This window comes from Anomaloglossus baeobatrachus, unplaced genomic scaffold (assembly GCF_048569485.1).
Source record: "Anomaloglossus baeobatrachus isolate aAnoBae1 unplaced genomic scaffold, aAnoBae1.hap1 Scaffold_52, whole genome shotgun sequence".
NCBI classification, from domain to species: domain Eukaryota; kingdom Metazoa; phylum Chordata; class Amphibia; order Anura; family Aromobatidae; genus Anomaloglossus; species Anomaloglossus baeobatrachus.
In genome coordinates, this window is record NW_027444564.1 from 762,050 (window position 1) to 834,138 (window position 72,089).

At 43.9% G+C, this 72,089-nt stretch overlaps 2 protein-coding genes across 2 annotated transcripts; both read right to left on the minus strand.

The window, feature by feature from the left end:
• Positions 1-5,739: 5,739 nt before the first annotated feature.
• LOC142282752 (uncharacterized) lies at positions 5,740-35,647 on the minus strand. Its single transcript, XM_075333028.1, is given in 8 exon segments — positions 5,740-8,545; positions 8,547-9,934; positions 13,444-13,557; positions 31,616-31,706; positions 34,837-34,934; positions 35,018-35,141; positions 35,223-35,402; positions 35,532-35,647. Coding segments are annotated over 8 exon segments (2,904 nt in total). The 5' UTR covers positions 35,610-35,647; the 3' UTR covers positions 5,740-7,714.
• LOC142282755 (uncharacterized) lies at positions 26,638-27,858 on the minus strand. Its single transcript, XM_075333033.1, has one exon. It carries the CDS (start codon positions 27,759-27,761, stop codon positions 26,646-26,648), a length of 1,116 nt encoding a protein of 371 aa, XP_075189148.1. The 5' UTR covers positions 27,762-27,858; the 3' UTR covers positions 26,638-26,645.
• Positions 35,648-72,089: the final 36,442 nt, after the last annotated feature.

Genomic DNA, 72,089 nt, shown 5'->3' on the forward strand with positions numbered 1-72,089 from the left:
CAGCGTGACCTCCGGAACGAGGCATGACAGAATAGGCTCCTCCTATTGGAGCTAACCCTGAAGAATGCAGACAACAGGAAACCAAACACATACAATGGATCTCCACAAGCAAAGTCATATGAGAATCATTACAGTAATATTTCTGATTTTATTAAACCTTTTAAGCACCAAGTCCAGGAAAGTGTCCCAAAAATGACCCTGGCTTTCAAGGGGTGAAAAGCTCAATTTTGGAAAAAGATGCATTAATATGTAGTCCTGTGTCGTATAGAAATTATAAAATCCATAAAGACGCAACAAGACCCCTATGTAGCTGACCTCCTCCTTTGGAAACAAGTAACTAAAAAGAATGCTCTAGCAGATGTGAGGCCAATCTCAACTTGAATGCACAAGAATGCAGAAAAGGACAGATTTATGACCGGTAGAGATAAGAGCACCAGTTAAACAGAAAAATAGCAGATAAATTCAAATCCTTTGTTTCCCGTTATAGAAAATATGAATTGAGGTTTTATGAACTGCATTGATATATTAGAAAAGTGATATTTTCGAATTTGTGATAAAACGGAGAATGCAAAGCATTGTTCTGCATCATTGGGTGATGGCCAGGGTCTCACCAAATGGATATTGGCCAGAGAGATGAAAATATCTATGCAATGTTTCCTATCTATGAACAGATAAAATCATGAGAGGAAAGATGACAGTAATATCTTCTGTCTGGGATATCCAGGGGCAAGAACATTGTAAAAGTTGGGAATCTCATAATTTTCTAAGACTAAGGGGTACTTTGCACACTGCAACATCGCAAGCCGATGCTGCGATGCCGAGTGCGATAGTCCCCGCCCCTGTCACAGCAGCGATATGTGGTGATAGCTGGCGTAGCGAACATTATCACTACGCCAGCTTCACATGCACTCACCTTGCCCTGCGACGTTGCTCTGGCCGGCGACCTGCCTCCTTATTAAGGGGGCGGGCCGTGCGGCATCATAGCGACGTCACACGGCAGGCGGCCAATAGAAGCGGAGGGGCGGAGATGAGCGGGACGTAAACATCCCGCCCACCACCTTCCTTCCGCATAGCCGACAGGAGCCGCGGTGAAGCAGGTAAGGTGATGTTCCTCGCTCCTGCGACTTCACACATAGCGATGTGTGCTGCCGTAGGAACGAGGAACAACATCGGACTGTCGCAGCAAGGTAATTATGGTTTTCGCCGACGCTACAACGATGATACGATTAGGACGCTTTTGCGCTCGTTAATCGTATAATCTAGGCTTTACACACTACAATGTCGAGAGCGACGCATGAAGTGCGTCACTTTCGACATGACCCCACCGACATCGCACCTGCGATGTCGTAGTGTGCAAAGTACCCCTAAAGGCCCTGTCACACACACAGATAAATCTTTGGAAGATCTGTGGTTGCAGTGAAATCATGGACATATTGTTCCATTTGTACACAGCCACAAACCTGGCACTGATTGTCCACAATTTCACTGCAGCAACAGATCTGCCACAGATCTGCCACAGATCTGCCACAGATCTGCCACAGATCTGCCACAGATCTGCCACAGATCTGCCACAGATTTATCTGTGTGTGTGACAGGGCCTTTAGACACATTCTGTAGTTATCTGAAGTCCAGCTGTGTTATGTGTCACCAGAGGGGAAGTATGTGGGGGTAAATTGTGTTAATAAAATGCTAATGCCAATTATAATTCTCATTCAACATTGCTGTATAGGATTGTTCCACGTTCCATTGGCGTCCTTCCCTCTATAAATCTGAATCTATGTTTGTGATCCAGGTTCATTTATTTTCCCTCATTATTCCCTTTTATTTTATGTAATTTTATATGCTTTATTGTTTTGTTTCCCTTTGAAACATCTTTTATATACTGTATGTTTATAAACACTGCCTACTTTTCAGATTAAATATATAAAATTTAATAGCGTATAGTTTCGGGATGTGGTTTATAGATTAGGAGGAATAAAGCCAACTCTAACATGTGTCCAATCGACCTGTATAAGCAAAAGACCCTGATTCCAGCGATGTGTCACTTACTTGGCTGCTTTCTGAAGTTTTGATAAACCGTTTTATCTGCTTAAGATCTAGCAGTTCTCGAAATGCTCCACTGTGTATAAACCCACCCACATCACTGATTGACAGCTGTGTATAATGAGCATAGACAGAAAGCTGCCAATGAGGTGAGGGCGGGGTTATACACAGCTAATGGAGATGGAGGGTACATGGCAGCATTTTTACTAGCTCTGTAGTGATAATCCCCTAGTGATAATACAGTAATTTTATCAAAACTACAGCAAGCAGTAAATTACATCATTGGAACCAAAGTCACTGGCTGTCACGGGTAACAGAAAATCCTGCGATGTCCGACAATAGAAGGTCACAGCATTTGGCTGTGCAAAATACTCCCTCACATTCTATTATTTCTGCTGTTAGTATTCAGTGTACTGGTATCTCCTCTGCTGGTTTTTCATCCTTTTTTCTTTAGGACCCAGGGGAGCTCCTCTTCCCTTCAGCTACTAATATTCTTTATTTCCCATTGGGTTTAAATACTATCATTTTCCCTAGACTTGGGCAGGTGATATTCAGTTCTTTCACAAGCTCTGGATGCAAGCAGGCGGCTTGCACACACCAGTAGGATCATTGTTGCTCTTTACCAAACTTCTTACTGAGTCGTCTAGAGATAACTTGTATATTGTTTGCCCTTGTTTGTTATCTCTGTGTGTCCTTTAGTGCCTAGTGGGGTTGACGAAGAGCTCATCCCATCCGATCCCTACCTAGGGCCCAGATCATGGTCAGTCTTGGGTCAGGTATCCGGCTCAGCGCATAGATGTGGAACCTATCTAAGGCAGTGAGGGAACCCAGGGCCCAGCGGTCGGCTTGGACAGAGGTCACCATCTCTCACTTTGTTACACACAGAGTTTCCCTTTCCCCGTACCTAATATGACACTGTCTTTATATTATTCTGATTTTCAATTAAGAGGTAAACACTTATTGACCGAATCCCATTAAATTCACAAAACCCCAGCATCATAAATGTTACTTGCTTTTCACAAAGAGATAGACCACTTTCAGTTCTGGTCTCTTCTACACCCATAATCTAAACTGTAATAAAGGTTTGTGGACAGAGATGAGGGAACCTAAATAGTAAAGTTCGGTTTTTGTACTGAATACAGACTTTATACAAAAAAAATCAGTGTTAAGAGTTCGGAGTTCGGGTGCTTTATGTATCCTAACCACTCGATCTAGCATTGCAGTGCTCGGATACACTCAGTGCTCGGCCCAGTGTGAGCCGCTTGCAGAGTTTGAATGGTTTTCACGGGGAGGTAAAAACATCGTTATAGGATGTATTGTGTACAAGGAAAAAACCCGCCCTCCCTCCCTCGGTAATAAATACTCTGTTAATGGCCGGTTGCATGTGGGCGGAGACCCGAACTGCCCAATCAGTGACTTCCAGCAGGGTTCAGGACAAGTCCGGTTCCCGAACTGAACTTTATCGAACGTCCGACTGAAAAAGCTGAACCCGAACTTCAACGGGTCCACTCATCTCTATTTGTGGGTAGCCCCACAAAAAAAATAATCTCTTGGATATCAGACAGATAAAATCCTTTAGATTTTTTTATTACAACAATTATCCTTTTTAAAGGAATGAGTTTTATAACATAAAAAGCCTCATTTCTGCGGGGGCCACTCCTGATTCATGAAGAGGTAAATGCCTCCTCATGAATCTGGAGCGTTTGACAAGTGGAATGTGCCTCCTTGTGCCATGCTAGAAATATTACTCCCATCAGGGACTGGAGTGAGATTTCTGGCATAGGGAACACCACAGCTCGTCATGAATTAACCCCTTCAGCCCCTGGACACTTTCCGTTTTTGGGTTTTTGTTTTTTGCTCCCCTTCTTCCGAGAGCCGTAACTTTTTTATTTTTCTGTCAATCTTGCCATATGAGGGCTTGTTTTTTGCGGGACGAGTTGTACTTTTAAATGAAACCATAAGTTTTACCATATAGTGTACTGGAAAACGGCAAAAAAATTCCAAGTGCGGAAAAATTGCAAAAAAAGTGTGATCGTACAATAGTTTTTGGGATATTTTATTCACCGTGTTCACTATATGGTAAAACTGATGTGTCAGTGGGATGCCTCAGGTCAGTGCGAGTTTGTAGACACCAAACATGTATAGGTTTACTTGTATTTAAGGGGTTAAAAAAATTGACAAGCTTGTAAAAAAAATTGGCGCACGTTTTGCGCCATTTTCCAAAACCCGTAACGTTCTCATTTTTTGGGATCTATGGTCAGTGACGGCTTATTTTTTGCGTCTTGAGCTGACGTTTCTAATGGTACCATTTTCCATTTTTGTGCAGATGCTACGTTTTGATCGCTTGTTATTGAATTTTGCGCAAAACTTGCGGCGACCAAAAAATGTAATTTTGGTGTTTGGAATTTTGGAATTTTTTTGCCGCTACACCGTTTACTGATCAGATTAATTGATTTTTATTTTGATAGATCGGGCATTTCTGAACGCGGCAATACCAAATATGTGTATATTTTTTATTTTTTAACCCTTTAATTTTCAATGAGGGAAAGGGGGGTGATTTGAACTTTTAGGTTTTTTTTTTTTATTTTTTTTAAACTTTTTTTTTTACTATATTTTTTATTTTACTAGTCCCCCTAGGGGGCTATAGCGATCAGCAATCCGATCGCTCTGATCTATCTGCAGATCTCAGCTACACAGCTGAGAACTGCAGATACGGTGCTTTACTTTCAATGCCGGCTGTATTCCGGCATTGAAAGGAAATGAGTCATGATAGCTACAGGCGTCATCACCTGACCCTGTGCTACCATGGCAACCACCGAAAGTCACGTGCTCGCGCACGTGACTTCCGGTGGGGGCGGCGTTAAGTAAAAATCATGGCCGCGCGCATATACATCTCACTGCCAGACTTTTTTTTATATGTAATCATGTTGCTCATGTATATATCTGTATAATCATGTGATGCTCAGACCATACATCTTGTACACACACCCCCCTGCGGTTTTTAGTTTTTTATGTGCACGGTCTGTGTCTTTTTCTGTCCTCATTGAAATTCTAGACCCATTTTTGTATAAATAATAAATAAAATATATATTGCATTTGAATCATTAGAGTCTTTGAATATTTATACTATTGAATATGAAGGTCTTTTTGTAGGTATAGAATCTGGTTTTGGTAATTCTTCATGGGATTATTATGCTGATATGGACCTAGTTATTCACATATTTTTGGCAGTGAGATGTAAGGGGTTAAATGTTCCGGGTGGAATGCGATTCCACTCGGAACATGCAGGCACACATGTCAGCTCTTAAAAACAGCTGATATGTGCGCCGATAGCCGCAAGCAGGGTGCGGGGCTTAACCTCACACGCTCCATGACGGATAGATCCGTCCAAGGTCGTGAAGGGGTTAAAGGAGCTGTGCTTTCACGCCCCCGTCCCACCCAAGCTCTGCCAATTTTAGAGTGAAAATGCCAAATCTTGGCACAACTTTCCAAATTTTTGTGAGTTTTTTTGGCATAAAAGCTTTGATAATTTGGGACCAGAGCGTCTTAACAACTTTCACATATCTAGGCTGCAGTGTGATTCAATTCTCCCCTCACTATATTTGTGTGAAATGCCTACAGGTCTGCGCCAACTCCAGAGGTTCTGAGGCAAACTCATCACATCTAGACAATAGAGAAAGACAGGCATGAAGAATATATATTTACAAGCATTTATTAACAAAACAACAAGATTTGAAATGCAATTATATACAATGTGATATACTTCAGAGTTCCTATCTCCAATCTGGGGCTGCACTTTATAGTAAATAAAGCAGTAGGCAACCTGAGATTAGTGAATTATCTAAATATAATCCAGTATCAAAACCTTTCACAAATGTTCCTAAAGGCTCTCAAAAAGGCTAACAGTGTGCTAACTAAAAAAGAAAATGAATATTCACTGCTCCCCACGCCATAATCCTGCCCACCTCTTGGCAATGAAGCCAGCCCCAACCAAGAAGTAGGCGGTATTATTAGCATGGGGAGCAGCGAATATTCATTCTCTTTAATATCGGGTACACATGATTACTAAGCCTCCCGATTACTGCTATGACTGGGCGATCACGTGTGTCTACTATTAGACATTGAATATTCACTGCTCTCCAAACCCATAATCCTGGCTGTGGGGAGCAGTGAATATTCTGGCAGCTTACTGAAAGAAAATGTCCATAGACCTTGAGAGCTAAGAAGCCATTTTAGACAATCTGTTCCAAGCAAAGACTGAAGATTATTCCGAGATAGCAACAGAGCAGATAAGACAGGTTATGCGGCAGGATGACACACGCAGGTGTCTGGCAGAACAGCAGAATTAGCAACAGATGAAGAAGTGTCCCCCGAAAGGCGTGTGGGGCTCTTATACATGTTTCACAAAGGAAAGCTCATACTGCAGAGAAAGGCGTATACGTTGGAGAACAAAGAATATAATGATACATCATGACATTATTTACGAGCATTGCGGTATAAACGTATTGGATTCCTATGGGCCTCCATGATACTTTTCACTAGTTCAGCCATGTCGTCATTGCTGACATTTCTGATCCCTGAAGGTGCCTCTACTTCACATAACTCTTCACACACTGACAACTCTATTGATAACTTAATTTCTTTATCAATTCAATACACCTGCTATTCATGACGACACATCACCATCTATCAAATGACGCAATTGTATTCTTCTATTCAATTTAACCTTTTTTGGACCTTTTCTTATACTTGCTAATTACACTGTTGTCATCTCTATCTCCTCTCTGGGGGGAGAACTCTAGCCACTGCATCTCATTAGCTGCAAAGTTAGTTTGCTCAAGTCTTCCCAAAATGGCTGTTAGATACAACATGGCTGTTCAGCACATTATGGCTGACTATTCTCTAACACTTACTTCTGCGTGTAACTGGGGGCACATGGCAGTAATGTCATGTGCTTCTCCGCTTACATGGTGAAGTCACTTGCCAGCATCAGAAGAGAACACCGTGCACCGGAAGAGCAGAGGGATGGGGAGTATATTTTCTTTTCTTATGTGTGCTGTGCAGCGTGATGGGGAAATATATACCAAAATGGGCCCAAGATGAGGGCTATATTTACAAGAATGGGGACATATATAATAGTACAAGAACCATATATACCAGGATGGGATAAAGATGGGCAACATATATACCAGGATGGATATAAAGTATACAAATGGATGGGAGACACATCAACAGTACCTGGAAGGGGCCCAGGATGGGTGACATCAGTACAGAATTGGGGGATTTTATCCCAGTAACAGTGTCAGCAGCAGATCCCCCCTTCCCCATAACAGTGTATCATGACCACATGTTTTGTGTCAATCTTTTTCCCTATATTCCTCCTTCAAAACCTAGGTGTGTCTTATGGTCCAAAAAATACAATAAATTTAAAAATAAATAAAATGGTTCTTTTTCTCACAAATTCTTACTTGAGCAATTGTAGCCAATCTTTTTATAAAACCCTTTGAATTATAGTACATCATGATGGCTTCTCCTGTGTGACTCATTGGACAACAGGATCTGATTAGTCTTAAAAAAATTGGCAAATTCTGAAAGCATGAATGGCTGCTCCACTCTGTTGGTTTTCTGATGGTCGGCAAGACTTGATTTACCAGTTAAACATTTAAATTAATCACAACATGTAAAAGGTTCCTTCCCTGTGCGGCTTCTTCACATGTTTAACAAGACCTGATTTCCTAGTAAAACATTGCCCACATTCTGAACATGAAAATGGCTTCTCCCCTGTGTGAGATCTTTGATGCCTAACAAGATGTGCTTTCTGAATATAACATTTCCCACATTCTGAACATGAAAATGGCTTCTCCCCTGTGTGAGACCTTTGATGCACAACAAGAACATATTTCTTAATAAAACAATTCCCACATTCTGAACATGAAAATGGCTTCTCCCCTTTGTGAGACCTTTGATGCACAACAAGATTTGATTTACTAGTAAAACATTGCCCACAGTCTGAACATAAAAATGGCTTCTCCCCTGTATGAGATCTTTGATGCATAACAAAAGCTGATTTCGCAATAAAACATTTCCCACATTCTAAACATGAAAATACGTTCTCCCCTGTGTGAATTTTCTGATGTCTAACAAATTCTGAATTCTGACTAAAACATTTCCCACACTCTGAACATGAAAATGGCTTGTCCCCTGTGTGAATTTTATGATGTCTAACAAGATGTGACATCTGACTAAAACATTTTTCACATTCCGAACATGAAAATGGCTTCTCCCCTGTGTGAGATCTTTGATGCATAACAAAAGCTGATTTCTGGATAAAACATTTTCCACATTCTGAACATGAAAATGGCTTCTCTCCTGTGTGAGATCTTTGATGCTCAACAAGTTTTGATTTCCGAATAAAACATTTCCCACACTCTGAACATGAAAATGGTTTCTCCCCTGTGTGAAGTTTCTGATGTCGAACAAGGCATGATTTCTGAAAAAAAACATTTTCCACATTCTGAACATGAAAATGGCTTCTCCCCTGTGTGAGATCTTTGATGCCTAACAAGATGTGCTTTCTGAATATAACATTTCCCACATTCTGAACATGAAAATGGCTTCTCCCCTGTGTGAGACCTTTGATGCACAACAAGATCATATTTCTTAATAAAACAATTCCCACATTCTGAACATGAAAATGGCTTCTCCCTTTTGTGAGACCTTTGATGCACAACAAGATTTGATTTACTAGTAAAACATTGCCCACAGTCTGAACATAAAAATGGCTTCTCCCCTGTATGAGATCTTTGATGCATAACAAGCTCTGATTTTGAAATAAAACATTTCCCACATTCTGAACATGAAAATGGCTTCTCCCCTGTGTGAGATCTTTGATGCATAACAAAAGCTGATTTCGCAATAAAACATTTCCCACATTCTAAACATGAAAATACGTTCTCCCCTGTGTGAATTTTCTGATGTCTAACAAATTCTGAATTCTGACTAAAACATTTCCCACACTCTGAACATGAAAATGGCTTGTCCCCTGTGTGAATTTTATGATGCCTAACAAGATGTGACATCTGACTAAAACATTTTTCACATTCCGAACATGAAAATGGCTTCTCCCCTGTGTGAGATCTTTGATGCGTAACAAAAGCTGATTTCTGGATAAAACATTTTCCACATTCTGAACATGAAAATGGCTTCTCTCCTGTGTGAGATCTTTGATGCTCAACAAGTTTTGATTTCCGAATAAAACATTTCCCACACTCTGAACATGAAAATGGTTTCTCCCCTGTGTGAAGTTTCTGATGTCGAACAAGGCATGATTTCTGAAAAAAACATTTTCCACATTCTGAACATGAAAATGGCTTCTCCCCTGTGTGAATTTTCTGATGTCTGACAAGGCATGATTTCTGAATAAAACATTTCCCACATTCTGAACATGAAAATGGGTTCTTCCTAGAGTTAATTTTTTGATCGTTAGCAAGGTTTATTCTTGGAATAAAACATTTTTCACATTCTGGGCTTAAAAATGGCTTCTCCCCTGTGTGAGATCTTTGGTGTTTAAAAAGATAGGATTTCTGAATAAAACATTTCCCACATTCTTGACATGAAAATGGCTTCTTCCCAGTGTGATATTTTTGATGGTCAACAAGATATGATTTCCTGGCAAAACATTTCCTACATTTTAAACATGAAAATGGCTTCTTCCTTGTAGGAACCGTTTCATCCGTTTCATATTCCACATCCCTTCTGTAACTTGGAAGGACTGGATTTATATCTGGGACAACAGCATGCTCTTCATATGTATCATGTTGGATACTTTCATCATCTGTTATAAAGTCTGAAGATATTAGATTTCCATCTGAACTCCCAATACAGTCATCTGCTAAAAATAAACACAAAGTTATTAATTTTTAATGATATTATCTTGAAAGTACATTTATTTTTTTTAAACCATAACATCAGAAATTAAATTAGGGAAAAAATTATTCTGAATCTGTTGTCCAATATCGAGATCTAAAGGCCCCTTTACACGCTACGATTTAACTGACGATATGTCGTCAGGGTCATGGTTTTCACGACGCACTTCTGTCGTTGTTGACGACGTCGTTGCGTGTGACACCTACGTGCGACTCAGAACGATCTTAAAAATAGCGAAAATCGTTGATCGTTGACATGACTTTCAGTTTCAAAATATTGTTCGTCGTTTGGAATGCAGCAGATATATTGCTACGTTTAACACCCTGTCAACGACGAACAACATCCACATGACCGCCTTGGTCAAACAATATCTCGCTGAACGATGTAGTGTCGTTTGTGAGATGAGTACATGTGACCGCTACAAAATGACCTATGAGCGATCTCGGCAAATCGTAGCAATGATCTGGGCGTGTCACATCGCTAACAAGATCGCTAGCGATATCGTGTGTAAAGCAGCCTTAAGGGTTACATCTTTTCTAATTCGTCTCTCCCATTCCTAGCACCAGTTCTCTGGAATGTGCTACAGTAAATAATCTGATTGATTGTCACAATGTGACTGCAGGATAATGAGGGAAAGGGGGCTCCTATACTGTCCCTCACACTAGGGGACCCTAAGCTATTCCTAACCTCTGGATTACCCCTGAAGATGGAGATGCCGGAGTCTCGTGCATTACTAGTCTCCTGACTAGATCTAATCTGTGATCCCCTAGGGAAGGAAGGGGCAGGATTATGATGGAAATACAGATAAAGACAGACGGGACACATTGCAAACTCACAAAAATAAACAGTAAGAGGCTAAGGAGAAAAGAAAGAGCAGGACGGCAGCAACAAAAATGACAACAAGGGTTAACACCACAACAGCTAACAGTAATAATGCACAAAAAACACCCATAAACATGGATCACAACACCTCACCAGATCAGTATAGGTAAACTATATCTGGCATTAATGAAATAGTCCAGCCAGCATATACAGAACGGGAGCAAACAATACATTCTCCTCTACAGTATGTGATCACAGACATTAACAAGCAGCCCAGCAGAGAATAACTCTTACTAGCCTGTAGTTTGATGCTTGCGTCTCCCTGCGCTGCTCAGAGACAGCAGAGAAATTAACATGCAAAGTACCAGAGTCTATCATCTCAACAGATCCTGACGCTGCCATGACGGTTTGCAAAACCTGCAAACATCTGCTTGAAACATTGATCTACAACATAGACAATTTCAAAGAGGTTTTTTTAAAGCCGAAAATAAAATAAAGACAGATGCTGAAAATTCAACTGGGTTGTCTGGGACTGTAACGCTGATGGCCTATCCTTAGGCTTTGTAACCAAAGCAGGTAGCAGGGTCTTGCAGCCTGTACAGATAAACATTAGGGTTCAAATTCATCAAAACCGGTGATGTACACTGAAAAATGACGTCAGGGACTGGAGTGAGATTTCTGGCATAGGGAACATTGCAGTTTGTTATGAATTAGAGAAGCGGTGGCATCACACCCTTGTTCGCCAAGCTCTGCCCATTTTGGCAAAGCTGGTTAAAATTGTCGTGAACAGACACAGACACACCAGCCTGTCTCCTTTTCAGCTTTAGACTTCTCCAATTGACACGTTTGGTCACATGACGTGATGTCAAAATGGTCCTTAAGCAGTCCTATAATTGGTATATAAACACTGGGGCCCCTGGGAGAAAGGGACCTGTGCAATTGTGACGCCCTGGACCCCAGGGGTCACTGGTAATAACATCTACCACATACACCCCCCCCCATCCCCTGTGAGGTCACACACATGTCACCCGAAAGGGAGACCTGATGCCTCCCTCAGGGCGAGTAGAGCACACCAGGTGGGCGGAGTCAGGTGGAAAGACACGCCTACCGAGGAGACTACTGTCCTGAGGCAGGAAGTTCAAACAGAACAAGTTGAGTTTTGGAGTTGACAGTGAGTGGTAGAGGAGTAGCTGTCAGGGACCCGGGTAGGAGCCTGAGCCCCTTAGAGAACGTCAGGCAGGCAGACGGTAGTGGCCGTCTGCAGGAGTACCGGTACAGCAACCGGCGGAACCGTACGGACCGGGCCTGGGTTGGAGCCCGCCGGTCCCAAACCGGGGAGTCAACCGTGTACCGGAGCACCAACAGGAGGGTACTCAGACCCCGTCCTAGCTTAGAAGCCACTGATTATAGGCAAATTGACTGATTGTTGGCCGGACCTCACGGGTTCATCCACACCCAATGTCCCGAAAGAAGGCAAAAGCCCACCGAGACCGGGTGAGTGCCAAACACCCGGCAGGCCAGCGCCTGCGGGCAACCGAGGGCTCCTCCGGCAGCTCAACGCCGGGGAGCAGGCTACCACTGCTTAGGCAGGGGGGCCGAAACACAAACATCCAGAGGTGCACAGGAAAAGGGGCCACCATCAACCCCACAGGGGACATCAGCAACTGGCTGCGGGGACCGACCACTACTGAACTTTGGTTTACCAGTGACTCTGAGTGTGAATCAATCGTGAGTACACCAGTGCCATCCGGGCACGACGCTACACCGCGGCACGGCGCCCTGCACCCCGACGACAACATCATCCCTTACAGTCCGTATCCCCCCACCGGGGCCCCGGGACACACCGCCCCTACCTACGGAGGGGCAAACATCTCAGCTGCGGCCGCAACACCGATCCCGGACAAGCCCGCCATCACTTCAGCCGCAGCGGTGGTGCATCCCCCATCACCACGACCCGTGGGTGGCGTCACGACCCATTACACAACCACCCCTCCCCCCACCGCCTCCCCTTAACAAGAGCGACGTGGCCCAAGGTCCGGAGGCACTCGTGCCACCGAGAACCCGAGCCCGGACCTCAAGCGGCTCGGCCCGAGCAAGCGGAGGAAGCGGCCAGGCCCCTCTCAGGGCGGTACACAATTGCCCAGTTTGCTCTCCTTTTCCCCTAATGCCAGTCCTGCATGCCAGCCTGTCCTCTGTTCAGTTCTTTTAGACTCCTGCAATTAAGTGACCTTTGGTTACATCATGTCACATGACTTTGAAGCCATCAAAGGTCCTTAAACAATCAACCTCAGAATAAAACTGACGGGGTCTTTAAGAGAGTGGGTTCTTGAGAATTTGCGCAGTTTGACTCCTCCTAAAGCTGGCCCTGACTGTAACTAGGGCTTATTTATGGAGTAGGACTTAAATTTCAAGCATTCTTCAACAATCACATAAAATTGTGCTAAGTGTTATATTTGGACTATGTTTAATTTTCAGGGAAACGGTATTTATGAACCCTCTGCAGGTCTTTGAGTTGCCATCATAACAACATAGAGAAGGCACTAGAAACAAACAGAAGGAAAGACAATACATTTGAAAACAAAAACAGAATAGAAAGCCTAAAGATGTAAACACAAAATTAGTGCAGAAAGAAAATGAGTCGATATTTCTTACAGGATAGAGCTGGAGGAAACACATCCTGAGGAACATTGGGATCTTCTTGTTTACAGTTCTGTGGGAGAAGAGGACGGGGACATCTCTCTTGTGTTGTCCTCTTGCTGGATAGAACTGGAGGAGACACATACAGGGACTGAATTCATTCCTTACATGCAGATAATTATAGACCGTGTGTATTTAGTGCTGTCTATGTCGCGGGCGGAGGAGGGGACGCTGCGCTCTCCCACTGCTCGGGTCCGGCTGCTGCTGCTGCTCGGTGGTGGCTCGAGCGGTGGGTCGGATCCCGGGGACTCGAGCGGCGTTCCTCACCCGTGAGTGAAAGGGGGGATTGTTTGTGGGGATTTGATATTGTCCGTGATGCCACCGACGGTTGTGGTGAAGTTGTGACACCACCGCTGCTCTGGACGGGGATCCCGGGAGCGGTGACAGGGAGCAGCTTTGATGTTAGTTCTCCCCTCCGTGGGTAGGGGGTTGGTTGTCCCGGGGCCCGGTGATGGAGTAGGGATGGATGGCAGGCGGGTTACGGGGCCTGGTGAGGTGCAGGGTCGCGGGGGCAGCGCTGTGCTGCACGGCACGGTGGTACTCAGCCAATGATGAGGACACAGTTCTCGGTAAAACACACGGCTGGATGGACGGGTCCCACAGACGGCTGCGGTGTTGTTTCTCCCGGCCGGTTGATGGTGACTGTCTTTCCCTGCACCTATGTAGTGTAACGGTCCCAATGGGTTCCCACCGGTAACCCGCTCCCCAGCTTGAAGGTTGCTGAAGGAGCCCCTTTTGCCCGCAGGCTCTGGCCCTGGGAACTTTAGCCTTGGCGGTGACTGTGTTTCCCTGTCTCGGTTGGACTGTTGCCTTCTGTCAGGACTTGGCTGCTGGGAAACCCAGGAGGTTCCCTTCGCTAACGGATTTGGCAAATTCACGGCGACTCCTAGCCTTGCCGGGGTCCGTAAGCCCCTGCCGGATGGTGCTGGCTTCTCTTTGCGTACCGGTCCGGTACCGCCGGGCCACCGCCCGTCCACGGTCCTTACGGTTAGCTCCGATAGGCCTCTCCTGCAGACGGTCACCACCGCCTGCCAACCTTGCTGATCCGTCCGGGCCACACACCCGGACCCACTTCAGTCTGCTCTACTACCACTTTCCTTCCTTCCACTTTCAACTCTCAAACTCATCTCTCCTCTTTTCCCGCCTCCAGGACTGTGAACTCCTTGGTGGGTGGGACCAACCGCCTGGCCCACCCCCTGGTGTGATAATCAGCCCCTGGAGGAAGGCAACAAGGGTTTTGTCTGACTTAGGTGTGCCTGACCGGGAGTGTGGGGTGTGTTGGTGTTGTTCTCTGTGGCCCCTGCCACATCTATTACCTGGTGATGTGAGGGACTGGGGAACCTCCATCATGACGTTCTTGTACAGATCTTTGTGTCCTTCTAAATGCTCCCACTCCTCCATGGAGAAATAGACGGTGACGTCCTGACACCTTATAGGAACCTGACACATACAATGATATCGTCATCCCCTGACCCCTTCATAGCGTTACTGTATAATGTCCCAGCATTCCCAGCAGTGTCACCTCTCCAGTCAGCAGCTCAATCATCTTGTAGGTGAGTTCTAGGATCTTCTGGTCATTGATGTCCTCATGTATCGGGGGGTGAGGTGGAGGCCCCGTGATTGAGCTCAGGGGTCTTCCCCATCCCTCAGACACAGGGGCCTGACAGCGCTCACTAGAGGTCTTCTTCACTACTGTGTAATCCTGGTTATGGAGAGACACAGTAATAAATCTCACTCCAGATATTTCCAGAGTCCTCACCTCTCCAGTTCTGTCCATCTGTTATTCCCATAGATAAGAATGATGTAATGTGACGTCATTAGAATCTCTCACCTCTCCAGTAAGCCGGAAAAGGATCTCTAGGGTAAGGTGTAATATCCTCGCCGCCATCTTGTCCCTGTCCATATCCATCCTGGACAGGATATTTTCTGAAAACAGAATAAAACCACTGAAAGAATCCGATATTATGAGGACCAAAATGATAAGGAGATGAGCCGATATGTAAAATTAATGGAGATGATAATAGAGGAAACATATCATTTGGGTAAGAAAAAAAAAAAAATGTCAACATGAATGAAGTAGCAAAACCGACCCATAAAAGTATTGCACCTGGGGCGTGGCTTGAGCATGGTGGCAGGCATAAGTACATACTGAAAGCTCTGTAGGCTGAGGCGACAAAACATAGCTTTAAACTCACCTGGCACACCCAAATATGCCAGGGAAGAGGAGCACAGGACCACAGAGCGGACCCCCGACCCTGAGAAGTAGCAGAGCGGCGGTGGATCGCCTGTTTCAGGGAGGTAAACTATCCCCAGTCTCTAGGCCTCCTCCTGTAATGGCGACGGTTGTCATGAGGCAGGCACCTGCTGCAGCTGCAAAGGACAGCAGAGGTGCTGAAAAACAAGCAGAGGCGACACGTGGGAGCCAGAAACAGAGTGCTACTGCTCCAGAGCAGGTCCCTGATAATATCTCAGACGCTGGCAGTGCAGGAGTGTACAGGAACAGGATCTGAGAAGCAGAGTACACCGGAAGATGGCAGTGGCAGTGTCCCATCCACACAGCAGACCATGAGGTGTCAGGTTAGTGAAGAGAGCGGTGGTCCTGACATGGATGGGCTTAACCCTGGAGGCAATAAAAACAGAGTGTCCTTGGTGGAGCAGGGGCTTGCAGGGATTCATGGTCACCATCCCCCTAACAGCCAGGGGAAACAAATTGGAAGCCAGAGTGCACATGGAGTTAACCCTGCGGGTGCTATTGTGGACACAGACCGTATTTTGCAATTGCTGTCTGCACTCCTCACTAAAAATGACCTGGACAATTTAGTCACCAAAATGGAGGCGGCACATGAGAGGGCTCTGTCCATTGTGAGAGGGGATATAGAGGCTCTTGATACACGCACTATAGCAGTGGAGAAGGATGTACTTACACTATTTGAAAGAGTTAACACACTGGAGCAAGATCTATCCAACTCCAGAACACATCTGCAAAATGTCGCCATCCTGTTAAACGATCAAGAGAATAGGGGAAGGCGAAATAATATACGCCTGAAAGGCATTTCAGAAAAGATCGCTGCTACGGCTCTTCTTAAAACTGTAACCTCAATCTTTAACAAGGTGATGGGAGCTGCTGATGACACCACTTTTGTGATTGACAGAGTCCACAGAGTATATCGCCAGGGCCCTGGGGATAATGCTCAGCCGAGAGATGTCCTATGCAGATTGCACTATTATACTGATAAAGAAGCCATGCTGCGAAATGCATGGACCCACGGGACTGTCACATATGAAGGGTCTGAAGTTAAGCTTTTTCCTGATGTTTCTTCTAGAACCCTCTACATGAGACGCCAACTTATGCCTTTACTGCAAAAAATCAAGGAAAAAGGTGCGTCATACAGATGGGGACACCCATTTCACCTTATAGTCTGGCATAATGGGGTCCAATACCTGCTGAAATGCCCGGAGGAGGTGGAGGGTCTTTTCCAGTTCCTTGAAACCCCTGCAGTAGCAATCCCTAACTGGCTACATCTGGACAGATCCGATGGATTACCCCAAAGACAAAGAGGAAATAGGCGCGGATTTGCAAGACCCCAGAGGAGCTCCAAGGATTCCAGGCCAATGGGAGAGTTCTCCCGGGAGGAGCCAGACTGATGACGCGAGATCGGAGGTGGTTCCTTATTCAGAGGTGGGAGGTGCGGGTCGAGGAGGAAGATCTGGCAGTCCCTGTAGGATTATTGGACTTGAGAAGGACACTATTATGATGGGTCACTGATGTGGCTTATATCTATGTCTTTCTCCTCACTGACAGGGGGGTCTGTTTCCCCTCTTCCCCCCCCCCTTTTTTTTCCCTCTCTCTCTCTTCTCCTCTTCTTCCTTTCTGGGTAGTCACAGGGTCCCTTAATACTGTGTTACTGTGTTGATAGTTTGACATACAAGTTTAAGAATTGTGCCTCTCACCGTTCGGTCTCAGATCGGGGGGTGAGATGTGAGTTTTTAGCCTAGTAGGATAATGTCATTAATGCCTATAGCTTGCTCAGCTGTCACCCTTGGTTTTACACGCACCCCAAGGGTGGTTCTCCTGATTGAAGGTCACCAGGTCTCCAAATTTCGTGAGACTGTAAAGTTTTATAGTGTGTTATTTACTGGTCGTTCTTTTAGGCCAGCTGGTTTGTTTACTTTCCCTTCTTGTCGAATACTTTCTGTATCCCTTTTCTAACTCACTTCCTCAGCTGATTTCATCCTTTTCTACTGCTCTTTTCTACCTACCCGATTTTCGCTCTAAAAGACTGTGCCGTCTCTCTTTTTTTTGGCACTCTTAACCTCTTTTATCCACCTAGTCCCTAACCTTTTTTCCTTTACCCCGTTCTCCTTGGTAGGGGGTTAATAACGGTCTTGGGATCAACATGCATAATTCAGGGGTCTCGGAGGTGAAATGTGGGACGTTAAATGTAAAAGGCTTACATAGTCCGGGTAAGAGGTCTATCCTGTCAAACACATTAAAAAAAGCTGGGGTCCAAATTGCTTTTCTGCAAGAAACGCATTTGAGCAAAGGCAAATTGTTCAAATTGACTTCACGTTGGTTCCCGGAGGCATACCATAGCTTCTCACCTGACTCGAAATCCCAAGGAACTAGCGTCCTCATCTCGCGCTCAATCCCTTGGGGGTTCATGGACTCTCGCAGTGATGACACATGTAGACTATTGATGGTGAAGGGCAGGATCGCCACACATATCTATACGCTGGTATCCATATACCTCCCTAATGTAGGGCAAATTGATGCCCTGTCGGGCTTTTTGGAAAGGATAGAAGACTTTTCGGAGGGGACACTCATCTTAGAGGGGGATCTTAATATCGCTGTGAACCCGGCTCAGGACACCTCATCAGGGGCTTCAGTACATTCCAGGTCAGCTCTCCGCAAGCTGCGGTGCATATTACATGAGCAGCAGCTTGTGGACACATGGAGGCTACTGCACCCGTCTGACAAGGATTACTCATTCTACTCAAATGCACATGGAGTATATTCTAGACTGGACTACTTTTTTGTACAACATAAAGATCTTGAGAGGATCGCACAAGCTCAGATAGATAGCATAACTTTCTCTGACCACGCACTCTGTACGGTGTCCATGGTATTGCAGTCTCCGATCCCACAGCAGTGGCAGTGGAAAATGAACACTTCTCTGTTGGAGGACCCCGGAAGCCTGCAAATAGTACAGAATTCCCTGACAGAATATTTTACAGTAAACGGGACTGGAGACACTACTCCAACAACGGTCTGGGAGGCTCATAAGTGTGTCATCAGAGGGGTTTTCATACAGCAGGGGCAAGACGAAAGAGGGAAAGGGAAATGGAGGTTACCAGGTTACTAACACAACTCAGAGACTTGGAGACACGGCATAAGCAGATGCCCTCAGCGGAGTTGGGGGGTACCCTATTCAAAGTTCGGGACGAATTACGGAAATTACTGAATAGTAAGGCAAAAGGGGTTCTTAATAGATGCCGTAGACATTTTTACGAACACGGGAACAAGTGTAGTAAGATGTTAGCAAGAGCACTCAGGCAGCAGCAGGCGACAACTTTTATACCAAAAATATCTCCTGCACATTCTCGGGGCTCCATACTTCACTCTTCGACAGAAATTGCTGAGACGTTCCAAAAATTTTATGAATCATTATATAACTTAGAAACAAATAATCCCCAAACACCAAAATCATCCCTAAAAAGGAAAATCTTAGAATATATCAGAGAAGCAAAAATGCCAAGGTTGGAGGACTCTGAGATAGCAGCACTGGAAACTCAAATTTTAATTCAAGAACTAGTTGATGCAATTGGGTCGTCCAAAACAGGAAAGGCACCTGGGCCAGATGGTTTCCCCCTTGTATATTATAAAAAACTTAAAGAAATATTATCCCCGCACCTACTGTCAGCATTCAACTCCAGGGCGTCAGGAACCCCGAACTCTAATGCAGACTCGTTGAGAGCGCACATTACAGTCATACCTAAATCAGGGAAAGATCCAACACAATGTGCGAGCTACCGCCCGATCTCCTTGTTAAATGTGGACACAAAGCTATTTGCTAAAATTCTAGCAAATAGGCTGGCACCTCTACTTTCACGAATAATTCATCCAGACCAGACGGGCTTTATGGTGGGTCGTGAGGCACGGGATAATACAGTTAAGGCCATTAATTTAATACATAATACATAAAGCCAAAACTGGGGGCATACCATCCATCCATGCTGCTGTCAACAGACGCCGAGAAGGCGTTCGATAGAGTGGGATGGACTTTCATGGAAGCCACGCTCGGGTGTCTGGGGTTGGGACACGAAATGATGGGTCGGATTATGTCTCTGTACTCGGTACCCTCGGCTAGGGTCCGAGTGAATGGGATCCTGTCGGACCCATTTAAAATATCTAATGGCACCCGTCAAGGTTGCCCACTATCACCCTTAATCTTCATCCTGACGCTTGAGCCCTTCCTCAGACACGTACGAGCCAACCCAGATATTGCAGGTATAGGAGTGCTTCAAGACACGCATAAAATAGCGGCATATGCTAATGACCAGAATCCTGTATTTGTTACAGGCGCTCCCAATTAAAATACCTTCGGGATTTTTCAAATCCCTAGAATCAATTCAGTCCTCGTTCGTCTGGGCAGGTAAATCGGCACGTATAAAAAGAGCCATCTTGCACAGGACCAAAGGTGGGGGGGGATTGGGCTGCCAGACTTGAGAAGATATCATTTGGCGGGACATCTTACTAGAAAGATTGATTGGTGCCGGAATGGGTCTCAGAAGAAGTGGATACAAATTGAGCAGTCCTTCCCCCCAATACCCCTTAATAAATTGCCGTAGGTGCTCTCGGAGGTCCCTGCAGGATTGAAAACACATCCAACCATCGGCCCAACCGTGACATATTGCAACATCGGGAGAGTACAGTTAGAAATGATTCCCAGGAACTCCAGCCTAATGCCTATCTTGAGCCATCCTGCCTTTGAACCTGGTAGGGTGGATCCGATCTTCCGGATGTGGATTAGAGGCGGGATGGATCGAGTGGAGGAGTTTGGAGACTGGGGATCCTGGCCTTCGGCAGCTAGTTTGGCAGTTAGACAAGATCCTACCCCGCTTGGCCAGTGGAGATGCCTACAATTGGCGCACTTTTTCAGTAGTCTTCCCACCAGGTCCTACTTTCAGCGACCTAAGACACAGTTTGAACAATTATGTATGGGATCAGGCATAATACATCACTCACTGTCGGCGGTATATTCGCTTTTATCTTCACCTTCAGATCAACAACTACCCCCCTTCGCTACACAGTGGGAAAGGGATTTGGGAATTCAGTTGACACCAGCACAATGGGAAAGGATCTTCAGATTGGCCCACACGTCTTCCATTAGTTCCAGGTTCCAGGAGGCTAGCTACAAACTTTTATCTAGATGGTACAGAGTTCCCTCCAAGCTACATGTCATGTTTCCGTCAATAGACCCTATATGTTGGAGGTGTGGTAAGGCAGAGGGCAACATTCCACATGTGTTCTGGGGGTGTGAAATGATCCAGCCCTTCTGGAAGGGAGTGTCCGACACTATCTGACAGGTTACTGACAAGGATGAGGAATTGGGGCCGGCGGAGGCCCTGTTGCATCACTGCGGGATTCGTGAAAAAACATATAAGAATTCCCTGAGGAAATTCCTCATTACGGCAGCGAGAGTATGCATACCAGAAAAATGGAGGAGTACGTCATCTCCCACATTAGTTCAATGGATCAATAAGGTCAATGACCTCATGCTCATGGAGGATTTAACCTCATCATTGCACGATTCATATGAGAAATTCTGGGCTACGTGGCGGGAATGGCTGGATTTCCAGCATTCCGAGGACTATGATGTTCTAGTGGGGGGCGCAATGGGCGCTGAGGGAACCGCAGAAGGCAACACATAGCCGCACCCCCTACCTCCCTCCCCACCCCATTCCTTCCCCCCCACCCCCTTCACCTCCCCCACTCCCCCCCACCCCCCCCCTTTTTCCCTGGTATTCATTCCTCTCTATTCTTTCAAACTAGCTTGCTCCTTCTTCCTCTGCTCTCTTTCCCTACCTCTTACTAAGCACTCTTGCTGATTACTTATGGTTATTTGTTTAATATTTACTTATTTATGAAACAGTTCAGTGGAACCCGAAGTCTTGGACGCCTAAGTGAGGGTATTTGCGGGAATACTGCCTGATAATATATGAATATGTAAATTTTGCTTTATACCCAAGGCATATGGAATGTATTTGCAAAAAGGCCGATATGGTCCTAACAAATGTACTTAGTTATGATGCTGGTTCCCTTTAAAAAATTTAAAAAGTGTGGAAAATAAAGAATTTAAAAAAAAAAAAAAGAGGAGACTTTGTGCAGCAGGCCTTCATGGTAAAATCGCTGCTAGGAATCCACTGCTAAGGACAGGCAACAAGCAGAAGAGACTTGTTTGGGCTAAAGAACACAAGGAATGGACATTAGACCAGTGGAAATCTGTGCTTTGGTCTGATGAGTCCAAATTTGAGATCTTTGGATCCAACCACCGTGACTTTGTAGAAAAGGTGAACAGATGGACTCTACATGCCTGGTTCCCACCTTGCAGCATGGAGGAGGAGGTGTGATGGTGTGGGGTTGCTTTGTTGCTGACACTGTTGGGGATTTATTCAAAATTGAAAGCATACTGAACCAGCATAGCTGCCACAGCATCTTGCAGCGGCATGCTATTCCATCCGGTTTGCGTTTAGTTGGACCATAATTTAGTTTTCAACAGGACAATGACCCCAAACACACCTCCAGGCTGTGCAAGGGCTATTTGACTAAGAAGGAGAGTGATGGGGTGCTACGCCAGATGACCTGGTCTCCACAGTCACCAGACCTGAACCCAATCAAGATAGTTTGGGGTGAGCTGGACCGCAGAGTGAAGGCAAAAGGGCCAACAAGTGCTAAGCATCTCTGGGAACTCCTTCAAGACTGTTGGAAAACCATTTCCGGTGACTACCTCTTGAAGCCCATCAAGAGAATACCAAGAGTGTGCAAAGTAGTAATGAAAGCAAAAGGTGGCTACTTTGAAGAACCTAGAATATAAGACATATTTTCAGTTGTTTCACACTTTGTTAAGTATTTCATTCCACATGTTTTAATTCACAGTTTTGATGCCTTCAATGTGAATCTACAATTTTTAAAGTCATGAAAATAAAGAAAACTCTTTGAATGAGGAGGTGTGTCCAAACTTTTGGTCTGTACTGTATATATAATTAAATATTGTCAATGCAAACACAGACCACCTCCCCGAGAAGGGGATGCCACCTTGCTTCCCCGCTCTAACAGCCCCGGGCGCCCCATCACCAGGAAGCGGCGGTGCCACCATCCCTCACCGCAACCCACAGGTGGCGTCACAGACACAACAACTCCCCTGTAAATACCCCCTTCCGGGTCCGGTCACCACTCGAGCTGTAGCAGAAACCCGGATACGAACAGGCCCCCGAGAGAGAGAAGCGGCAGCGGCCCCCGCCCTCAACACTTGTCTGATCTAGAAGTCATTGTATAAAGAGCTATAGAGGCAGCACTATTCTTCTGTATAACATATGTGATGTTGCTGTAGCCCTAATATTTCTGTACATGACGTCTCTGTATAGATAATCATGGATTATTTTAGACACTCAATCACAGCAGATGTTCCCACAAAGAAGGAATGGGTCGTAGATGGAAATAGTAATGTGTAATCTGAACATGTTTATTATTGTAGTATAGAGAAGTTACAGACATTGTTCAGACATGGAGATTGTGCGATGAAAGTAACTATAATGAATGGCAGATCGCTGAGATTGGGAGTTAGGAAGAAGAGGGAGGAGGAATGTTGGGTATTTTTGGGGGGACGGTGCAATACTGTTGTCAATATAATGAATATATAAATATCTAACAATGGGAAAAGTTAGCTGCACATGGAATATTGCTTTTTATTTGATTTTTAGAAAATAGACGTCTATTAGTAACTGTATATATTATAATTCTAATGTAACGTCTAACTTGCTTTCCTTTCTTCTTTACTTACTTGCCTTTACTGTCACGGTCTCTTTTTTGTTTTCTTGTTCAATTTTTTCAAATTTATATTTTCTCCACATGTAAATTGTTTTTACAATATATACAGTTAGGTCCAGAAATATTTGGACAGTGACACAATTTTCGCGAGTTGGGCTCTGCATGCCACCACATTGGATTTGAAATGAAACCTCTACAACAGAATTCAAGTGCAGATTGTAACGTTTAATTTGAAGGTTTGAACAAAAATATCTGATAGAAATTGTAGGAATTGTACACATTTCTTTACAAACACTCCACATTTTAGGAGGTCAAAAGTAATTGGACAAATAAACCAAACCCAAACAAAATATTTTTATTTTCAATATTTTGTTGCGAATCCTTTGGAGGCAATCACTGCCTTAAGTCTGGAACCCATGGACATCACCAAACGCTGGGTTTCCTCCTTCTTAATGCTTTGCCAGACCTTTACAGCCGCAGCCTTCAGGTCTTGCTTGTTTGTGGGTCTTTCCGTCTTAAGTCTGGATTTGAGCAAGTGAAATGCATGCTCAATTGGGTTAAGATCTGGTGATTGACTTGGCCATTGCAGAATGTTCCACTTTTTTGCACTCATGAACTCCTGGGTAGCTTTGGCTGTATGCTTGGGGTCATTGTCCATCTGTACTATGAAGCGCCGTCCGATCAACTTTGCGGCATTTGGCTGAATCTGGGCTGAAAGTATATCCCGGTACACTTCAGAATTCATCCGGCTACTCTTGTCTGCTGTTATGTCATCAATAAACACAAGTGACCCAGTGCCATTGAAAGCCATGCATGCCCATGCCATCACGTTGCCTCCACCATGTTTTACAGAGGATGTGGTGTGCCTTGGATCATGTGCCGTTCCCTTTCTTCTCCAAACTTTTTTCTTCCCATCATTCTGGTACAGGTTGATCTTTGTCTCATCTGTCCATAGAATACTTTTCCAGAACTGAGCTGGCTTCATGAGGTGTTTTTCAGCAAATTTAACTCTGGCCTGTCTATTTTTGGAATTGATGAATGGTTTGCATCTAGATGTGAACCCTTTGTATTTACTTTCATGGAGTCTTCTCTTTACTGTTGACTTAGAGACAGATACACCTATTTCACTGAGAGTGTTCTGGACTTCAGTTGATGTTGTGAACGGGTTCTTCTTCACCAAAGAAAGTATGCGGCGATCATCCACCACTGTTGTCATCCGTGGACGCCCAGGCCTTTTTGAGTTCCCAAGCTCACCAGTCAATTCCTTTTTTCTCAGAATGTACCCGACTGTTGATTTTGCTACTCCAAGCATGTCTGCTATCTCTCTGATGGATTTTTTTCTTTTTTTTCAGCCTCAGGATGTTCTGCTTCACCTCAATTGAGAGTTCCTTAGACCGCATGTTGTCTGGTCACAGCAACAGCTTCCAAATGCAAAACCACACACCTGTAATCAACCCAGACCTTTTAACTACTTCATTGATTACAGGTTAACGAGGGAGACGCCTTCAGAGTTAATTGCAGCCCTTAGAGTCCCTTGTCCAATTACTTTTGGTCCCTTGAAAAAGAGGAGGCTATGCATTACAGAGCTATGATTCCTAAACCCTTTCTCCGATTTGGATGTGAAAACTCTCATATTGCAGCTGGGAGTGTGCACTTTTAGCCCATATTATATATATAATTGTATTTCTGAACATGTTTTTGTAAACAGCTAAAATAACAAAACTTGTGTCACTGTCCAAATATTTCTGGACCTAACTGTATTTTATTTCAATTTTTCACATAACAACAATCAATACAAATCACAATCGGCGTAACACTACGATAATATTAACAACCACCACTAAGCAAAATAAAGAAAAAGAAGTAAAAAAAAAGGAGGATGGGGAAGAACACCAATCCGGTCTATTCTATATGTAGGAATCAATAACAAAAACATATATAGAGATCAAAGCCCCATAGGATAAATAGCCCATGAAGGAAATACCCCAATTTTTCTGAATTTGTTTTCTCCTCTCTATATTATGGACAAGGGCAAATTCATAATGAGTATTAATTTTCCTGACAAGCTCCTCAACCGAGGGAACTGAAGGGAGTTTCCACTTTATAGCCTGACATCGTCTGGCCAAGGTAAGTATATCAGCAATAACAGGTTTCACATTTTCAGGGAAGTTATCGAGTCCTATATTCAGGATTGCCAGTGCATCATCCATAATTACACGAAGACTAGTTACAGATGAAATTAGATCAAACACCTGCTCCCAAAATATCATAGCTTTAGGACAGGACCACCATTCATTCCCCAACGTGCCTTTCTGAAGACAACCTTTCCAACAGAAAGGGGAATAATCCGGGATCATGTGAGCCAATTTGCCTGGAAACAGATACCACTATAAATGTATTTCATTTGTTCTAGGTGAATTATACAAGCTGATATCCTATAAGTCCATTCCGAGGCAGCCCACCATTGTTGAGGGAAGAATGTAAAAGATAACTTTTGTTCCCATTTTATTATGTATGACAACTTCACATCTTCCAACGAGGAGTTTAGAAACCTATATAAAATTGAGACCCCTTTAATATTATATTTCCCTTTTTGATAAAGTCTATGTAGAGAGAGAGGAGGTGAATTGTACTCAAAGTCAGATCTAGCACTAAGGAGATGTCTCACTTGGAGCTATTAATAAAGACAGTTTCTATGTAATCGAAATTTCTCAACCATCTACAAAAAGGACTTTAACTAAGAATCTCTATAAATAGCCACCGATTTAGAAATGCCACACTCTTCCCAATCAGCAAGGCTTAAATAAGGGGTAAGGGTTTCTAAGGATCTAATAGAAATATCAAATAAAATAAAAGAGAGATCCCCTTCACCCCACCTCCTCAACCAATACAAAAGAGAGAAGATGGTAGGGAGGTCAAAAATTGCATTAGATGGTTTAATGTCTACTTCCAAAAGGCTTCTAGTATCCCATGTGAATATTTTATTAGTGGTCAACAAATTATAATTTTTAAGTATAACATTTCTCACCTTCTAGGTCAGATAATTATTTTTACCATTGTAAGATTTGTGATGTTTAAAAATAATCCATTTGTATGTCTAATATTTCCCTCATTCTGAACATGTCAAGGGTTTTTCCCCTGTGTGAATTCTTTGGTGTTTTGCAAGATTTGATTTTCGGTTAAAACATCTCTCACATTCTGAACATGAAAAAGGTTTCTCCCCTGTGTGAATTATCTGATGTCTAACAAGACATGATTGATCTGTAAAACATTTCCCACATTCTGAACATGAAAAAGGCTTCTCCCCTGTGTGAGTTCTCTGATGTGTAACATGATGTGATTTTCGGTTAAAACATCTCCCACATTCTGAACATGAAAAAGGTTTCTCCCCTGTGTGAGTTCTCTGATGTTTAACAAGACATGATTGATTTGCAAAACATTTCTCACATTCTGAACATGAAAAAGGCTTCTCCCCTGTGTGAATTGTCTGGTGTGTAACAAGATTTTTTTTTTGGTTAAAACATCTCCCACATTCTGAACATGAAAAAGGCTTCTCCCCTGTGTGAGTTATCTGATGTGTAACAAGATGTGATTTTCGGTTAAAACATCTGTCACATTCTGAACATGAAAAAGGTTTCTCCCCTGTGTGAGTTCTCTGATGTTTAACAAGATATGATTGAGCTGCAAAACATTTCCCACATTCTGAACATGAAAAAGGCTTCTCCCCTGTGTGAGTTCTCTGGTGTGTAACAAGAGTTTTTTTTTGGTTAAAACATCTCCCACATTCTGAACATGAAAAAGGCTTCTCTCCTGTGTGAGTTCTCTGATGTCTAACAACACATGATTGATCGGAAAAACATTTCCCACATTCTGAACATGAAAAAGGCTTCTCCCCTGTGTGAATTGTCTGGTGTGTAACAAGATGTGATTTTTGGTTAAAACATCTCCCACATTCTGAACATGAAAAAGGCTTCTCCTCTTTGTGAGTTCTCTGATGTGTAACAAGACTTGATTTTTGGTTAAAGCATTTTCCACATTCTGAACATGAATATGGCTTCTCCCCCGTGTGAGTTCTCTGATGTAAAACAAGATATGATTTTTTGCTAAAGCATTTCTCACATTCTGAACATGTGAAAGGCTTCTCCCCCGTGTGAGTTCTCTGATGTTCAACAAGATGTGATTTTTTGTTAAAGCATTTCTCACATTCTGAACATGAAATTGGCATCTCCCCTGTGTGGCCTTTCTCGTAACTAACAGATTCTGAAGAAAATCTTTTCTGCCCTGGGTGAATTTTTTTATTAATTTTTTGATATTCTGAAGTTGAAAATGGCTTCTTTGCTGCAAGAGCACTTCGATTTTTAATGCTGCTTTTGTGACATTTATTTTTCTTAATAGTCTGTGATGAATCAGAAGGTAGGACTTGTTTAAGAGAATCAGATGATAGATCTTTGCTTTGAAGAGATGATGGTATATCTGGAACAGAGGCATTCACTTCAGTTAAATTTTGTGAGATATCAAGGTTATCTGTTTTAAAAATCGAAGATGTCAGTTGTGCCTCAAATCTCCTGGTACAGTCCTCTGCCAAGAATAAAAATTATTTTCAATAATATATATATAAACTAGCTGTAGTACCCGCGGTTGCCCAGGAAAGTTTCTCTGTGTCTGCGTGTGTCTTTCTCTATGTCTGTGTGTGTCTCTGTATGTCTGTTTCTATGTGTGTGTGTCTGAGTGTGTCTCTCTGTCTCTGGGCGTGTGTCTCTATCAGTCTCTGGGTGTGTCTCTGTGTGTGTGTGTCTGTGGGTGTGTCTCGGTGTCTGTGGGTGTGTCTCGGTGTCTGTGGGTGTGTCTCGGTGTCTGTGGGTGTCTCGGTCTGTCTCTGTATCTCTGTGTGTCTCTGTATCTCTGTCTCTCTGTCTGTCTGTCTCTGTGTGTGAGTCTTTGTGTCTCTGTCTGTTTTTGTCTCTGGCTCTGTGTGTCTCTGTCTCTCTCTCTCTCTCTGTGTCTCTGTATCAGTCTCTGTGTCTCTGTATCAGTCTCTATGTGTCTGTGTCTCAGTTTCTGTGTGTCTCTGTCTGTCTCTGTGTTTGTGTGTCTCTGTGTATGTGTCTGTGCGTGTCTCTGCCAATATCATATTACCTCACACATAAGCTGCTTATACTAATCATTATCTCACACAAACTCTTATACTAAGAATGTCCTTTGTTGCCTATAGCAACCAATCACAGCTCCTATTAATGACCTGCAGCTCTGAGCTCCATTGACTTTAATGTAAGAAGGGTTTGTTTGGCCAATAACTGTAAAGCGTGGTGTTAAATTTTCCTCTCAAAATATAGTCTATGACGTTCCCTGAATCAAATTAGGTGGCTGTGCAAAATTTTGTGATTGTAAATGCAACGGTGCGGATTCCTTTAGCGGACATACACACAAACATACACTAGGCTTTATATATTAAAGATATAATTTATAAAATAGCTTGTAACGCTGTAACCAGCATCTTCGCACTGTCCAGCACCCTTTCCTTGGTGCAGGTCTCCCTGGAGTGAGTTTAGTTCATGCTCATATATTCTTAAAGGGCCTGCGTGCACCTAATCCGTAAGTTCCTCACAACCTATGGCTGAGAGGCAATAGGTATTTAAGTAATCCTCCCCCTATGGGAGGTGCCTGGGCAACGTGGTCAATCCTTAGAGACGCGTTGCTAGTTGTCAGTTACCATGCCACTTGCTGAGTCTTACGCTGTGTATGTTAACACGTGTCTGTTTTCTAGTATCCACTGTACATGCTGTATCTATCTATACCAGCTGCGCCTGCCATATCCGCTACACTTGCTTACACCAGCCGTCCTGTCTGCACCCAACCACATCAGTGACTCTCAGTCTCCAATCACCGATCCCTGCGGTCAGCTATCACAGTGCAAAGACTCCCTGGCATATCATCTGGCAGCTACCTCCCAGCACAAGCCTATCCTCACCATCAGAGGCTGAACATGGGAACACATAGTGAACATGGTAAATAAAAAACAAAGTGTAATTGCACTTTTTTGCAATTTCACTGAACTTGGGATTTTTTTCCCATTTTTCAGTACATTATATGATAAAATGAATAGTACCATTTAAAAGTACAACTCATCCCGCAAAAAATATAATCCCTGATATGCCTATGTTGACTGAAAAATAAAAAAGTTATGCTTCTTGGAAGAAAAGGAGGGAAAAAGGAAAAATATGTAAAGATGGCGTGAAGAGGTTAAATTTTGGAAATCATGTGGGTGGGCTGCCCGGCCTCTATGTACCCACTGTGGGATAATCCTAACCCCCTACATATGTTACAGTTACCCTGTGCCCAACGTTCGATAAAAACGCCCCTATCAGCACATTCATCAGAAGGGAGAGAAGGAAGATCCATCAATAAGATGCTGAGATTCTAGGAAGATGGAGTCATTGCTCTCAGTGGGAGAAACAATAAGAATCTTGTAGTTATGATACTTATTAATGGAGAACAAAATTAATATAAATGCTGTTACAAAGCAAGCTTCCAGACTACTGAGGTCTCTTCATCAACTACAAGATTATTATTTTGTTTCTCCCACTGAGAGCAATCAATCTTTATTCACCTGGAGAATACGGCACCAAACTAACAATCTAGGACGTCACCAGAATCATTACCCTCCGCTTTCTCTTAGGGGTCCACCATACAGATTAGATTTTTCTTGCCATGATTTTCTAATGTGACGCCCTGGACTAGCCAGGTAGTCACAGGTAGACCCCCGCATTACACCTGTCCCCCAATAAGGTAATACCAGCCAAACCATAAACCCTAGTCACCTCCCGCAGAGCTTTATGGACAAACCAGGGAGGCGGAGCCAGGCGGTTGACCACGCCCACCGAGGGCCTGAGGCAGGAAAATAGAGTGAGTTCAAGTTGAGTTCAGTTGTGAGTGGAGTGAGGAGTGAAGAAGTCTGACAGGTGCCGGGGTTGGAGCCCGGGCACCTTTGGCTAGGAGGCAGATGGTGGCCTAGCCTGCAGGAGCCGGGAAGACGGCTCGGTGGAACCATGGTGGGCCGGGACAGGGTAGTGGCCCGCCGGTATCGACCCGGGGAACCGACTCGGAAACCGGAGCACAAAGGGGGTTACTCAGACCCTGAAACGAGGTCCAGAAGCCACTGGACCGAGTTAATCAACTGATTGCGGTCTGCACCTTAGGTCCTTTCCCACCCAAGTCCCGACTGAAGACAACAGCCCACCGAGGGGGATAGAAAGCCACCGCACAGGCAGAGAGATCCCACGGGCCAGCGTCTGCGGGCAAACGGGCTCCTCTGACATATACAAAGCCGGGGAGCGGACTCCCGTTGCTGAAGCACAGGCAGTCTACACATACACTACATGGTGCAGGAGAAAGGCAAAGACCACCAAACCGGATGGGGGACCAGACGCAGCTGGCTGCGGGCACCGACCACCATCAACTTTGTTCATCAGAGACTTGTGTGTCAATAACAGTGAGTACAACAGTGCCATCCGGCCGCGCACCGCCCTGCACCGCCCAGCTACTCTCCCCCAACGGGTCCTGGGGCCATCATCCCTGTCCACGGAGGGGTTAACATCTTGCTGCATAACCATCTCCCCCGGGTGCCCCGTAACTGCAGTGGTGGTGTCCACCTTCACCACAACCCGTGGGTGGCGTCACGAACTTAAACACGGCTCCGGCCGTGCACCTACCTACCTCCCCCCTAAGTAGCGCCAGCACACTTTCAGAGCGAAGTGACCCCCGGGTCCGGAGGCGCTTGAGCCACCCACCAACGAGCCCGGATCCGAGCGGCTCGGCTGCAGCCGAGCGCGGGGCAGTACACTAATTTCAGGGGATAGGGTGGATTCTACCTGTAAGATCTGGCTGATACAAGTCTCACTCCAACAGAAGGTCGTCCAATGCTCAAAATAATGGGGGCAGTTTTGGGTGGAGGAACATGTGGTGGTCTAGCAGCAGAATGGTGACCATTTGATATGGCCGGACTACAACCCTGAAAAAGCAGCCACAGCCGGTGACTGAGAAGAATCTGTGACTTCTCTGCATTTAGTGGTCACTACTCACCTGGGCGGTTATCTGTAGGAATCTCCTCTTTACTCCGCTCATCACCCCTCACATATGTCTCTGTAGTATTAATATGGGGCAGATCTTCACCCTGAAACAAATATTGTAAAAAAGTCACAGACAGATGGAGAAGTCCCATCTATGATCAGCTCTAATCCTGCCACCTCCACCGCTCTCATTACACAAGTATCTATATATATAATTGCCTTATTCTGTCTGTCTTGCTCCAAAATGACATCATTACAGTGACAACCGGCGCATTGGCCGCTCGCCTCAGCTCCCCACACACATTGGCCGCTCGGCTAAGCCCTGCCCCCCGCACACATTGGCCGCTTGCCTCAGCCCCGCCCTCAGCACACATTGGCCGCTTGCCTCAGCCCCGCCCCCCACATACATTGGCCGCTCGCCTCAGCCCAGGGGTGGGATTCAGCTGGTTCTGTCTGGTTCGGGCAAACCGGTTGTTAAAATAACAACCGGTGCGCCGAACCGGCAACAATCAGCGTCGGCGATCCAGTTCCCTGTATTCATTTGTATCGGCGTCTTTAAGATGCCGATACAAATGAATCCCCGTACCTCCGTGCAAGCCACACTTCCAGGTTCAGTGGAGCCAGTTTTCTCTCTGACCCGGCATCTGGCGGCGTGATGACACTGCAGAGGTCACGGGAGCATGGTGAGATTACCTCAAAATATTGCCGCCTGTCAGTGTGCAGAGTGCCGCGGAGGAAGACGGAGAAGAGGCTGCCGGCACTTGGAGCGGGTAAGCGCTCTGTGAGCCGAAGATGCGACTATGCAGGGCAGGAGGAGGGCCCATGGACCCTGCAGGCCAGGAGGAGGCCCCATGGACCCTGCAGGCCAGGAGGAGGCCACATGGACCCTGCAGGCCAGGAGGAGGCCACATGGACCCTGCAGGCCAGGAGGAGGCCACATGGACCCTGCAGGCCAGGAGGAGGCCACATGGACCCTGCAGGCCAGGAGGAGGCCACATGGACCCTGCAGGCCAGGAGGAGGCCACATGGACCCTGCAGGCCAGGAGGAGGCCACATGGACCCTGCAGGCCAGGAGGAGGCCACATGGACCCTGCAGGCCAGGAGGAGGCCACATGGACCCTGCAGGCCAGGAGGAGGCCACATGGACCCTGCAGGCCAGGAGGAGGCCACATGGACCCTGCAGGCCAGAAGGAGGCCACATGGACCCTGCAGGCCAGAAGGAGGCCACATGGACCCTGCAGGACAGGAAGAGGCCACATGGACCCTGCAGGCCAGGAGGAGGCCACATGGACCCTGCAGGCCAGAAGGAGGCCACATGGACCCTGCAGGCCAGGAAGAGGCCACATGGACCCTGCAGGACAGGAAGAGGCCACATGGACCCTGCAGGACAGGAAGAGGCCACATGGACCCTGCAGGCCAGGAGGAGGCCACATGGAGCCTGCAGGCTAGGAGGAGGCCACATGGACGCTGCAGGGGAGAGGAGGCCACATGGACGCTGCAGGGGAGAGGAGGCCACATGGACCCTGCAGGCCAGGAAGAGGCCACATGGACCCTGCAGGACAGGAAGAGGCCACATGGACCCTGCAGGCCAGGAGGAGGCCACATGGACCCTGCAGGCTAGGAGGAGGCCACATGGACCCTGCAGGGGAGAGGAGGCCACATTGACGCTGCAGGGGAGAGGAGGCCACATGGACGCTGCAGGGGAGAGGAGGCCACATGGACGCTGCAGGGGAGAGGAGGCCACATGGACGCTGCAGGGGAGAGGAGGCCACATGGACGCTGCAGGGGAGAGGAGGCCACATGGATGCTGCAGGGGAGAGGAGGCCACATGGACGCTGCAGGGGAGAGGATGCCACATGGAGCCCCCCCCGAATACATTGGCCACTCGGCTCAGCCCCCCGCACACATTGGCCGCTCGGCTCAGCCCCCCACATACATTGGGCACCTATACACCTCCCCCCAGGACTACTCCACCTATTATAATCCTCTCTCCCAGAACTCCTCCTCCTATTATACTCCTCTCCCCCCAGGTCTACTCCTCCTATTATACTCCTCTCCCCCCAGGACTACTCCTCCTATTATACTCCTCTCTCCCCTGGACTACTCCTCCTATTATACTCCTCTCCCCTCACCTCCAGGACTACTCCTATTATACTCCTCTCCCCTCACCTCCAGGACTCCTCCTCCTATTATACTCCTCTCACCCAGGACTACTACTCCTATTATACTCCTCTCCCCTCACCTGCAGGACTCCTCCTCCTATTATACTCCTCTCACCCAGGACTACTCCTCCTATTATACTCCTCTCCCCTCACCTCCAGGACTACTCCTCCTATTATACTCCTCTCCCCCCAGGACTACTCCTCCTATCATACTCCTCTACCCCCAGAACTACTCCTCCTATTATACTCCTCACCTCCAGGACTACTCCTCCTGTATTATACTCCTCTCCCCTCACCTCCAGGACTACTCCTCCTGTATTATACTCCTCTCCCCTCACCTCCAGGACTACTCCTCCTATTATCCTCCTCTCCCCCCAGGACTACTCCTATTATACTCCTCCTATTATACTCCTCCTATTATACTCCTCTCTGAGGGGTGCGTAGCATGGGGGATGGAGCACGATGGGGGGTGCGCAGCATGGGGGATGGAGCACGATGGGGGTGCACACCTACCCCAAAACACACACACACACCGCCACACACGCACCGCACAACACACCACACCCACACACACAGACAACGCCGCACATACACAACATCCAACACATAAAACACCACGCACACATAAACACCGCGACACACAAAGACAAATATACACACACACTGCGCAACACATACACAATGCACAAAACATACCACACATGCACCCCACAAACACCCACACACAAACCGCCCAACACACACAGCACCACTTTCACAATGCTGCAGACACACAGCGCTCCACAAACAACGCAACACACAAACACCGCTCTCACACCCCCCCACACCCAGGCAACACCCAGAACATTTACAGCGCCCTACATAAACACTTGGCAACTACACACAACATCTATATATATAACAAAAATCATATATTGACTACACAATAAATTCTAGAATACCCGATGCGTTAGAATCGGGCCACCATCTAGTAACACATATAATACTGGAGGATAAAACAAGACTGAGCACAAGACCTTCACAGCCGTCTACACATCATAGGGAGATTTCATGGCTCCTTCTCTCCATCTACCTGATGATCCTGAGGAACATCGGGATCTTCTGGTTTACAGTCCTGTGGGAGAAGAGGACGGGGACATCTCTCTGGTGTTGTCCTCTTACTGGATAGACCTGGAGGAGACACATACAGGGACTGAATTCATTCCTTACATACAGATAATTATAGGCCGTTTGTATTTAGTCCTGTCTATTACCTGGTGATGTGAGGGACCGGGGAACCTCCATCATGACGTCCTTGTACAGATCTTTGTGTACTTCTAAATACTCCCACTCCTCCATGGACAAATAGACGGTGACGTCCTGACACCTTATAGGAACCTGACACATACAATGATACCGTCACCCCCGATCCCTTCATAGCGTTACTGTATAATGTCCCAGCATTCCCAGCAGTGTCACCTCTCCAGTCAGCAGCTCAATCATCTTGTAGGTGAGTTCTAGGATCTTCTGGTCATTGATGTCCTCATGTATCGGGGGGTGAGGTGGAGGCCCCGTGATTGGGCTCAGGGGTCTTCTCCATCCCTCAGACACAGGGGCCTGACAGGGCTCAGTAGAGGTCTTCTTCACTACTGTGTAATCCTGGTTATGGAGAGACACAGTAATAAATCTCACTCCAGACATTTCCAGAGTCCTCACCTCTCCAGTTCTGTCCATCTGTTATTCCCATAGATAAGAATGATGTAATGTGACGTCATCAGAATCTCTCACCTCTCCAGTAAGCCGGAAGAGGATCTCTAGGGTGAGGTGTAATATCCTCTCCGCCATCTTGTCCCTGTCCATATCCATCCTTCACGGTGCAATCAGGAGAATTCTCTTATATATAAGCTCTCCACTGAGAGGATCCGATATTGTAGGGACCTGAATGGGGAGAAGATGACGATGTAACATCAGAAAGAATCCACTGTAATAATACAATTACTGGAGATAATAAGGGGAAACATAATGAGAACATTCTGGGGGAACATTATACTATGTGGGGGCAGAAAGGGTCCGAGGGCAGAAAGGGGCCGAGGACCGAGGGCAGAAAGGGTCCAAGGACAGGAGGCAGAAAGGGTCTGAGAACAGAAGGCAGAAAGGGTCTGAGAACAGAAGGCAGAAAGGGACCGAGGGAAGAAAGGGGCCAAGGACTGAGGGCAGAAAGAAGCCGAGGACTGAGGGTAGAAAGGGGCCAAGGACTGAGGGCAGAAAGATGCCGAGGACTGAGGGCAGAAAGGGGCTGAGGGCAGAAAGGGGCCGAGGACTGAAGGCAGAAAGGGGCCGAGGACTGAGGGCAGAAAGGGGCCGAGGACTGAGGGTAGAAAGGGGCCGAGGACTGAGGGTAGAAAGGGGCCGAGGACTGAGGGCAGAAAGGGGCCGAGGACTGAGGGTAGAAAGGGGCCGAGGACTGAGGGCAGAAAGGGGCCGAGGACTGAGGGCAGAAAGGGGCCGAGGACTGAGGGCAGAAAGGGGCCGAGGACTGAGGGCAGAAAGGGGCCGAGGACTGAGGGCAGACGGGTTTCCTCACTTCCGGCCTCTCATAGTTGGGGCGTCTGTATCTATCAGAGGAAAAGGAATAAAAACCTCACGATTCATAGAAGTCAGCGAGAGAAAAACACCAAGAAAGTCTCAGAGCTGAAGGGGTTAATGCCGCCTGCCCCAGTAATGGGGAATCTCCACACACCTCCACCTGCAGAGCCGCACACTAGATATATGGCTGCTCTGTGCTTACAGGACCTGTGATGATGTCACATGGAGGGGAGGAGTCAGGGGTCACATGATCAGCTCCTGAGTGTAATCCTATATTGGCGCGCACACACTGAGGCGCGGTGTCAGTGGATGGTTTTAGTAAACCATTGTTGCGTATGTATGTGACCCCTGTTGCGTATGTATGTGACCCCTGTTGCGTATGTATGTGACCCGTTCACACTCTTATTTCAATCTTTGCTTAATTGAATTCTTTATTGATAAGTTCAGGTGAGGAGATTTGTTGAGCAACTTTAAAATAAAGACATTTTGACCTGATCGATCTTGATCACAAGTTGCTGAAAATGTGTGTATGACGTATATGGAGCAGAGCCGCATGTGTACGATGTGTATGGAACAGTGCCATGTGTGTACAACGTCTACATAGCGGAGCTGTGTATGTATGATGTCTATGTAGCGGAGTCGTGGGTGCAAGATGTGTATGTAGTGGGTACCCTCTTTTACCCTCTTTTTACCACTTTATTAATCCCCAAAACACCCGTGCAAGTCCAACATAATCCAGACAAGGTCAGACAACGATTCCAGCTGTGCTACATGTAAAGTCACAGCGAGTGATCATGGCACATGACTACCTGCTTTGAGGTTCAGGCAGACACTGAGCAGAGATCAGTGGTGATGTCACTTAGGTTAGCTGCGGCCACAGCTGGAGGTTCCCACGGTTCTCCACTTTTGACCGCAGGTAACTTGACCTCAGGTGACTTCAGTGATCTCACCTCAGTTCATTCACAGCTCATCATGTGACTCACTCAGTCTGTGCCTGACCATCACAGTGTACGTAGGAAATGTTGTGGATAGAAGCGCAGAATAGGGTCTTACCAGGTAAGGTAACAGATAAGCCAAGGTAATTTTAACCCAGAACTGCTGCTTTTGAATCCAGTAATTCGCATGATTTCACGCCTAATTTCATTACCACATACAGTAATGACAGTGTTTTTATTAGAAAAGTTTTGGAAAAATATTGGAACATATTATCAAATGATACTATTTTAAAGGAAGTTATGCCTATCTCATCTGGGTATCACTTTTAGAAGGGCCCCTACCCTGAGAACTATTGTAGCCCCCAACAAGTTGAGAAGTCCCACGGGTACAGTGAACTCTGTGTTGCAAGCAGCTCATATTGATGCTTTGAAAAAAAACTGCTTATGCTGTAAGTCAATCCAACATCCAACATAAGAAGAAATCCTTCTGCTCTTCCTCTATTTAGAAGATTTTCTGATAAAGGGCCATCTCAGATGCCAGTCTGATTTTATTTTATACCTGATAGAATGTGAGTGTAATAAATAGTATGTGGGCAGGACTTCTCAAACACTCTATGCGAGTGTAATAAACAGTATGTGGGCAGGGCCTCTCAAACACTCTATGCGAGTGTAATAAACAGTATGTGGGCAGGAGCTCTCAGACACTCCACAACAGACTTCATTCCCACAGGCAAGTTTTTTTTACTACATGGACTCTCTAGGCATTGTACGGTAGTGCATAATAAAAATATGGCTTTAAGGGTGACCCCATCGAACAGATCCCTCCTAATACCCCTAATAGATTGGAGGTATTAAGTACAAAAGAAACATTCTGGATATACAAATTAAACACTTTGAAGCCTATAGGTTTAAATGAGGTGACAGATCTGTTTTATAAATATCATTTTATCAATATATTTTTATTCAATTTAATAGATTTCTTGGTTTTATATTATCGTATTTATATTATATTAATTTTATATTATCTTAATTCAGGTCCCGACTTTTAAATATGTTTCATTTTAATAATGTTTATATTTATACATTTACAGTCAGGGCCAGAAATATTTGGACAGTGACACAAGTTTTGTTATTTTAGCTGTTTACAAAAACATGTTCAGAAATACAATTCTATATATAATATGGGCTGAAAGTGCACACTCCCAACTGCAATATGAGAGTTTTCACATCCAAATCGGAGAAAGGGTTTAGGAATCATAGCTCTGTAATGCATAGCCTCCTCTTTTTCAAGGGACCAAAAGTAATTGGACAAGGGACTCTAAGGGCTGTAATTAACTCTGAAGGCGTCTCCCTCGTTAACCTGTAATCAATTAAGTAGTTAATAGGTCTGGGGTTGATTACAGGTGTGTGGTTTTGCATTTGGAAGCTGTTGCTGTGACCAGACAACATGCGGTCTAAGGAACTCTCAATTGAGGTGAAGCAGAACATCCTGAGGCTGAAAAAAAAGAAAAAATCCATCAGAGAGATAGCAGACATGCTTGGAGTAGCAAAATCAACAGTCGGGTACATTCTGAGAAAAAATAAATTGACTGGTGAGCTTGGGAACTCAAAAAGGCCTGGGCGTCCATGGATGACAACAGTGGTGGATGATCGCCGCATACTTTCTTTGGTGAAGAAGAACCCGTTCACAACATCAACTGAAGTCCAGAACACTCTCAGTGAAGTAGGTGTATCTGTCTCTAAGTCAACAGTTAGGGCTAAGCCACACGGCGAGAAAAACGGTGCGAGTGGAGTGCGATAAAACATCGCATTCCCTTCGGACCAATTCTAGCCTGTGTGTCAGCACACATGGGCGATTATTTTCTCAGCCCTAATCGGACCGAGAAAACAATCGCAGCATGCTGCGATTGTAAGCTGAGTCTCTTTCTCTCGCACCCATTCAAGTGAATAGGGCGAGAGAAAAATCGCACTGCACTCGCACTACACCGGTGTACTGCTAGTGCAGTGCGAGAATGGCAATAGCTGACTACGCAGGAGAGAGGGAGAGAAATCCCTCCCTCCCCTCCTGAGTGCCGGCCCGCCCCCCGCAGCTGAGGTCTGCTCGCACGAACGGACCTCAGTTGCAAGGACACAGGCATGACACTCGGCTCTGCTGTACTGCCAGCACGAGCCGAGTCTCATGCAAGTGGATCGCAGTAGTGCCCGTGTGGCCCCAGCCTAAAGAGAAGACTACATGAAAGTAAATACAAAGGGTTCACATCTAGATGCAAACCATTCATCAATTCCAAAAATAGACAGGCCAGAGTTAAATTTGCTGAAAAACACCTCATGAAGCCAGCTCAGTTCTGGAAAAGTATTCTATGGACAGATGAGACAAAGATCAACCTGTACCAGAATGATGGGAAGAAAAAAGTTTGGAGAAGAAAGGGAACGGCACATGATCCAAGGCACACCACATCCTCGGTAAAACATGGTGGAGGCAACGTGATGGCATGGGCATGCATGGCTTTCAATGGCACTGGGTCACTTGTGTTTATTGATGACATAACAGCAGACAAGAGTAGCCGGATGAATTCTGAAGTGTACCGGGATATACTTTCAGCCCAGATTCAGCCAAATGCCGCAAAGTTGATCGGACGGCGCTTCATAGTACAGATGAACAATGACCCCAAGCATACAGCCAAAGCTACCCAGGAGTTCATGAGTGCAAAAAAGTGGAACATTCTGCAATGGCCAAGTCAATCACCAGATCTTAACCCAATTGAGCATGCATTTCACTTGCTCAAATCCAGACTTAAGACGGAAAGACCCACAAACAAGCAAGACCTGAAGGCTACGGCTGTAAAGGCCTGGCAAAGCATTAAGAAGGAGGAAACCCAGCGTTTGGTGATGTCCATGGGTTCCAGACTTAAGGCAGTGATTGCCTCCAAAGGATTCGTAACAAAATATTGAAAATAAAAATATTTTGTTTGGGTTTGGTTTATTTGTCCAATTACTTTTGACCTCCTAAAATGTGGAGTGTTTGTAAAGAAATGTGTACAGTTCCTACAATTTCTATCAGATATTTTTGATCAAACCTTCAAATTAAACGTTACAATCTGCACTTGAATTCTGTTGTAGAGGTTTCATTTCAAATCCAATGTGGTGGCATGCAGAGCCCAACTCGCCAAAATTGTGTCACTGTCCAAAGATTTCTGGACCTAACTGTATATAACTATAAATTGTATATGATTGATGTTAATGACTCCTGTTTCTAATTGAGGGATGGGGTGCGTGATTATGGGGTCCTGTGTGTGGTTATTCCGGCACTGTCCTTCGCACTGTAGTCATGCGGGAGGGCTTCTTGTTTGAAGCTTGTGAACTTTCCATAATCTGCACAGACGCAGTGAGGTAATTCCCACGGTCTGAACTCTTTTAACCCCCACGCATGCGCGGTCTGGTTCTCTCCCACGGACCTGAACTCCTGTTACCCCTCACGCATGCGCACTCCTGCTTTGCTCTGGCACTCGCTTTCTGAACCTTCACAGCTAGAATCACTATACTAAGGAACACAAATATATGGTGCACATCAACACTCCCCACCAATAACTAATATTATATAATTCTATTAAAATTCATTATTTCAACATTCCTTTTTGTTTTTAAAACTGAAGAAATGTTCATTAATTACATTCCTCCATGGATTTTTCTTCATTGCTTCCTGAGCAGCTTCATCTGTATTTACACAACATTAAAACCCGCAGGCGGACCGCCACCTCCATGGCTTCTAACTGGGTCTGTTTAGGGCCCTTATACAAAAAGAAATTTTAATGTTCACCCATATTGCTTTTTATGCTTCATAGTTTCATAGTTTTTAAGGTTGAAGGGAGACTAAGTCCATCTAGTTCAACCCGTAGCCTAACATGTTGATCCAGAGGAAGGCAAAAAAACCCCAATGTGTCAAATAAGCTCCAATGGGGAAAAAAATTCCTTCCTGACTCCACATACGGCAATCAGACTAGTTCCCTGGATCAACACCCTGTCATAAAATCTAATATACATAACTGGTAATATTATATTTTTCAAGAAAGGCATCCAGGCTCTGCTTAAATGTTAGTAGTGAATCACTCATTACAACATCATGCGTCTGAGAGCTCCATAGTCTCACTGCTCGTACAGTAAAGAATCCTCGTCTGTGATTATGATTAAACCTTCTTTCCTCAAGACGTAGCGGATGCCCCCGTGTTCCAGTCGCAGGCCTAGGTGTAAAGAGATCTTTGGAAAGGTCTCTGTACTGTCCCCTCATATATTTATACATTGTGATTAGATCCCCCCCTAAGCCTTCGTTTTTCCAAACTAAATAACCCCAAGTTTAATAACCTGTCTTGGTATTGCAGCCCACCCATTCCTCTAATAATCTTGGTCGCTCTTCTATCTACCTGTAAGATTATGCTATTTATAACCTTCTATACTTTTGCTATCAAGAAAAGCATCCATTCCTCTCTTAAATTCATTCAGTGAATTGGCCATCACCACTTCCTCAGGAAGAGAGTTCCAGAGCCTCACTGCTCTTACCATGAAGAACCCTCTTCTATGCTGATCTAGGAATTTTCTTTCCTCCAATCGAAGAGAATGCCCCCTTGTTCTTGTCATAGTCCTTGGTACAAACAGATCATGGGAGAGATCTCTATATGGTCCTCTGATATATTTGTACATGTTTATTAGGTCTCCCCTAAAGGCTACTTTACACACTGCGATATCGGTCCCGATATCGCTAGTGTGGGTACCCGCCCCCATCTGTTGCGCGACACGGGCATATCGCTGCCCGTGCCGCACAACATCGCGCAGACTCGTCACACATACTTACCTGTCCGGCGACGTCGCTGTGACCGGCGAACCGCCTCCTTTCTAAGGGGGCGGTCCGTGCGGCGTCACAGCGATGTCACTGAAACGTCACTGAACCGCCGCCCAATAGCAGCGGAGGGGCGGAGATGAGCGGGACGTAACATCCCGTCCACCTCCTTCCTTCCGCATAGCGGCCGGGAGGCAGGTAAGGGGAGCTTCCTTGTTCCTGCGGCGTCACATGCAGCGATGTGTGCTGCCGCAGGAACGAGGAACAACCTCGTTACTGCTGCAGTAACGAGATTTGAGAATGGACCCCCGTGTCGCCGATTAGCGATTTTGCACGTTTTTGCAACGATGAAAAATCGCTTATCGGTGTCACACGCAACGGCATCGCTAATGCAGCTGGATGTGCGTCACGAATTCCGTGACCCCAACGACTCCGCATTAGCGATGTCGTAGCGTGTAAAGCCCGCTTTAGTCTTCTCTTTTCTAGAGTAAATAGACCTAATTTTGATAACCTTTCCATGTATTGTAATGCACCCACTCCATTTATTATTTTAGTAGCCCGCCTCTGAACCCTTTCAAGTTCAGTAATGTCTTTCTTGAGCACCGGCGCCCAAAATTGCACACAATACTCCAAGTGTGCTTATATGAACTCCTTCTAGTACGTTATGTACGCAGGGCCAGATTAAGGTTGGTGTTGGCCCCTGGGCAGAAAATCTGGTGGGGGCCCAATAACGTTAACATTTTTAGCCATAACAGTAGAGCGCGAACTGTAGCATTTAGATATAAATCCAGAGAGCATGGATCGTATCCTGTTCTGCCACATTCAGATTTACAGTACTACAATACAGACACAGTCCAGGATCACTCACAGCCGTCACATATACACAGAAAGTAGAGTTACTCACATTTTTTATTGATCCCAATGTTAAAACAGTCAAGAAATAGTAAAAATGCAGAAAGGGAAAGTTTTCACTGGCAGCAATGGTTGCTAAAAATAACAATGTGCTCTCTATTGTATTATCTCCTGAGTAGTACATAACAGCTGATGTCTGTACACAGTATACCATATACAGTATCAGAGGTGGATCATTCAGTTTGGCGCCCCCTCCTATACACGGCTTATGCGGTTTGAGTAGTCGTCATGTGACCGCTCATACGCCATTATCACACTTGCCACGTGCCGATGAGCTGCTCTTCCTGATTCTCTCAATGTTCAGTGAAATACTACAGCCCATAAAGAGAAGCTAATTGTGACTGGAAGTATGAAAATTACCTGCAAGTGGTCATGTGACCACTTCTGGAATTGGCAAGCAGAGCTGAATCCTTACATTGAGTATATTACAGGTTGTTAGGATTGGGCATGCTACAGGGCTTAATTTTATTATTAAAAGGGTTGTCCAGGTCCACAATAAAAATTTGCAGTTATTCTATATGACTTCAGACTAAATTCTCACAGCTTGAGGACTGCACGCTGTCATGATTTTCCCATGCCATGATCAAGTATTCAGAGGACCGCAAGTATGCGATTTGCCTACTTCTGGCCACATTCAAATTAGATGTGTGCAGCCTCACTCAATATAAGTGAATTGTGATTATACTTGTGGTTCGTGCTTTGAAGCTCTCACTGCTGGCATCTGAGAGTCCTGACAGTGTGCACACTGAGGATTCAGAAGTCTGCAGTCACAGAGACTTTCATCACAAACCTGGACAACCCCTTTAATGCTATTAACATAAATACTGATATAGAAACCCTTGTGGTCATGTAATTTTACAAATTATGGCTTGCTACATGTGTACAGGATCAGAATCAGTAAACGGTTTATAAATACATCACCAGAACCACCAGCAGTACAGTAATACATCACTAGCACCCTAATCAGTAAAGCAATATATCGCCAGAACCACCAATATATGACTACAGCACCAAGTTTACTACAACAATATATTGTAATGTCATATCCACATATACATTTGCATCACATGTATTAACAACTCCCAGTAAGTCCTTAACAATTGTAAGAAAATGCTGGGAGTTGTTATTAGTATTTATCAGACTTTGGACCATACAGGAACCACAGTACTAATGAGAAGCATTGAGTATCACAAACATACATTTACATCCAGGTACCTTGCAGGTGACATCTTCTCTGATCGGAGTCATCTTATTCTTTCTTCTCCATCTTGTCCAGACGTCATGATGACTTTTCACTTCTACAGCTCATCTCTGCAGACTTTCCCAATACTGTTCACTTACAATTTTCTCCCACCATACTGCTGCCTCACACTTTCCAATGGTGCCCCCCGATTGTTGTGCAGGAGAAAATATGCCGCATGCCCCCCAGAGGTACGTCCCTGTACAGTGAACACGAGAATACATGACTGGTACATGCAGGGCCGGTTCCAGGTTTTTGTGGGCCCTGGGCGAAAGAGTCTCAGTGGGCCCCATCCACACATAGAGATGCACAAATTCACACACATACAGGCATACGTACACATACTGTATATTTAAAGAGAAATTTACAAAAACACACATAAACAGACATAAATCTAGACACAGTCATATACACTAACATACATAGATACAGATCATACATGCACACACTGATACATTTTTATGTATATTTTTAATATTGGGAAGCCGGCAACAGCCTTATTCACCTCCCCGCTTGTCTCCATCCAGCTCCTCCTGGGCAAGTGTCTGTACCACACTCCTTGGTGGCAGTCACTTACAGACATGGCCACACATAGAGCACACTAACACTGCTGTATATACATCACAAGAGAGGCTGGGGACATACACATTACTGAGGGGAATACATATTACTGAGGAAAAGGGTATACAGCAATGGGGGCATACAGCTCTAGAGGGGGGCAGTGGCTCTGAGGTGGGGGGACAAACAGCTCTGAGGTGGGGTGTGACATGCAGCTCTTGGGGTATACAGCTCTGGGGTGGGGGGGGGACATACAGCTTTGGGGGGTATACAGCACCGGGGTGGGGGGACATACAGCTCTGAGGGGGTATACAGCATCGGGGTGGGGGGGACATACAGCTCTGGGGGGGTATACATCACCGGGGTGGAGGGGACATACAACTCTGGGGGTATTCCGTGTTTTTCCAAAAATAAGACCTCACCCAAAAATAAGCCCTAGCAGGGATTTTCAGCATTTTCGGAGAAAGGCTTAAATATAAGCCCTCCCCCGAAAATAAGCCCTACTCCCGGATCAATAATGAAGTGTCCGTGCAGCTAAAAAAGATACAGATACTGCAGGACACTTCATTATAGACAGCGGCACCCGGCGATTACACTCACCCGACACTGAGCGGCAGGACCTGCAGTGATCACACACCCGCACACATCAGATCTCACACACACACACACACACACACACACACACACACACACACAATCAGATCTCACACACACACCAGATCTCACAAACAAACATCAAATCGCACACACAGTCAGATCGCACACATAATCAGATCGCACACACAAACATCGGCTCACACGCAAACAACAAATCACACACACACACACACAAACATCGGATCGCACACACATCAGATCGCACACACATCGGATCGCATACACACTCACCTCATCCAGTGACACCGATCTCTTCTCGCCGGGAGAATCCTGAGAGGCAGTGCGGTGCAGCGCGACGAACAGGACCTGCGGCCGGACACGTGACTTGCTCTCATTCTCTGCTGCCGTAAGTACTGGATGTGATGTGATGTGTGTGTGTGTGTGTGTGTGTGTGTCTGCAATTGGCTGTGTGTGTGTGTGTCTGCGATCGGCTGTGTTTTTCTGCGATCGGCTGTGTGTGTCTGCGTTCGGATGTGTGTATCTGTGATCGGCTGTGTGTGCCTGCGGTCGGATGTGTCTGTCTGTGATGGCTGTGTGTGATCTGCTGTGTATATCTGCGATCTGCTGTGTGTGCGTGCCTGCGATCTGCTGTGTGTATCTGTGATCGGCTGTGTGTGTCTGCGATCGGATGTGTGTATCTGTGATGGCTGTGTGTGATCTGCTTTGTATATCTGCGATCTGCTGTGTGTGTATCTGTGATCGGCTGTGTGTATCTGTGATCGGCTGTGTGTATTTGTGATCGGCTGTGTGTGTCTGCAGTCGGATGTGTGTATCTGTGATGGCTGTGTGTGATCTGCTGTGTATATCTGCGATCTGCTGTGTGTGTATCTGTGATCGGCTATGTGTGCCTGTGATAGGATGTGTGTATCTGTGATCGGCTGTGTGTATCTGTGATCGGTTGTGTGTATCTGTGATCGGCTGTGTGTGCCTGCGATCTGCTGTGTGTGATCTGCTGTGTGTATCTGTGATCGGCTGTGTGTGTCTGCGATCGGATGTGTGTATCTGTGATGGCTGTGCGTGCCTGAGATCTGCTGTGTGTGATCTGCTGTGTATATCTGCGATCTGCTGTGTGTGTTTCTGTGATCGGCTGTGTGTATCTGTGATCAGCTGTTACCAACCCCGAGTTAGCCCCCCCTTATTAAGAATTTGGGTAAAAAATGATTCCATTCGTTAGATCTTTGTTAGATCCGGTTTGATCAACCAAAACTAACGTTAGATCTCCTCTAAAAATGAGATATTTACGATCTTTTTCTGGGGGGGCTAACCCGTAGCTAGCTCCCCCTTTTTTGAAATTGGCCGTTTTTTGGATGGATTCTGATAGATATTCGTTAGATCCGGTTTGATCAGCAAAAATTAACGTTAGATCTCCTTTCGTTCCCGAGATATTGGGGGTGTCAGGTGGCGGGTTAGCTACGGGTTAGCCCCCCCTCTTTTGAAATTGGCCGTTTTTTGGATAGATTCTGATAGATATTCGTTAGATCCGGTTTGATCAGCAAAAAGTAACGTTCGATCTCCTTTCGTTCCCGAGATATTGCGGGTGTCAGGTGGGGGTTAGCTATGGGTTAGCCCCCCCTCTTTTGAAATTGGCCGTTTTTTGGATGGGTTCTGATAGATATTCGTTAGATCCGGATTGATCAGCAAAAATTAACGTTAGATCTCCTTTCGTTCCCGAGATATTGGGGGTGTCAGGTGGGGGGTTAGCTACGGGTTAGCCCCCCTCTTTTGAAATTGACCGTTTTTTGGATGGATTCTGATAGATATTCGTTAGATCCGGTTTGATCAGCAAAAATTAACATTAGATCTCCTTTCGCTCCCGAGATATTGGGGGTGTCAGGTGGGGGGTTAGCCCCCCCTCTTTTGAAATTGTCCGTTTTTTGGATGGGTTCTGATAGATATTCGTTAGATCCGGTTTGATCAGCAAAAATAACATTAGATCTCCTTTCGTTCCCGAGATATTGGGGGTGTCAGGTGGGGGGTTAGCTACGGGTTAGCCCCCCCTCTTTTGAAATTGGCCGTTTTTTGGATGGATTCTGATAGATATTCGTTAGATCCGGTTTGATCAGCAAAAATTAACGTTAGATCTCCTTTCGTTCCCGAGATATTGGGGGTGTCAGGTGGGGGGGTTAACTACGGGTTAGCCCCCCTCTTTTGAAATTGGCCGTTTTTTGGATGGGTTCTGATAGATATTCGTTAGATCCGGTTTGATCAGCAAAAATTAACATTAGATCTCCTTTCGTTCCCGAGATATTGGGGGTGTCAGGTGGGGGGTTAACTACGGGTTAGCCCCCCCTCTTTTGAAATTGGCCGTTTTTTGGATGGATTCTGATAGATATTCGTTAGATCTGGTGTGATCAGCAAAAATTAACGTTAGATCTCCTTTCGTTCCCGAGATATTGGGGGTGTCAGGTGGGGGGGTAAGCTACGGGTTAGCCCCCCCTCTTTTGAAATTGGCCGTTTTTTGGATGAATTTGAGAGTGGCAGTTTGACCTAACATTGACCCCAATGGAGTTCCGCGACGGATATGAAAAAATCAAGATCATGCAGCGGAATGAAAAATCCGTCCAAGCGGCCAAATCCGGACAGAAAATCCCGCTTGCAAGTGTGCACAGGGATTTTACAATTTAACATTGCTTTAACATTGCTGCCTATGGGTTAATCCTGGGTTTAAAAACAGTGACGGTACAATCCGGCGTCGGGATGTCACATGCGGCGATTGCCGTGCAATATCGCCACTACGGCCAAATAGCGGCGATATTGAACACGATATCGCCGTGTGTGACGCCCGCTTACATTCGGCCGTGTGTGCTGCCCCATAGGGCAGCATTGCAGGCGAATTTAGAACGAATTTTGACGGACGAATTCGCCCATCAAAACTCATTTGTGTGTTCTAGCCCTTAAGAACATAAGTGCACAATAGGAAAATGTGCCAAGTGGCGTTGGGGAACAGATGTCACGCCGCACTGCCACACATACGTTACTGTCATGCTGTGGCCAGCAGGCACAGCATGACAGAATTTAAACAACATAAATTAATTAAAAAAAAGGTTGCGGTACCTGTTAAACAAAATCTATTTTTTGATGACAGTTCAAACTACAATGAAATTCCAACCAAAACACTGAGATGTCCATGGTGTATCGGCGAGGATCACTTTCCATGTTACATGCAGTAATGTTTATTTGAAACTAGACATATAGGTTGTAATAGCTGATTAGTATCAAGAAAAAAACATAGTAGCTTATCCATTCTAATGTTTACCTATTTTTGTTATTAGATGCCACGAAAACCCTCTATTGATAGTCAGACATTAAAAAAAACATTAAAATCTTATCCTGGCATTTTCAATGCTAATGGACAGTTAAAGTCAGCCTCTGATCCTATCTGGAGGGAAGTATGTTCTCACCCCGCCTTGCAGAAATATAGCTCCTTGATGGAAGAATCAGAAACTTCCAAGGCTATATTTAAACCCAAACAGATACATGACTATGTATTTCAAAATAGGTATGATTTGCAGATGTACTTACGTATGGAACATAACATCTTGCCTCAATCAAAAGATACAGAAATGAATGAGTTGTGGCCTGACACAAGCACATCTGATGAAAACTCTCCAGAGGAACACTCTTCAGAGGGTGGCTTTGTGCGCACACAGGGACAAGAACCAACACTTCTATGGCATGTATTAATCCCGTATAACCAATACTTAGAGATCAAGCCCAAAACTGTGTTCTATAATGAGGGTGACAGCAAAAAGAGGCGCATGGTGCTCAAAAAACATGCATGGACTTCTATTATCACAGAGGTTCTTTATAAACAGCATGGACTCCCATGTGCCTTCTCCTTTAGGAGGAACAAAGTTTGTGTGGGTGAAAACAAAGCAAGAAAGTTCTTAACTGCAGATGGGCATTGCACAGAGTGCAAAGCAGCAGTGCATATTTATGCAGAAGAGGAACCTGATCTGGGAAACCCTTTAATTCTTCATGTTCGAGCACCTGACACAAGACCCATACCACATTCCAAAAAAAATCAGTTGAGAGGTGAGAAGAGAAGGAAACTTGGAGAAAAAATGTTAAAAACTTTACCCTACAATTGGAGACGAGAAACAATTGATTCCGAAATAGCATTTGGAGAAAAGGAACCACCAACCATACCATCACTAACAATTTGTCAAGATGCTAGGCAAGAAGCTATGGATAGGATGTTTGGTACACCAAAGTTGAAAGATCCAGTTTTATCACTGTCTTAGATGAAGAGTACTCATAAGTATGCAGGAGATATTCATACTATCTCATATGATGGTTTTTTTGCTCATTATTGGTCAAAGGAACAAATATATATTTTTAAGAAGTATTGTTCAAAGCATTGCTTCCCTCGCATTCAAGTAGATGCCACAGGGAGTTTGGTATTCAAAATAAAACGAGAAAATAAATTGTCTGCTCATATTTTTTTATATGAGATTGTTATTAACTTTGAGAATACACAAATGAGTGTATCTCAAATGTTGAGTAAAACTCAAGATACTCCAACTATAACTTTTTGGCTGGAAAAATGGATAAAGGATGTACAGACATTGCCTAAAGAATGTGTCTGCGACTTTTCTCATGCATTACTTGGTGCATTGTCACGAGCTCTAAATGACTGTAGCCTTAACACATACTTGAGGACTTGCTTGTTCCTCCTACTTGGCAATAAAAGTGAAAAACCAAAATGCTATATACGAGGAGATGTTGCCCACCTGATTAAAACTGTATATCGGTGGAAGTGGTTTCCAAAAAATGCAAAACTTGTGAGGAAGTTCTATATACGATGTGTTGGACTTCTGGTGGTGTGAATCATTTGACATTCTTAAACAGCTTGTTCTCAGTACCTTTATTCTTTGTGTATCTGAGACAACAGGTAACGTCAGTGATCGTGAAACATCAAAATATAAATCATCAAAGGCATACCTTTGCCATTGCATAGAGACTGGGAATTTGAGAATTATTGATGAGTATATGGAGAATTGTCAGGAGACTGAAATGCTGAGTGATGAAAATGAAAAGAGCTATAGTGAGCCACTGTCAGGTTGGCTAAATGACATTGTGCAAGAAGCAGAAACTGCAAGTCTAGAACAGGGGGAACAGCCAAACCCTTACTTCTGTCCAGATTTTTCTCATAAACTACTTCACCTTCTGAAGTATTTTCCTATTTGGACATCTGTGATGCAACCAGTTTTTCAATCACCAAATAAAACAGCCTCTTCTGCATCAGTTGAGGGAGATTTTGGCCTTTTGAAGAACTCCATTCTTCAGCATATTCAAACTCCAATGCGAGTTGACAAATTTGTTGCATTGCATTTAAGTGCTCTGTGTGGGCGCTCAAAAATAGCAGCTGCTGTACATGTCACAGAAAGTAACAGTTTAGTAAAATTGGAAAAGGAAGAGATCATCGATGAATCTGCCAAAGACAAACATGGGCAGCAGGAAAAAAGTCATGAAAAAGAAGTGGTTAGTGAACACATAAAAAAGTTGACAGACACTCTCCTGCCCCTTGAACAATCTATGAAAGAAACAAGTGTTTTTGAAAGTAGGAACACAGAACAGAGTGTGGTAGAGCTTAGGGAAGAAGAATGTTGGCGGGGTAAAACCAACTCTCAACTGAAAATTGTACATACTCCCATAGCACAAAATGAAGGTGATAAGTCGTTGAAGTCCAAGGATTTACTTTCCCCACTGAACATACCTTTCAAGAAGAGACCAACATATTTAACACCGTATCCAAATATATGTCAAATAATTGATGATCCTTGTACACGAAAACCTTTAGGTATCCTGCGCAATGGGAATCTCTTGAACACCATTAATATAAATAATAACGTGTATAAGGTCAATAATACTTGCCCATTTGACTCACTGCTGCATAGTTTGTCAACCATGTTTGTTGATTATGACTCATACAGAAACTTCATAACTAACTCAGAAAACCCATTTTTCGGTGCTAAGTATATTGTGGAATTTGGGGCAAATCAAAACATGTACAGAAAGAGAGCTCAGTTGATACTGGAAAATTACACAAGCTACACACTTCTAGGTGGAATTACGAGTTTGGATGCAGAAGATTACATTGGCCATACAGTAGAAGTGTTTTTAAAAGTCATCCCCAGTTTAACAGAAATATCTACATGTCAAAATGTGACATGTAAAAACAACAAAGAACGATGCAATATCTTTTGGCCAATCAACACTAATGATGTAAAACATGGTTTTGAGTGTGCTATGCAAATTTCATCTAAGCTCATTAATAAACCATGTACACCCAACTGCAGCGAACGTACTACAATTATCTACAAACCAGGACCACATCTTATAATAGAGCCACGTGTTGGTTTACCGATAAAGCGACGGATCTCTGAATTCCCCACTCAAGTGATCATATCAGATATACGGTACACATTAGGAGCCATTATAATGCACGTTCAAGGAAACCATTACATTTCATATTGTAGAAGAAAGGACAGTTGTTGGGAAGTTTATGATGACATGAGCTACTCTGTAAAAACGGTAGACCCAAACAAACTATGTGGGAATTCAGAAGTTGTAATATATGTTAAAATGTAGTTTTTCCTGTTTACAGGTATAACAAATGAGTAAAGACAATCGCTCTGTAAAGAGTAGCTAAACTTTTAAGCAAGTTTACCTCTATTGTCTCCTTGGGCTTTGTTGTTATTGTTGTTATAACTTTACTTAGTCCTACAGCAGTACAGCGCTCCTGGCCGCTGCATCGCACTCTGTCTCCCCAATGTCCACCAGATATTTCCTCTTGCTGGTGACTACATACTGTATGTAGTCACCCAAGATTGCACCAGAAGTGATCAGAGCCTTCCTTTCCTTATTGCTAATCAGATTTCAGAGGAAAGGAAGTCTCCGATTGTACACATGTGAGCACTTGCCAGAGAAAATGTTGGGTGGATGTCAGGGAGACAGAGCGGGTGTGAATGGCAAGAACCATGGGTGATACCACAGTCCAGGAGCACACAATTGGCAGGACTAAGGTGAGTTATAATGAGGGTGGGGAAGCCAATAGAGTTAAACTGGTTTGAAAGTTTAGCTATTCTTTAAAGCACTTCTTATAAAGCTAAGGCTGGGGGTCAGGGGGTTTCATTCAGCTCCTCTGTCAAAAATAAGAGGCTGAATACAACAAAACAAAGACTTTTGCTTCCCCGATAACTTGAATAAGGGTACAAGCCTTCTGAACTGCTCGTACTATAAATGTTAAGGCTGCTTTAAAACAGGGGGGAAAGGCCTGCAGGTATGAAAAAAACGTGCTAATATTTTGAGCACTAGCAGTTCAGTAAGTTACTGTTCCCGTTCAAGCAAACAGGGAAGCAAACTATTCTATTTGGTTCTGTCCAGCCTCTCCTTTGGACAGAGAAGCTGAATATAACTATACGATGCCCTTGTGAACTCAACCTACACTAAGTGCATTTACAGACCATTTTCATATACTGTAACTGAAACCAAACTAGATTTCAAAATTAGTTCTATATCAAAAGCAATCAGTAAAAAAAAGGGAAAAAAAAGAGGAATGTCAGTTAATTCTCAAAGAATAACTTAACTTTTCTATTTCATAAGTGGGCAGGGAGGGGGCATATATATTTACTTGTATATAGATGCAGGGTCTACAGATTCTGTAAGTGCCCCCAAGTTACCCCGACAACCATCCACTGGATTTTTATTTCTTCCGCTTTATCTGGCTCACTGGCATTAGGGAGAAAAGGGGAGAGCAATGTGAGCGTGCTCCTAATTGGCTGGGTGCTGTTTGGCTGGCTGCTAGCTCTATCAGGAGTTTGGCCGCAGTGCTAGTCATGCCCGTGATATCACGCGGATCATGGAAGAAAAGGAAATCTAGTGGACAGCTGTGGCAATTGTAAGGGGCAATTTGAAGGCACTTACAATAGTCTATAGACTCTGCATATAAATACAGTACAGGTTAGTATGCAAATCTCAGTGGCTTTCACTGCCACACTATACCAAGAAGAAACCAAAAAATTTTTAAATTTGCATGGATTTCGAAATGACAATAGATGTAATACAAATAATAACCCTCACATACCCCCATCTTAAGCAATAATGCCCCCAGAGTCAGTAATGTTGCATTCGTTTTGCTCTCCTGTGTGTTTTGAGTCCCACTGCTCACCACCTGCTGCACAGCAATATGACTCACATGGCAGCAGGAGCTCATCATTCCGCTCACCTACAGGAGGGCTGCTGCTGTCTGAACTGATCCGACATCTGCAGTCTGGGTCAGGACGCTTAGGAGGCAGTGACACACAGCAGCGCTTGCCAAGCTCCTCACAGGCTGAGCACAACTACAGCATCTACTAGCAGCTAAGCCAGCCTCGGAGCGCTCTGACCGCCACGCAATTCTTTCTATCCAAAGACAGTTCCTCCATTCATAAGTAGTGTTTTTGTATGAGTGGAGAAAAACTATAAGGGAAATGGAGATAAATTTATTCAAATATGTTTAATATCATAGAATACAAATAATAATTTACAATAAATATTCACGAAAGATGAAGGCTGTATCTAAAGAATAGAAAGACTGAAAATTCCCATGAGTGCAAAGTAACTCAAACAAAGGAAAGAAGAACAGTAACACCCCAGTGTTGGGTTTTATGGTTGAGTGTTACACCGGTGTTGGGGTGTTACTGATCGGTGTTGGGGTGTTACTGATCGGTGTTGGGGTCTTACTGACCGGTGTTGGGGTCTTACTGATCGGTGTTGGGGTCTTACTGACCGGTGTTGGGGTCTTACTGATCGGTGTTGGGGTGTTACTGATCGGTGTTGGGGTGTTACTGATCGGTGTTGGGGTCTTACTGATCGGTGTTGGGGTCTTACTGATCGGTGTTGGGGTGTTACTGTTCTTCTTTCTATTGTTTGAGTTGCTTTGCACTCATGGGAGTTTTCAGTCCTCCTATTTTTTAGATACAGCCTTCTTCTTTTGTGAATATTTTTTGTAAATTATTATTGGTATTCTATGATATTAAAATTTGAATACATTTATATCTAGTCACATTAGAAATTTTCTCTCTTTTTTGTATAAGTCAAACACCGATAACTCAGGAACTCCGTCTAGATGTTACAATGTACGTGTCCTATTTCTATTCCAGGGATTTTGCGTCCTAAACGTTCAGGTTTCCATTGTTAAATCTCTATTTCTGGAAGGTATTACTGTTACTTGTGTTTTTCACTGTACTAATAAGATTTATTGTTTTCATAATTAAATTGATTAAAAATGAAAGTCTATGTACAGGAATTTTTAACCCCTTGACGACCGATCATTGACTTTTGATGACGGAGTTAGCCGGGCCTTATTCCTCTGCCATAGTTCTCACGTCGGGCTAGCCCTGTCAGCAATCGTGAGATCCCAGCTGTCCTACCATCAGCTGGGATCCCAACCTCCAAAAATTAAATAGTTTAATATTTATTCCACAGGGTAAACGCCATAAAAAAATAAAAAAGCCAGAATTTCTATTTTTTTCACTGTTTGAGTCACAAAAAGAAGTCATAAAACGCGATCAAAAATCAAATATGCCCCAAAATGGTCCGAATAAAAATTACAACTCTTCCAGCAAAAAATGAGGCATCCCACTGCTCCGTAGTCAGAAAAATAAAAGCGCTACGGGGCTGCACATGCGGCGAGGCAAAATCCTCTCTCATTATTTAAAAAAAAAAAAAACGTTTTACTTTTTAAAAGTAGTAAAAAAAAAAAATCATAAATTTTGTATTGGTGTGTCCGACCTGACCCGGAGAATGAAGGTATTCTGTTACTTTTACCGCATGGGAAATTAACTAATAATAAACCTCAAAAAACATTACCGTAATTAATTTTTTTTTTTTCATTTTCCCTCTCCTAAAAATAAATAAAAGTTATACAAAACATTATATGCACCCAAAGTGGTGCAAAGGAAAAATACAACTTGCTATGCAAAAAACAAGCCCCCACCCCCCCCCCCCCCCCCACTTTGAAATGTGTCTTTTTTTTTAAGGATTCAGAAATTTGCTAGATCCGTTTGAGCAGCGGCGACTTCGGCGTGGGCGAATTGTGGGCAGCATCAGGACTTCATTGGCGATTTGTCGCGGCGGGGGAAGGGAGGCAGTGTGCTGCGATGATTGTGAAGAGGAGGGCCTGTAGGCATCACGGGGGACGAGAATGACTCACTGACCGAACTTTTAGATTGTCCCACTCACTCGCCACCTCCTCACTTCACTCTCTCTGTTGGTGTCCCCCAATGCTCTGTCCTTGCACCCCTCCTCTTCTCCATCTACACCTCAGGACCGTTGCTCAAACATGTCATGATGTATGTGCTTTTCTCCATCCCATATTTTTGTATACCATGTGATGTATTTTACCTTCTCACTGTATTTGCTGTAATACTATGTCAGGATGTGATGTAACTTTCCTTTGGTTGTACTTACTGAACACTTTTAAAATGTCTTGGGATGTAAGTAACCATACCTTCCCCCCATCTCCTGTGTCTTTGGGCCCATAATGCAATTATCTCTTGTCCACACAGCCAGGGGAACTTCCCATTGTTTCGTAAGCAGTGGATAACGCCAACTACACAAACCTGTAGACATCTCGGAGCCAACCTTCTAGAATCTTCTAGTGGGCCCAACCATTGCATAGACCCCTACCCTTGAGGGGCGGGCCCACGAGCTCAGACAATACACTCCTGTTTCTAAGTGCAGTTGGGAGCTGAGCTTTGAAGAGGAAGGGAGCCGAGATCTGATTCTGCGGACAGATCTCGCCTTCCAGGGGGATTGTGTGGGATTTCTGGGACTCTGAAAAGGACTATTACGTCGTGATCTGGCACTTTGGATTATCAGGAGGTGCCCCCGAATCTGTTTTATTTGGACTTGTTGTGTGCTGTTCCTGTATTCCTGTTAGTAAACCTGTTGGATCATCCCTCGGCCTGTTGTCTCTCCTTGCTCTGCTGTACACCCCGTCACAGAATGGATCTAACGAATATCTATCAGAATCCATCCAAAAAACGGCCAATTTCAAAAGAGGGGGGGGCTAACCCGTAGCTAACCCCCCACCTGACACCCCCAATATCTCGGGAACGAAAGGAGATCTAACGTTAATTTTTGCTGATCAAACCAGATCTAACGAATATCTATCAGAATCCATCCAAAAAACGGCCAATTTCAAAAGAGCGGGGGCTAACCCCCCACCTGACACCCCCAATATCTCGGGAACGAAAGGAAATCTAATGTTAATTTTTGCTGATCAAACCAGATCTAACGAATATCTATCAGAATCCATCCAAAAAACGGCCAATTTCAAAAGAGGGGGGGCTAGCTACGGGTTAGCCCCCCCAGAAAAAGATTGTAAATATCTCATTTTGTAGAGGAGATCTAACGTTAGTTTTGGTTGATCAAACTGGTTCTAACAAAGATCTAACAAATGGAATCATTTTTTACCCAAATTCTTAATAAGGGGGGGCTAACTCGGGGTTGGTGCTGCTCTGTGCTTACAGGACCTGTGATGATGTCACATGGAGGGGAGGAGTCAGGGTCACATGATCAGCTCCATCCTCAGTGTATGCAGGACTCTGCTGTGCTGGTTGTCATGGTGCTGGATGAGGGGAAGTTTATGTGTGGGGTCAGGAGGGGTTTACAGTGTGGATGTAGCAGAGCCGTGTGTGTACGAGGTGTACGGAGCGGAGCCGCGTGTGTACGAGGTGTACAGAGCGGAGCCGTGTGTGTACGAGGTGTACGGAGCAGAGCCGTGTGTGTACGAGGTGTACGGAGCGGAGCCGCGTGTGTACGAGGTGTACAGAGCGGAGCCGTGTGTGTACGAGGTGTACGGAGCAGAGCCGTGTGTGTTCGAGGTGTACGGAGCAGAGCCGTGTGTGTACGAGGTGTACAGACCAGAGCCGTGTGTGTATGAGGTGTACGGAGCAGAGCTGTGTGTGTACGAGGTGTGCGGAGCAGTGTGTGTACGAGGTGTACGGAGCGGAGCCGTGTGTGTACGAGGTGTACGGAGCAGAGCCGTGTGTGTACGAGGGGTGCAGAGCAGAGCCGTGTGTGTACGAGGTGTGCGGAGCGGAGCCGTGTGTGTACGAGGTGTACGGAGCAGAGCCGTGTGTGTAGGAGGTGTACGGAGCAGAGCCATGTGTGTACGAGGTGTACGGAGCAGAGCCGTGTGTGTACGAGGTGTATGGAGCGGAGTCGAGTGTGTACGAGGTGTGCGGAGCAGAGCCATGTGTGTACGAGGTGTACGGAGCTGAGCCGTGTGTGTACGAGGTGTACGGAGCAGAGCCAAGTGTGTACGTGGTGTACGGAGCGGAGCCGAGTGTGTACGAGGTGTACGGAGCGGAGCCATGTGTGTGCGAGGTGTATGGAGCGGAGCCGTGTGTGTACGAGGTGTACGGAGCGGAACTGTGTGTGCATGACATGTATGGAGCAGAGCCGTGTATGCGAGGTGTGCAGAATTGGGCTGTGTGTGTACGTTGTGGAGCCGTGTGTGTACGAGGTGTACAGAGTGGAGTCATGTGTTTACGAGGTGTGTGTATGGAGCAAAGCCATGTGTGTATGACGTGTAGTGAGTGGGGCTGTGAGTGTGCAGTGACCAGAGTAGACACTACTAGAATGTCCCCCGATGGCCGTGTGTCTCTCTATAATGCTGCGCATTATATGTGCCTTCTGAAGCCTTGCTCTGAGAGTTGTAGCATCTACACTGACCTCTGCTGGCCCTTTTTGAAACTACCTTTGTCATATATGGTAAAAGGAAGTGACACAGCAGTGAGGACATTTCCGGGTCCTTTTCTGACAGTAAAAATAGAGAAAGATGTCTGTGTCTGAGGACTCAGGAGGTGAGGACTGAGTATTGGTGGAGAGGTGTATGACGCTGGAGGCGGTGGGGCTACTTCCAGTCACTTCTATCCTCTAGTGACGGTGTCTGGTAAGGAGAAAGAAACTCTCTGTGGAAAGGAAAATCCAGGCTGCCATTTATCCTAAATCAAAGTAGGCCCCGAAAATAGCGAGATCCAGAAAGCCACAAACTGCTCAAAGCCAAGATAGTTATAGAGGCCAAGATGCTACCTACTCCCAGGAGGAGCTTGCACCCAGCTCCACCACTGCTTTCTTTTATGTACATCTTTTTGTATTAATAAATCCATTTTTATGGACCTAGGAGTGGAGCCACTTTTTCTTCTTCTGTGAATAATCCTTCGGACATTTTATTTCTCATCTGAGTGTGCTCCTCCTGGCTCGTTATTTGCAAGGACTGGAGCAGCTTTCCTTCAGCCAGTCAACTGTGAAGGTAAACCCTGGTGGTGCAGGATCAATTTATTCTTTATATTTGAAGCCCACTAGAGGTCACTAGCATCCTCAGAAGGATGCAATAGAATGGTCGATCAAGCCGTAATTCAGTACCGAGAAGTCACATAGGTACAGAGAGATAAGTGGAGCTGGAGTCAAGTGAGAGCCGAGGGTCAGAAAGCCAGGGGGTATCGTCAGGAGCCGGAGGAGAGCAGAGCCGTAGTCAGATAGCAAGCCGGGGTCGTAAACCGAGAGGACAAGGAAGTATAGAGGGAGTGGAGACGGGATAACAAAGCAGAGGACGGGTTAGGGAGACAGAGCGGTAAGACAAGACGGGAAGGATGGAGGTCAGGGAAAGGAGTACTAGCGGGCAGGATCAGAACAGACTCACAGGAACCAGAAGCACTCACTGCAGAGCAGGAACTATTCACTGGAGGCGTACCAAGGAAAACAGTTCAAAATAAGGCAGCGTGACCCCCGGAATGAGGCACGACAGAATAGGGTCCTCCCATTGCACCTAACCCTGGAGAATGCAGACAGCAGGAACCAAACACATACAATGGCTTTCCACAAGCAAAGTCATATGAGAATCATGACAGTAATATTTCTGATTTTATTGAACTCTTCATGCACCAAGTACAGGAAAGTGTCCAAAAAATGACCCTGGCTTTCAAAAGGTTAAAAGCTCAATTTTGGAAAAAGATGTATTAAGATGTAGTCCTGTGTCATATAGAACTTATAAAATCCATAAAGACTCCTATAAAGGGGGTCAGCTATGAAGCTGACTCCGTCCTTTGAAAACAAGTAACTAAAGAGAATCCTCTAGCAAATATGAGGCCAATCTCAGCTTGAATGCACAAGAATGTAGAAAAGGACAGATTTATGACCAGTAGAGATAAGAGCAGCAGTTGAACAGATAAATAGCATTTAAATTAAAATCCTTTGTTTCCCCTTATAGAAAATATGAATTGAGGTTTTATGAACTGCATCAATATAAAGCCTGCTTTACATGTTACGATTCTGCATACAATATTGTATGCGATCGTAACCACCCCCATCGTATGTGCGGCACGTTCAATTTGTTAAATGTGCCGCACAAACGATTAAAAGCTGTTACACGTACTTACCCATCCATACGACCTCGCTGTGGGCGGCGAAGTCCACTTCCTGGAGTGGGAGGGAAGTTCGGCGTCACAGCGACGTCACGTGGCAGCCGGCCAATAGAAGCGGAGGGGCGGAGCTGAGTGGGACGTAAACATCCCACCCACCTCCTTCCTTCCGCATTAACGGCCGGGAGCCGCTGGACGCAGCTAAGATCTGTTCATCGTTCCCGGGGTGTCACACACTGCGATGTGTGCTACCCCGGGTACGATGAACAATCTGACGTTCAATTCTAGAGAATTAAACGACGTGCATGCGATGAACGTTTTAACGTTCAATCGCAATCGCACGTAGCGGTTACACACTGCAATGTACCTTACAATGCCGGATGTGCGTCACTTACGACGTGACCCCGCCGACACATCGTAAGATACATTGCAGCGTGTTATGATCCGGAACCATGGAAGACCACCACAAATCATTGGTAGAAGGTGACAAGAGCATTGGCAACTAATCTGGCCGCCATCCCCTTACTAACCATCACAACTAGAAGTAGCCGAGGGGTAAACTAACATCCTGTGCACCGCGAACCCAGCCGGAGAACTAACTATCCTAAAGGTAGGAAAGATGAATAACTCTCTGCCTCAGAAAATAGACAAGAATAGCAAGCCCCCCACATTAAAAGACTGCGGTGATATAGGAAAAACACAATACACAGATAGATGACAGGATTAGCAAAAGGTGAGGCCCCCACTGACTAAAATAGGAAAGGACAGGAAAGGGACTGATGGTGGCCAGAGAAAAACCCTGCAAAATACCAACTTCCTGATAGTACAAAAAGGCCCTCAGATCGCACGATCTGAACTCCGTCCTATACCAGGTGCTTTTGTCATACCAATGAACAGAAAACAAAAATCACAACAAATTCAACAAGCCACAAACACATGGACCCAAAGGAGCTATACTCCACACAGAACTGCAGGGAGTTCCCCAGCAAAGACTAAGGGGGAAAATCCCTGCATGCAAATAAACTGAAAACAACCACAGCAAATGACAAACCCAGATAAGCAAAAGAACCAGACAATAAATAAAGAGCAAGCACTTATCTGGAATAGATGTGGTGTAGAGCAGAATAAGCAGGCTGGAGATACAAAGAACAACTGACATCCGGCACCGCCTGCAATCAGATTAGGATTTAAATAAGCAGAGCGTTAGCAAATGAAACACCCATAGCACAACACACCTGGTCCAAGTCCAAACCATTCCTGGCCACCAGAGGGAGCCTCCCAGCAGCCAAAACATAACTAACATTCACAACAGCAGCGTGTAAAGCAGGCTTAATAGAAAAGTGATATTTTTGAATTTGTGATAAAGCGGAGACTGCAAAGCATTGTTCTGCATCATTTGGTGATGGCCAGGGTCCCACTAAATGCATATTGGCGATAGATGAAAATATGTATGCAATGTCTCCTATCTATGAACAGATAAAATTATGATAGGAAAGATGACAGTAATATCTTCTGCCTGGGACCTCCAGGTGCAAAGATATTGTAAAAGTTGGGAATCTCATAATTTTCTAAGACTTAAGAGGGCTTTACATGCTACGATATATCTAACGAGATGTCAGCGGGGTCACGTCGTAAGTGATGCACATCCGGCATAGTTAGTGATATCGTAGCGTGTGACAGCTACGTGCGACGGTGAACGAGCAGAAATACTCACCTTCTTGTTCATTGTTGACATGTCGCTTATTTTCAAAAAAATTGAACTTCCGGTTGTTCATTGTTCCCGAGGCAGCACACATCACTCCGTGTGACACCTCGGGAACAATGAACACAGCTTACCTGCGTCCCGCCGGCAATGCGTAAGGAAGGAGGTGGGCGGGATGTTACGTCCCGCTCATCTCTGCCCCTCCACTTCTATTGGCCGGCCGCTGTGTGACGTCGATGTGACGCCGAACGTCCCTCCCCCTTCAGGAAGAGGATGTTCGCCACCCACAGCAAGGTTGTTTGGAAGGTAAGTGTTAAAAAATATACTCTTAAATATATTTTTCTTCAAATACGTAAAAGCGCATGAAAGGAAGGACTTCAAAAAATGTAAAAAATAAATGTATTTTATCTATTTAAAAATGGTTGCCAGGGTTCAGTTACAGAAAGGAAAAACAATATACTTTGTTAGCTTATGGAAAAAAAGAGTTCATTTAGTCCATACTGATCAATGGGAAATCTTTACCCATCTCTCTTTGGTTCCTTAATGGCAGAGCAGGGGGTGTCATCTCTTAGGCCGGACAGCGTGTCTTCATCTTGCAGCACTGGAGTCTTCTGACAGCAGGCAATGTGGAGGAGCGAGCAGTGGCCCCCTCCATCGTGTATTATATACCAACTGTTCAATCCATATAGGGTGTTCTAGTTGTATAGTTCCATATGACAATCTTCTGGAAGCTTCGGGAAGGATTTATATATATCCTTCCATGTCAGTACTCAAGTATACTCAATATAGATATTTTAATACTTATTCCTTATAAAAAACTTAATTAATAAACTATGCCCTCCAACATAAACAGAACTGTGAACTTATATGTCCTTCTATAAAATATTTGATAACTAGATGTATTAATTTTAATGTTTTTACAATTCCCCCTTGAAGCGGGTGGAGTAACCCCGAAAATTAATTAATACATCATTAAAATAACAAATCTTCTTTCCTTATTTGGCGATAACGGATTAATATCAATAATAATGATGAATAATAATTAATTTGCATTATTCATGTTGTAAGTTCAATAATATAATAATGTGGATTCATGTTATGATAGGCCGTGACTGATCAATCATATAAAAATATATAACTATACTTCGCTAGACCTAAAAAGAAATGCAAAAAAACCAAATCCGGTCTCCATATGATGTCCTCTGAGTTGATGTCTTCTTATCTCCGATGTAATCCGGCATAAACACAGTCTCTTAGAAATAAATCCTTTGATAAAAATGAATGGTTACCAATTTATACAGTCCCGTATTGCGTTTATCATTGTTAGATCAAAGTCCATAAACTTTATTCTTTATTACAAAGTCCATAGCCAATGTTGATAAACCACAGTTCATGAGTGTTGAAGAATAGCAAAAGTCTTTGATGTCTGTGCAGTGTAATTTACATTAGTCACCTTTATCCTCCATGCTGCCTGTTGTCAAATCCTGGAACAGATGTTAAGACGTTCTTGGTCAGCACGACAGGGGTTAACTTTAACACGTCATTGCTCTTCTTAGTAACTTTAGGGAGGTCTTAATGCACAGACCATGTGTCATTGTCCATCCTCGAACCAAAAGATCATTGTGTTTCTGAGGTGCAAACACGGTAAGTGTATTTTGTATGTTTCACAATCTTATTTGAGATGTTACCTTTTGGACCTTTTTGCAGAATCCCTTTTAACTTTAGGAAAATTATAAAGTCTTTTTATCTTCTGTAATCTTGATTGAAGACTTCATTCCCTAATCTAAATACCAAATATGGCAATAACTATCACTAATAAATGTCACAGCGTATCATAACTCTAATACTATAATACCATGTCATTATTATTATCGTAGAAGTATTAATATAATTGATACTTAGAATGATGTAATAATACTGCATAATGGTATAGACAATAGTATTCTCATGTAATGACCTTTTTGTCATTGGTGCATTACCCTTCCAAACCCATAGGTGGCAATGTGTTGAATGTAACCAGAATATAATATAAAATATGAAATAATATAATGTGTACCTATAACATGTATCATATTATAAATATGAAAGGCAACAATGTGGCTTTTTAGTTAGATTATTTGTAAAATTATAAACCAAAGCAAATAACCTTTTAGAAAAGACTGGATGATTCCATCAAAACACAATAATACCCATTATAAATTATTATTGATTAAAAATATAATATATATTATTTGTAGATATAGGAAGGTAAACCTAGATGTACCTCGATCTTCCATCTTTATTACTCTAATTTAATTTATTTGATTTGTCTATTATTTATTAAATAACCTATTATAAGAAAATGTGTAACTATAAGTAATATTTCATCCTTATTGTGTTAACATACTAATATGAAAATAATGTATTACCAGAAAGTAAACAATTGTATATATTGATGAAGGAAGTATCTTTTCTTCCAAAAAATGGAACTTTTCCCTTTTAATATGATTCATATTTAATAAAGTAATATTCTTATATTAGATATTACTGAACTAAATATTGAAGTGTTTTCTCAATTGAGATATTTAAAATCTGAAGGAAAAATAAAAATTGTAGAATTAAGATTTTGATTAAAAATGTGAATATTAAATAATAATTAATATAAAAAATAGGAATAAAAGGAAAAATGAAAATCGGAATAAAAATAAAAATTGAAATAAAAATAAGGCCTTCTATGTATATAACACCTATGTCTTTAATAATACATAACCTTAATGTTACCAGTATCTTATAGGATTACCATACCTATCCTATCAGCAACCTATAAAAATAATTAAGTCATGTAACCTTGCAAATAATACACTTCTCTTAGTATATAAATGCATTGTGATATACTTCAAATATATTTTTTTATTATTCCCAATTCTTCCTTTGTACTTGAAATATTAATTATTAAAGTATCCTGTAAACACATATATTTATCAAATATAAATGTGTAATTGAGTCCAAACCTCTCCCTTTCAATATCATGAAATATGATATTATAAAAATTAATATGTTTAGATTAAATTAAATTAAAATGTGTTGTATATCTTCAAGACCATATTATAAATATCACTTCCATATTTGAAAAGAAAAATGATTACCAATCTATGCATCAGTAAAAGAAGTGACTAACACAAAAGATCCTAACATCTCTATATTAAAGAAATATGTCTAAGAATAATATATATATCCGGTATAAATTCCTTCATTTATACTTATATACTATAACCTATTTATTCTATTAGTATACATACATATATTATAACCTCGAAGTTAAAACAAAAATTCCCTTTTTTTTTTTCTGGATCCAAGTACTCAACATTGACATTAGCAGCTGCTCAAACAATCAATCATTCATAGACACATCTATGCACACAAGACTGTCATGGTTCTTTAACATATACTTCTACATAGAAACTGACAGACACATATCCCTTTTTTTCCAATTATTCTATGCGCATTTCAAAAATTATGTTACTAATTTGAAGTACTTCTCGAAAAAAAACAAATTCCAATGTATTACATACTGTACATATGACCATGGAACAAACATTTATTATTAGCTTTAGTACCAAGTCACATGCTCTGGTTACGTGCAAAGAACACCATTCCAAAACAGCAAGCAGTTTTACTACACTCCAAGCTCAGATTACATTTCTAATAACTCTAAAGAAGATATATTCATAAAAGAAACGTTAAAGCAATAATACTCTGGCAATTGGTACCTGAGAAAATAATAATTATTATTAATCGTGCTTTCGCGATTAACCTTACCCAATAAAATATATGTTACCTGATTGAGGACAAGAACAAATGTATAAATAAAAAGTTAATACTTCATCAATCTGCTTTACTGATAAATTCTGAGGGAAATAAAAGAATAAAATTATTATCATATTTATGATAAAAATGAAACACTTAAAATCTGTTACTTTCTCTTATTGTTTTATTTTAAATATTATTCATATACAGAGATCAAATTATTAATTTATAACATTAAACTATCATTTTACTAAATGAAAATATGACCTTGATACTATCACTACCTTTAATATATATATATATATATATATATATATATATGCATTGATTCACTGTATATGAATAAACATACTCATCAAACAATAAAATTAATTTACCCAGAAATCCACTTTATTTCACTGAAGACCATACCTAAATTTTTCTTCAAAGATTCGATTTATTAGATTCACTTTGAACTTATAGGAATCTCTGAACTTATGTAATTCAAGGTTTTCTCTTAAATGAGAGAGAATGTCTCTCTCTGAAAGACCACCCAGCTGTTGGTGGCTATCAAATTCTAACCCAGGGAGAGGATCTCCACAAGACACCTGTTTCTGCCTTTCAAAGCTTTTACTTATTTGTCTAGGATCCTCAATCCCAGTGACCAATCCCTCCACTGGAGACAAGGGTTTTTCCTGTGAAAAAAGATTTTTAGATGATAATTGGGATGGATTGTATGGTTTGTGACACGTATGCAATCTCCTACGAATTTCATATATCCTGTCACAAAAATATCTGGATCTGGGAGACACTGTTGGTTTTTCAGAATTAATTAATTTCTGTTTTGATTGACTTTGGCGACTTCTAACAAAATCGATAAATGTCGTACATTCGAATAGGGACTTTTTATTTAATGCCACCGCACAGGCGGCATTGTCAAGGAAATTAAATTTCTTGATGAATAAACGTATCATTCCATCCAATCTGACATTTGGAATGACCGCCCTATACAAACGTTCAAAAACGGACATAAATGAGAACGTACTCTCATTCTGTTCAATTTGTAATTCCTTCAACATCTCATAATTTGGATCAGATTCATTCCTTGCACAGAAGATGAGATTTTTCAGCCTTATGATATCGTTATCATTTGAACAATCAAATGTCTCATTGTCAGAAGACTTTTTTAATGCCAATTGTCTAAAGAAATGCTGAGGTATCCACATACGGAATAACTGATTCGTCTCACTATTGGTTAAATTTAACTTCTCGACGGAACTTTCAAATATCTCTGAATTTCTGCAAACATGTATTTTAGGATTATATGCGGGAATTAATTTGCATATGTCCAATAGACTCTTTCTAAATTTAATTCCTAAATTCGTCTGTTCTATTTTTAGAAACTGATCGTCGCCATTTTCTCTCTGCACGTGTCCTTCTCTGACACCTTTCTGCACATGTCCCACTCTGGCTCCTCCCCCTTCTGCCTTCACTACGTCATTTCCTGCTTCTTTCCCAGTATGCTGAAAATCACCTTGATTATGTAGCACATGTCTGCCGCCATTATCAAAATTCTGATTTGAATTACAGTCTAAATCTGACTTATCATTTCCAACATTACAGTCAGAATTCACCATATCACTGACTGACATTTCAGGTTCTAAGCAGTCTTTGGATTTCTCTGCCACTGACTCACCTGACAATTCAGGTTGTCTATTTCCACCATTTTTTCATTTTTCTACGATTAACTTGTGAAAATCATAGACTAAATGACAGACATTTCTGATTTTCTGCTTCTCTCTATTAAAAGACCTTGCACATTCTATACGTGAATTCTCAAGTTCACACTCCTCATAAAAGCGTAACCAAAGCTCTTCCACATTAGAAATATCTGAATAAGTGAACTGAAGTTTACTTTGCTTAACATATGAAGAGATAAAATCCATTTTCTTACCTGAACTGATCAGATGATCCTCTAAGACTTGATTGACCTTATTCAACACGTCCAATACTTCTTATGGACTGACTTTATCTTTCTTGCTCAAAAATACGTCAAAAGTTAACTTCTGTAGCTTTGTAAAGACTTTAAAGTTCATTTAAAAAAAAAACATTCATGCAACTTGACTTATACGTATTTCCTAGGTTCTGCGTGATTTTTATAAATTGTCGATTCCTGATCCTTTGCAGGAGATACTTAAGATACTTATTACTTCGACCCCCCTTATGCAAAGTGAAGGAACAACAAAAAATGTAAAAAAAACACGAATAGCTGGCTCACCAAATGTTAAAAAATATACTCTTAAATATATTTTTCTTCAAATACGTAAAAGCGCATGAAAGGAAGGACTTCAAAAAATGTAAAAAATAAATGTATTTTATCTATTTAAAAATGGTTGCCAGGGTTCAGTTACAGAAAGGAAAAACAATATACTTTGTTAGCTTATGGAAAAAAGAGTTCATTTAGTCCATACTGATCAATGGGAAATCTTTACCCATCTCTCTTTGGTTCCTTAATGGCAGAGCAGGGGGTGTCATCTCTTAGGCCGGACAGCGTGTCTTCATCTTGCAGCACTGGAGTCTTCTGACAGCAGGCAATGTGGAGGAGCGAGCAGTGGCCCCCTCCATCGTGTATTATATACCAACTGTTCAATCCATATAGGGTGTTCTAGTTGTATAGTTCCATATGACATAATCTTCTGGAAGCTTCGGGAAGGATTTATATATATCCTTCCATGTCAGTACTCAAGTATACTCAATATAGATATTTTAATACTTATTCCTTATAAAAACTTAATTAATAAACTATGCCCTCCAACATAAACAGAACTGTGAACTTATATGTCCTTCTATAAAATATTTGATAACTAGATGTATTAATTTTAATGTTTTTACAGTAAGTGTGTGTGACGGGGGTTATGACTTTGTGCGACACGGGCAAGAAGTTTCCCGTGCCACACAAACGATGGGGCGGGTGGGATCGCACATGCGAACGCACGATTAATCGACACGTGTAAAGCAGCCTTTAGACACATCCTGTAGTTATCTGAAGTCCAGTCGTGTTATGTGTCACCAGAGTGGAAGTATGTGGGTGTAACTTGTGTTAATAAAATGCTAATGCCAATTATGATCCTCATTCAACATTGCTGTATAGGATTGTTCCACGTTCCATTGGCGTCCTTCCCACTATAAATCTGAATCTATGTTTGTGATCCAGGTTTATTTATTTTCTCTCGTTAGTCCCTTTTATTTTATGTAATTTTATATGCTGTATTGTTTTGTTTCCCTTTGTAACATCTTTTATAAACACTCCCTACTTTTCAGATTAAATATATAAAATTTAATAGCGTGTGGCTTCGGGATGTGGTTTATAGATTAAGAGGAAGCTACCTCTAACATGTGTCCAATCGACCTGTATAAGCAAAAGACCCTGATTCTAACGATGTGTGACTTACTTGGCTGCTTTCTGAAGTATTGATTAACAGTTTTATCTGCTTAAGGGCTCACTCACACATCCTTCTTTTTGCCGGTTTGGCGGATCCGGCGCGCTCCCGTACAGTGAATACAGTACAATGACAGCGCAACAAGCGCCAGTCACGTGCTGTCATGTGACCAGCGCATGTGACCCGGAAGTTACAGCGCTGTCATTGTACTGTATTCACTGTACGGGAGCGTGCCGGATCCGCCAAACCGGCAAAAAGAAGGATGTGTGAGTGAGCCCTAAGATCTACCAGTTCTCGAAATGCTCCTCTGTGTATAACCTCACCCACACCACTGATTTTCAGCTGTATATAATGAGCATAGACAGAAAGCTGCCAATCAGGTGAGGGCGGGGTTATACAGAGATAATGGAGATGGAGGGTACATGGCAGCAGTTTTACTAGCTCTGTAGTGATAATCCCCTAGCGATAATACAATGATTTTATTTTAACTACAACAAGCAGCCCAGTAAATGACACATCATTGGAATCAGAGTCACTGTCTGTCACTGGTAACAGACAGTCCTGTGGTGTCCGACAATAGAAGGTCACTGCATTTTGCTGGGCAAAATACTCCCTATTATTTTTGCTGTTAGTATTCAGTGTACTGGTATCTCCTCTGCTGGTTTTTCATCTTTTTTTTCTTTAGGACCCAGGGGAGCTCCTCTTCCCTTCAGCTACTAATAATCTTTATTTCCCATTGGGCTTAAATACTCTAATTTTCCCTGGACTTGGGCTGGTGATCTTCAGTTCTTTCACAAGCTCTGGATGCATGCAGGCGGCTTGAACGCATCAGTAGGATCATTGTTGCTCTTTACCGGACTTCTTACTGAGTCGTCTAGAGATAAGTTGTATATTGTTTTCCCTTGTTTGTTATCCCTGTGTGTCCTTTAAGGTACCTTCACACTTTAGCGATGCAGCAGCGATCCGACCAGCGATCTGACCTGGTCAGGATAGCTGCTGCATCGCTACATGGTCGCTGGTGAGCTGTCAAACAGGCAGATCTCACCAGCGACCAGTGACCAGCCCCCAGCCAGCAGCGACGTGCAAGCGACGCTGCGCTTGCACGGAGCCGGCGTCTGGAAGCTGCGGACACTGGTAACTAAGGTAAACATCGGGTATGGCTACCCGATGTTTACATTAGTTACCAGCACACACCGCTTAGCTTAGCGCTGGCTCCTTGCTCTCCTAGCTACAGTACACATCGGGTTAATTAACCCGATGTGTACAGCAGCTACATGTGCAGAGAGCCGGAGCCGGCAGCACAGGCAGCGTGAGAGCTGCGGAGGCTGGTAACTAAGGTAAATATCGGGTAACCACCTTGGTTACCCGATGTTTATCTTGGTTACAGCTTACCGCAGCTGCCAGACGCTGGCTCCTGCTCCCCTGCTCGCTTCATTTGTCGCTCTCTCGCTGTCACACACAGCGATCTGTGTGTCACAGTGGGAGAGCGCCTTTGAAGAAAACGAACCAGGGCTGTGTGTAACGAGCAGCGATCTCACAGCAGGGGCCAGATCGCTGCTCAGTGTCACACACAGCGAGATCGCTAATGAGGTCACTGCTGCGTCACAAAAAGCGTGACTCAGCAGCGATCTCGGCAGCGAGCTCGCTGTGTGTGAAGCACCCCTTAGTGCCTAGTGGGGTTGACGAAGAGCTCATCCCATCTGCTCCCTACCTAGGGCCGAAATCAGGGTCAGCCTAGGGTCAGGTATCAGACTCTGTGCATAGATCTAAGGCGGTGAGGGAACCCAGGGCCCAGCGGTATGCTTGGTCAGAGGTCACCATCTTCCCTTTTGCTATACACAGGGTTTCCCTTTCGCCGTTCACTTAGTACTTCCCCGTACCTAATGTGACACTGTCTTTATATTATCCTGATTTTTAATTAAGGGGTATTTTTAATTAATGGGTAAACACTTAGTGACAGAATCCTATAAAATTCACAAAACCCCAGCATAGGTATCATAAATGTTACTTGCTCTCCACCAAGAGATAGACCACTTTCAGTTCTGGTCTCTTCTACACCCATAATCTAAACTGTAATAAAGGTTTGTGGGCAGAGATGAGCGAATCTAAATAGTAAAGTTCGGTGTTTGAACCAAATACAGACTTTATCAAAAAAATCAGTGTTAGAGTTCGGAGTTCGTGTACTTTATGTATCCTAACCAGGGCCGGATTAAGGTTGGTGGGGGCCCCTGGGCAGAAAATCTGGTGGGGGCCCCATAAACGTTAACATTTTTAGCCATAACAGTAGAGCGCGAACTGTAGCATTTAGATAAAAATTTAATGAACATTTATCTTCTCCTGTTCCGCCACATTCAGATTTACAGGACTACAATACAGATACAGTCCAGGATCACTCACAGCCATCACTTATACACTCAGTACAATACAGACACAGTCCAGGATCACTCACAGCAGTCACTTATACACAGAAAGTAGAGTTACTCACATATTTTTTTATTCATCCCAATGTTAAGGCAGCCAGGGCCGGCTCCAGGTTTTTGTGGTCCCCGGTTGAGTCTCAGTGGGCCCCATCCACACACAGACACGCACATACAGGCATACGTACATATACATATTTGAAGACAAATTCACAAAAATACATTTAAACAGACAAATATATGCACAGTCATATACACTGACACACATGCAGACACAGACGCATTACAGGTGTTAATATGGAGAAGTCACAAGCAGCATCACTCACCTCCCCCGCTTGTTTCCGTCCAGCTCCTCCAGGACATGTGGCTGTGTTGCATGATGGCCATCACTAACAGACATGACTGCACACCATGCACACTGACACAGCACTTCTGTATATACATCACAGGAGGGGCTGGGGCCTACAATATATACATTACAGGAGGGGCAGGGGGCATAGACGTTACTGGGGGGGGCATAGATGTTGCTGGAGTGGCAAACAGCTCTGGTGGCGTACACTTTACTGGGATGGGTGGCTTAGCGCTCTGGGGTGCCGCACAGACTGCTCTGATTCATATATACACACACACAGCTCTGCTTCACACACACACACACACACACACACACACACACACACACACAGAGCTCTGCTACACACCCACACACATACACACACAGCTCTGCTACACACACACACAGCTCTGCTTCACACACACACACACACACACACACACACAGCTGCTTCACACACACAGCTGCTTCACACACACAGCTCTGCTTCACACACACAGCTCTGCTTCACACACACACACAGCTCTGCTTCACACACACACACACAGCTCTGCTTCA

Coding starts and splice junctions, on each gene's coding strand:
- LOC142282755 (XM_075333033.1), bottom strand. CDS start 27,761: ATGCCAATTTCATGTTCAGAATGTGAGAAATGCTTTAACAAAAAATCA.